Here is a 72,089-nt window from a genome sequence, read left to right as displayed (position 1 = left end):
CAGAACCAGTAGCCGAAGAAAGTATTCTGTGTGGCTCCAAATCATGGAGGAGGTCAATTGCTCCACCACACTGTAGCGCACTATGGAGGTATCCAAAAAGTACTTTATCAATATAAATCGTCATTTGAAGTGTAAGATGGACACAGAGTCCAGGCTGTATAGGAAGAGTGGCGTTGCTCCCCTGTCCAGCAGGAGTGGCTGGAGTACGAAGAACCACAGAGGGTCAGAATTTCCCCATAAACGTTTCAGGAGCTCCATGTGCAGGATACAAATACCCCCAAAACCGGGTGCGTAATATGCTAATACTAACCTTTCTCATGTTAATGTGCCTGGTGTGTTAGCAAATTTTGCTTGTTAGAAATATGTATTTTTCCAAAAATCTGCAGAGTACTTTACAAATAGTAACGTGTGCGTTGTGTTGGCCTGAAAATGTAAATTAGTCACAATACCAAACATATGCGTCCGTCCACACAACCATGTTTGTTTTTGAGGGCCATCTTGTCTTTGGTTGGTTTAGAAAAGAGAAGATGAGCTTTATTAGTGTGAAAGAAAAAGGCAGGTTTTTTTGTTCCATTGATAAATACATTACAACTCGGATGCTATCTGCAAAAGGTTTGACATTTATTCCTATCCAAAGTAAAGTTTCTCGTGTGATCTGGCAATGCTTAGGCCATGTACATTGAATGCATTTCATAATTTTTGCAAAATGTCCATGGACATTTTTTCGGGGGGTTATAAAATACAAAAAGATAACATTTCATATTGTTACAATTTTTTAAAATATTTTTTAAACTCCAAATATATCATCACATGGAAATCTGATAAAGGGGAGAGAAAAGTGTCCCGACCAGGGGTTGAAGTGGGGGGGAACTAGGTGGAACTGAGTTCCACCACCTGTAATGGTAGGGGCAACTGGTTCCACATCCTCCTTCCTTTGCCCTGCATGAATAGTATTTCCAGCAGAAAAACCTGCCCCATCCCCTGTGTCAATAGATGATGCAGACAGCGCTAGTGTTACTGATGAGCTGCAGCCACCTTACCCTTCCTCAAGACCTGGTGGCTCCATGGTCCTCCTCCATCTACAGCCCACCCCTCATGGTACTCATACACACTCTGTCTGTTGGACAACATTCATCCCCTCCTCAGGTCCCAGTGGCTTCATTTTCCGGCATGGCTTATGTGATGTCATGCTGTAACCGCTGCTGAAGTGAAGAAGAGCCATGAAGAGGAGCAGGCTCTGTGCATGTTGAAGACAAGCTGAGAGGGGGATGAATAAACAAGAGAAGTAAGGAAGCTGCTGGAGTGACAGAGGCAGAGATGTGTATAAGGGGCACTACTGTGGGTATTATGTGTATAAGCAACACTACTGTGGTCTTTATCTGTAAAGGGCACTACTATTGTGGGAATTATGTGTAAGGGGCACTACTACTGTGGACATTCTGTATATTTATTTATTTATTAACAGTTTCTTATAGAGCGCAGCAAATTCCATTGTGCTTTACAACTGGAATAAGCATCACTACTACTGTGGGCATTTTATGTTTAAGTGGCACTTGTGTAGGCATTATGTGTATAATCGACAATACTGTGGTCATTGTGTGTAAGGGGCACTACAACTGTGGGCATTATGTGTAAAGAACACTACTACTGTGGGAATTGTGTATAAGGGGCACTGCTGTGTGGCATAACATGTATATAGGGTACCATTGTGTAGCGCAACATGAATAAAGGGCACTAATGAGTGACATAACCTGAATAAGGGGCATTATTATGTGGTGTAATATGAATCAGGGGCACTACATGCTGTCCAATGTGAGGTGTAATTTGAATTGGGGGTACTATTGTGTGACCGCGCTTCTTCTTTGTGAGATCAATGCCCTTTATAATGTATGGGAAGTAGGGTATTAATTTATAGTTTGCAGGTGGGTGTCGGTAGGTGGTGGGGTAAATGAGTTTCACTACCGCTCCAGGCCCACTTTAATCCCAGGTCTCGGCCACCCCAAAACTAGGTTCAGCATCAGTCATGTAAGTACATATGCAGGATTGTGTTGTGGTTCATCACAAAAAAAACAATATTATCTTTAAATTTAAACAAGCAACAATTCTATAAGGTCCATCTAACAGATGTCCACCACCACTGCTGGCTTCTTCAGTGAGGAATGGGGAAGAGCCCCGAGTGGAAGGGCCACACACACCTCCATGTACGCAACCACTTGGTTGAGTAGTTTAGCTTAGGCAAAAATCTGCAAATAAATGGGAAAAAAAACAGTCTTCTTGAGAAATGGTTGTACTAAGCTACATGTTTGGGATGCTGACCTCCATAAGTGTTTGTCTATTGGATGATAAATCAACCATCATACTTCATCCTGTTTACATTTGTACCACAAAACAAACTGGTTGCATATTACAATACCAAGCTGTTTTGGGGTGTTTGGGGAGGCTCCTTGCTGTTTTGACAGCTTAGTTTTTTTGGTCCAGACACCACAATTGGTCATATTGCTGTAAGTACCCTTATTTTTCCTACATTCACTCATTTTTCCTACATTCACTAACCTCGTGTTTTTATTTAGGCCCATAGAGTAATGAGCCTCACCCAAGAATTTACCATGTGGAAACAGTAGAGGATGGGACATTCACTTTAGATTTGTTTGCCATCACACCACCAGGGTTACAAACTCCAAGGTCACCCAACCCAGACTTACAGTAGCCAACAAGACGAGCACGTGCTGATGCTGCCTGTGCCTTCCCCTTCTCCATGGCTTCAGTACATGACCGACATATGACACTATTAGACACACAAATGAAGCACTTGTCACAAATACAGTATGTCATCATTTATGTGACAGTAGTCTTACAGAAATTAAGGCAAATTTCATGCTTTTAAATGAAAATGTTTGTACTCTGAACCAAAATGTCGACCATGTTAACACATGGCAATTGGCAATTTATCAAGATTTTTGGTATTATGACCACAATCTTAGAAGCAAACCTCCACGTTTTAGAGGCACAAATTCATATATGGCATTCCAACAAACTTTCATATGTCTTTTTGAAAGCCAAAACAATCTTGTTAGGAACATGAAAAAAAATGTCAGTTCTCTAGGACAACAAATTGTTAGTCACCTCCCTGAGGCATCAAGTATGTCAGTAGTAGTGGCAACCCCTCACCTGCACCAATGCCATCCAGGCACGGGGCCTGTACTAGAGGTGATGCTGCTTGGCCTTGCCACTTCTCATCCTCCCCTAGCCATCCAACTAAAAGGAGACAATGTTAAAAATCTGTGTTAATTTCATACACAATTACATTATTATGTTTACAAATATACTTCTTTAGCATTAATTTACAGTATATGCGTGAACCAAAGCTGTTACTATTATCTAGTTTCTCTGACGTCCTAGTGGATGCTGGGAACTCCGTAAGGACCATGGGGAATAGCGGGCTCCGAAGGAGACTGGGCACTCTAAGAAAGAATTAGGACTACCTGGTGTGCACTGGCTCCTCCCTCTATGCCCCTCCTCCAGACCTCAGTTAGAATCTGTGCCCAGCTCGAGCTGGATGCACCCTAGGGGCTCTCCTGAGCTTCTAGTAAAGAAAGTATTTATTAGGTTTTTTATTTTCAGTGAGATCTGCTGGCAACAGACTCACTGCAACGAGGGACTTAGGGGAGAGCAGCGAACCTACCTGCTTGCAGCTAGCTTGGGCTTCTAGGCTACTGGACACCATTAGCTCCATAGGGATCGAACACAGGCCCAGCCTCGGTCGTCCGGTCCCGGAGCCGCGCCGCCGTCCCCCTTGCAGAGCCAGAAGCATGAAGACCTTCACGGAAATCGGCGGCTGAAGACTCCGGTCTTCATTAAGGTAGCGCACAGCACTGCAGCTGTGCGCCATTGCTCCCTGTGCACACTACATACTCCGGTCACTGATGGGTGCAGGGCACTGGGGGGGGGGGGGGGGGGGGGCGCCCTGGGCAGCAATTAGAGTACCTTAAAGTGGCTAATCACACATAATATAGCCTAAGAAGCTATATATGTGTAAAATACCCCTGCCACATTATTATTATAAGAGCGGGAGAAGTCCGCCGAAAAAGGGGCGGGGCTATCTCCCTCAGCACACTGGCGCCATTTCCTCTCACAGCTCCGCTGGAAGGACGCTTCCCAGGCTCTCCCCTGCAGTTTCCAGGCTCAATAGGGTAAAAAAGAGAGGGGGGGCACTAAATTTAGGCGCAAATACTATATATATATAGCGGCTATAGGGTAAATCACTTGTGTAGTGTAACTCCCTGCATTATATAGCGCTGTGGTGTGTGCTGGCATACTCTCTCTCTGTCTCCCCAAAGGACTTTGTGGGGTCCTGTCCTCAGTCAGAGCATTCCCTGTGTGTGTGCGGTGTGTCGGTACGGCTGTGTCGACATGTTTGATGAGGAGGCTTATGTGGAGGTGGAGCAGGTGCCGATAAATGTGATGTCACCCCCTGCGGGGTCGACACCTGAGTGGATGGATATGTGGAAGGAATTACGCGACAGTGTCAACTCCTTACATAAAAGGTTTGACGACATAGCAGATGTGGGACAACCGGCTTCTCAGCCCGTGCCTGCCCAGGCCTCTCAAAAGCCATCAGGGGCTCAAAAACGCCCGCTACCTCAGATGGCTGACACAGATGTCGACACGGATACTGACTCCAGTGTCGACGACGATGAGACTAGTGTACATTCCAACAGAGCCACCCGTTACATGATTACGGCAATGAAAAATGTGTTGCACATTTCTGACATTAACCCAGGTACCACAAAAAAGGGTATTATGTTTGGGGAGAAAAAGCAACCAATAGTTTTTCCCCCATCTGATGAGTTGAATGAAGTGTGTGAAGAAGCGTGGGCTTCCCCCGATAAGAAATTAGTGATTTCTAAAAAGTTGCTAATGGCGTACCCTTTCCCGCCAGAGGACAGGATACGTTGGGAGACATCCCCTAGGGTGGATAAAGCGCTCACACGCTTGTCAAAGAAGGTGGCACTACCGTCTCAGGATACGGCCGCCTTAAAGGAGCCTGCGGATAGAAAGCAGGAGGCTATCCTGAAGTCTGTATATACACACTCAGGTATTATACTGAGACCGGCTATTGCTTCAGCATGGATGTGCAGTGCTGCTGCTGCGTGGTCAGATTCCCTGTCTGATAACATTGATACCCTCGACAGGGACACTATATTGCTAACCATAGAGCATATTAAAGACGCAGTCTTATACATGAGAGATGCACAGAGGGATATTTGCCGGCTGGCATCTAGAATTAATGCAATGTCCATTTCTGCCAGGAGAGGATTGTGGACTCGGCAGTGGACAGGTGATGCAGATTCTAAAAGGCACATGGAGGTTTTGCCTTACAAAGGTGAGGAATTGTTTGGGGACGGTCTCTCGGACCTCGTTTCCACAGCAACAGCTGGGAAGTCGACATTTTTACCCCATGTTCCCTCACAGCCAAAGAAAGCACCGTATTATCAGGTACAGTCCTTTCGGCCCCAGAAAGGCAAGCGGGTTAAAGGCGCGTCCTTTCTGCCCAGAGGCAGAGGTAGAGGGAAAAAGCTGCACCATACAGCCACTTCCCAAGAACAAAAGTCCTCTCCCGCTTCCTCTAACTCCACAGGCGGAGCCAGGTGCGGTGGGGGCCCGTCTCCGGAACTTCAGCGACCAGTGGGCTCGCTCACGGGTGGATCCCTGGATTCTGCAAGTGGTATCTCAGGGGTACAAGCTGGAATTCGAGACGTCTCCCCCTCGCCGTTTCCTCAAATCAGCCTTGCCAACAGCTCCCCCAGACAGGGAGGCAGTGCTGAGGCGATTCACAAGCTGTATTCTCAGCAGGTGATAATCAAGGTACCCCTCCTTCAACAAGGACGGGGTTACTATTCCACAATGGTTGTGGTACCGAAACCGGATGGTTCGGTGAGACCCATTTATATAAGTAGGTTCAAGTTCAAAATGGAATCGCTCAGGGCGGTTATTGCAAGCCTGGACGAAGGGGATTACATGGTATCACTGGACATTAAGGATGCTTACCTGCATGTCCCCATTTACCCTCCTCACCAGGAGTACCTCAGATTTGTGGTACAGGACTGTCATTACCAATTCCAGACGTTGCCGTTTGGTCTGTCCACGGCACCGAGGGTATTTACCAAGGTAATGGCCGAAATGATGATACTCCTTCGGAAAAAGGGAGTTTTAATTATCCCGTACTTGGACGATCTCCTTATAAAGGCGAGGTCCAAGGAGCAGTTGTTGGTCGGCGTAGCACTATCTCGGGAAGTGCTACAACAGCACGGCTGGATTCTGAATATTCCAAAGTCGCAGCTGGTTCCTACAACGTGTCTACTGTTCCTGGGGATGGTTCTGGACACAGACCAGAAAAAAGTGTTTCTCCCGGAGGAGAAAGCCAAGGAGTTGTCATCTCTAGTCAGAGACCTCCTGAAACCAAAACAGGTGTCGGTGCATCACTGCACGCGACTCCTGGGAAAGATGGTAGCTTCCTACGAAGCAATTCCATTTGGCAGGTTCCATGCAAGGATCTTTCAGTGGGATCTGTTGGACAAGTGGTCCGGATCGCATCTTCAGATGCATCGGCTGATAACCCTGTCTCCAAGGACCAGGGTGTCTCTGCTGTGGTGGCTGCAGAGTGCTCATCTTCTAGAGGGCCGCAGATTTGGCATACAGGACTGGGTCCTGGTGACCACGGATGCCAGCCTTCGAGGCTGGGGGGCAGTCACAAAGGGAAGAAACTTCCAAGGACTATGGTCAAGCCAGGAGACTTCCCTACACATAAATATTCTGGAACTAAGGGCCATTTACAATGCCCTAAGTCAGGCAAGACCCCTGCTTCAACACCAGCCGGTGCTGATCCAGTCAGACAACATCACGGCGGTAGCCCATGTAAACCGACAGGGCGGCACAAGAAGCAGGTTGGCGATGGCAGAAGCCACAAGGATTCTCCGATGGGCGGAAAATCACGTGATAGCACTGTCAGCAGTGTTCATTCCGGGAGTGGACAACTGGGAAGCAGACTTCCTCAGCAGACACGACCTCCACCCGGGAGAGTGGGGACTTCATCCAGAAGTCTTCAAAATGATTGTAAACCGTTGGGAAAGGCCACAGGTGGACATGATGGCGTCCCGCCTCAACAAAAAACTTAAAAGATATTGCGCCAGGTCAAGGGACCCTCAGGCGATAGCTGTGGACGCTCTAGTGACACCGTGGGTGTACCAGTCGGTTTATGTGTTCCCTCCTCTGCCTCTCATACCCAAGGTACTGAGAATAATAAGAAGGAGAGGAGTAAGAACGATACTTGTGGTTCCGGATTGGCCAAGAATAGCTTGGTACCCAGAACTTCAAGAAATGATCTCAGAGGACCCATGGCCTCTGCCGCTCAGACAGGACCTGCTGCAGCAGGGGCCCTGTCTGTTCCAAGACTTACCGCGGCTGCGTTTGACGGCATGGCGGTTGAACACCGGATCCTAAAAGAAAAGGGCATTCCGGAGGAAGTCATTCCTACACTGATTAAAGCTAGGAAAGATGTGACCGCAAAACATTATCACCGCATATGGCGGAAATATGTTGCTTGGTGTGAGGCCAGGAAGGCCCCAACGGAGGAATTTCAGCTAGGTCGATTTCTGCACTTCCTACAGTCAGGGGTGACTATGGGCCTAAAATTGTGTTCCATTAAGGTCCAGATTTCGGCTCTGTCGATTTTCTTCCAAAAAGAACTGGCTTCACTGCCTGAAGTTCAGACATTTGTCAAGGGAGTGCTGCATATTCAGCCCCCTTTTGTGCCCCCAGTGGCACCTTGGGATCTCAACGTGGTGTTGGATTTCCTAAAGTCGCATTGGTTTGAGCCACTTAAAACCGTGGAGATAAAGTACCTCACGTGGAAGGTGGTCATGCTGTTGGCGTCGGCCAGGCGTGTATCAGAATTGGCGGCTTTGTCATGTAAAAGCCCTTATCTGATTTTTCATATGGATAGGGCGGAATTGAGGACTCGTTCCCAATTCCTTCCTAAGGTGGTATCAGCTTTTCATGTGAACCAACCTATTGTGGTGCCTGCGGCTACTCAGGACTTGGAGGATTCCAAGTTGCTGGACGTAGTCAGGGCCCTGAAAATATATGTTTCCAGGACGGCTAGAGTCAGAAAAACTGACTCGCTATTTATCCTGTATGCACCCAACAAGCTGGGTGCTCCTGCTTCAAAGCAGACTATTGCTCGCTGGATCTGTAGCACGATTCAACTTGCACATTCGGCGGCTGGACTGCCGCATCCTAAATCTGTAAAATATGGATATCTGGTTTTCACCTGACTGCGCTCATCCCCTACAGTTTGAGTACTCGTGAAATGATGCAAATGGGTACTTATATAAAGGTGTGTTTTACTTTCACATGTATCAAATATGACACTCAATATGATGAAACAGTGCAGATAAATATTGTGGAACATGAAAAAGGTGGTAATCACAATGTGTGCTCCACGGGGAGCACCTGTTTAACTCAGTCCTTTAATCACTCAAATTGGTGATTAAATCCTTTAGGTTCTTGGCGTGTGTGTTCTGACACAAAGGCCAATGGGCTGGAAAAAATATATATATGTAATGATTAAATCTGGCTGTGTTGCTTTAAAAGTCAAATATAGATTTTCCAGTGGAAATGTCTCTAGTCCTGACCGGACTGTGTGGGCTTTAAAAATCTGTCTTTAGTAATTAGATTCATATAGTTGCAGAGGACGGCGTCCCGTACCTCTGCGTGTGGAAGTCAGGTATTCGTGCACTGTCGTTGCGGCCGTACTTGTAAGATGTACAGGTGCGGGGGGCAGCGGGAACCTCCTGGCAGCTCCGGACAGACTCGTCCCTCAGCTCGCGCACCCGCTCTCCGGTTCGTCCTGTTAGGGATCTCCCCGTGTGCCTGCGCCGCTCGCTGGGTTGGTCGTGTTCGCGTGGGGGGGAGCTCAGCCGCAGGATCTAAACAGAGCCTGTGGCAGTGTTGCACCTCCCCACAACGGAGTACTCACCTGTGTGGTCCTCCTGCTGCCCGTCCGTCTGTACTGCTTACCGATGTCTGCGCCGTAGGTCCGAGGGTCTCACAGCACTCTCCTGTCCTCCAATGGTTTGATGTCTCTTAGTCGTCTCCTCCAACGCGTTTCAACCGGATCGGTCTTCCTCTGGGAGTCTTTGCAGTGTTCTGATAGTGATGGGTGTTAAAATGGCTTGCGGGCGGGACCAGCATCAGTTCCTCCTTTGTTCCACTGATTTGATTGGTGGTTGAGGTTGTCAGTATTGGATGTTAAATTGGCTTGCGGGCGGGACCAGCATCAGTTCCTCCTTTGTTCCACTGATTTGATTGGTGGTTGAGGTTGTCAGTATTGCAGGGGACAGATCACATGTTCCTGCAGTCTGACCCATTTGTGAGTTTCAGAAACAGGGAAAGTATGAAAACATGGCAATGCAAATGAAATTCTTTTTTTTTTTCTTCTTTTTTTTTTGATTGGTGGTTGAGGTTGTCAGTATTGCAGGGGGCAGATCACATGTTCCTGCAATCTGTCCCATTTGTGAGTTTCAGAAACAGGGAAAGTATGAAAACATGGCAATGCAAATGAAATTCCTTTTTTTTTTTTTTTTTGATTGGTGGTTGAGGTTGTCAGTATTGCAGGGGGCAGATCATATGTTCCTGCAATCTGTCCCATTTGTGAGTTTCAGAAACAGGGAAAGTATGAAAACATGGCAATGCAAATGAAATTCCCTTTTTTTTTTTTTTTAAAGGTCCATAGTGGTGTTTCTTAATTATTTTTTGTTAGGCATTTGTATTCTCAGACAAATAATACGATTCTGGTTGTGTGTCTGGGTTTCTGAATTTCAGTCATCGGTACCAATGTGCATTAACCAATGAACATAATATACTTTGGTCATGTAAAATTAAATGAAAATTGCGGTTATTGTATACCAGTGATGGTATGAATCTTATTGTTAGAGCAAATGGTATAGGGCCTGTTGGTAAGCTTGCTATTGTGGAAGATGTTACGTTACGTCGGGATATTTCTTATGTGTTTTATGTGGCAATGGTATGTGGCTTGTTAGTATGGTATCTGATCACGGAGCTTTTCAAAAATTCAAGATGTTTCTTGTCTGTCAACAATAATGGTAAAGTGGATTCTTTGGTATTGTTATGAAATATCTGGGATATATATAACTTTCCTACTTTGGAGTGGTTTATAATCCTATGTTCCCTGTGGGCTTTTTCTGGGTATTGGATATCTGTATACTAAATGATTGGTTCTACTTGCAGATGATAGACCTTATTTAATTATCAATGTTTAACCCTTTTGGTGCTAGTGTGCCAAAGGAGATTATTAAACGTAACTCTTCTTTATTTATTTTTTGTATATAATCCCCTCCCCTCCAGTTCTTCTTGATTTCTTTCAGCCCCGTAAACTTTAGTAATGCGGAGTTTGATTCATGATGGTCTCTAAAGTGTAATGAGAGCGGATGATCTTCTGTTTTTCGTTTAATATTGCGAATGTGTTCACTGATTCTGATTTTCAGTGGTCGGACGGTTCTCCCTATATACTGTAACTTACATGGACATTCTAGTAAGTATATGATGCCTTTGCTGTGGCATGTGATTCTGTCTTTGATTTTGTAACTGTATGAGTTAGTTGCAGATTGTTTCATGATAGTGGGTAATGTGCTTCTTGCTTTTACCATATGGCAACCTGAGCAGGTCCCACAATGGTAAAAACCTCCTTTGTTCTGTGACCCATCTATTGTGGTTTGTATCTGATTTGGTGGCGGTATGTGGCTGTGTGTTAGTTTTTTCTTTATGTCAGGAGCCTTTCGATAGATGACTTTGGGGTTAGGGGGTAGAACTTTAGCTAAATTGTCATCTTGCAATAATATCTGCCAGTGTTTTGTGATGATCTTTTTGATCTGATGGGCTTGGTCTGAATATTGTGTTATGAACAGTGGTTCTTCGATTTGTGTCATCTGTTTTGGCTTCTCTTTGTAGTTAAGGAGTGCGGGCCTCTCTATCTTTTTTGCTGTTTCGAAGGCTACTTGTACTGTCTCGGTGTGGTAGTTTTTTTCCTTAAATCTGTCACTCAAAACCTTCCCCTGTGTTTCATAATCACTCATTTTGGAACAGTTTCTACGAAGTCTTTTAAATTGTCCCATTGGTATGCCATTGAGCCATGTCGGATGATGCCCACTGGTGGCTAGTATATAACTGTTCACGTCGACAGTTTTATTGTAAGTGTTTGTGTGTATTCGATCTTCATCTATGAAAATGTTGAGATCTAAAAATTGTACTTTTTCCTTGCTATATGTGGTGGTGAGTTTGAGATTCCGATCGTTCTGATTGAGGTGTGTATTGAAACTTTTGAGTGATTCTTCATCTCCCTTCCAGATGAAGAATATATCATCTATGAATCTGGTCCAGAGGACGAGGTTCGCACCAAGCTCCACATCAGACCAGATTGTATCGTCTTCCCACTTGCTCATGAACAGATTTGCGTAACTTGGCGCGAACCTCGTCCCCATAGCGGTCCCGGTGGTCTGTAGGTAATAGTTGTTGTTAAACCATAGGTAATTGTGGGTGAGAATATACTCTATGCCCCCCAAAATGAATTCTCGTTGATCTGATAACATGTTGGGGTCTTGTTCGAGGTAATGACATGTGCTGTCTATTCCCTGTGCATGATCTATGATGGAATATAAAGAAGTGACATCGCTTGTGACTAACCAGTAGTCCTCTTTCCATGTGATTGATTCTAACTTTCTAAGGATGTCAGTAGTGTCTCTAAGATAGGATTTCTGAGTTTTAACATATGGCTGTAGAAAGACATCAATATACTGTGAGAGATTTGAGCTGATTGAATCTATTCCGGATATGATCGGTCTGCCTGGTGGTTTTGTTGGGTTTTTGTGCACTTTTGGTAGGTAGTAGAATACTGGTATGATTGGATGTTGTATGTTGAGATATGTGTGTTCCTGTGCCGAGAGGATCCCTTTGTCCAACCCTTCTCTAAGTAGGGTCTGTAGTTGCTGTTTGAATGTATGGGTGGGGTCTCCTTGTAGTTTTCTGTAGGTGCTCGTGTCGCTCAGTATGTTGTTGGGCTCTTCTTGGGCGGCTGCCCGAGGGGTTTCGGCTTTACAACTTTGCCGAGCTGCTACTTGGTCGGGTTCAAACACGTTTGCAAAATTCTACAAGTTTGATACCCTGGCTGAGGAGGACCTTGAGTTTGCTCATTCGGTGCTGCAGAGTCATCCGCACTCTCCCGCCCGTTTGGGAGCTTTGGTATAATCCCCATGGTCCTTACGGAGTTCCCAGCATCCACTAGGACGTCAGAGAAAATAAGAATTTACTCACCGGTAATTCTATTTCTCGTAGTCCGTAGTGGATGCTGGGCGCCCATCCCAAGTGCGGATTGTCTGCAATACTTGTATATAGTTATTGCCTAACTAAAGGGTTATTGTTTGGAGCCATCTATTCGAGAGGCTCAGTTGTTGTTCATACTGTTAACTGGGTATAGTATCACGAGTTGTACGGTGTGATTGGTGTGGCTGGTATGAGTCTTACCCGGGATTCCAAATCCTTTCCTTATTGTGTCAGCTCTTCTGGGCACAGTTTCCCTAACTGAGGTCTGGAGGAGGAGCATAGAGGGAGGAGCCAGTGCACACCAGGTAGTCCTAATTCTTTCTTAGAGTGCCCAGTCTCCTTCGGAGCCCGCTATTCCCCATGGTCCTTACGGAGTTCCCAGCATCCACTACGGACTACGAGAAATAGAATTACCGGTGAGTAAGTTCTTATTTTTGTTACTCTGTAAAATATATATTTTTTAAATGTTATGCTGACCAAAAACATTGTTAAAATGATGCTGATTACAAATAATTGCTTTTTATAATATTCTGATTATTAAGCATTTAAGGCTACTTTGGCCTGATTTTTATAAATTTAATACATATTTTTGTTTTGAATTGTATTTGTCATTCTTAGTTGGTTTGGCAGCATTCTGATTGGTTTAGTCTTAATTAGAATGGTTTTCATATGTTGCCTTTTGGAAGTGGAGCATTGAATTGTATTTTTTATGTGATTTTGGTGGGGCTTTGGATGGGACTAAGGCAAAAAAAATGGTTTTCACATGTGAACGCACTCAAAAAAAAAACACAGTGCATTGATTGTGTGCAAATTCGAGCGATATTGCAAAGATGATTCTTAATAAAAGCACATGCTTCTTCCATGCAAATTGATCCTTAGTAAATTTGCGAGTAACAAAGTCACACCTTTTTATCAAAAAGAGGCAAATCAGCCAAAATGGCCCTTTTTAAAATTTCACCCATCGGTGTGCAACTTACCAACATACATATCCATTATCCAGGATTGATATACTTACTACTAATTCTCACGTTATTTTGACCAAGATGTAAAAGAGTAAGAAAAAATGTCAATAATCTCAATAAAATCACAAAAATCACAAATTGTTACAATTTAGTGCACTGTAACTAGTATAGAGATCAGTGATGAAAGCGGAATATCGAGCTACAGTACACTGATCAGTAACTATCTCTTGTCCTTGTCCTTAGAATAGTAGAGTATAACAGGCCCCAGCCTACTAGAGATTCATCCCAAAATCTTAACATCTCTAGTATTGCATAGAAAATGTAAAAGTGGGGAAAAGTTCACCAAAACATATACCTTTCGGTAATTACCTCATTATTAGATAATGTTTGGAAAGATCAATAAATGGTGCGTCATAATTATATATTTAAAAAGCTCTCTGGTCTCAGATGATTCGAATACATATGCATCAGGATCTGGTATGATATATTATAGAGTAGTCATGAAATGTAATATAATTAAATAGAACAAGAAAAGAGTTATAGAAGAAGATTGCCATTGCATTGGAGTAATTAATGGATATGTTCTGCTGGTAACTGGCCTGATAATGCAAGTAAGGTGTGCTTGGTCTTACCATACTACTTTCCCTAGATGGGTCCAAAATAGTGTCAAAAGCAAAGCAAAAAAGGTGATACAATCTCAGGGCCGGATTAAGCCTTGAGGATGTCTGGGGCACTTAAGACCCCCTGTCTCCCCCCGGTGGAGGAGGTGGGGGTATAAATTAGATTGTGCCTAACTCCCAACATGGGCCCTCATTCCGAGTTGTTCGCTCGCTATCTGCTTTTACCAGCCGTGCAAACGCTAAGCCGCCGCCCACTGGGAGTGTATCTTAGCTTAGTAGAAGTGCAAACGAAAGGATCGCAGCGCAGCGCAGCTAGAAAAAAAAATTTGCAGCTTCAGAGTAGCTTCAGACCTACTCACCGCTTGCGATCACTTCAGACTGTTCAGTTCCTGTTTTGACGTCACTAACACGCCCTGCGTTCGGCCAGCCATGCCTGCGTTTCCCACGGCACGCCTGCGTTTGTATCTGAGATGCCTGCGTTTTTCCACACACTCCCCGAAAACGGTTAGTTACCTCCCAGAAACGCCCACTACATGTCAATCACTCTGCGGCCAGTAGTGCGACTGAAAAGCGTCACTAGACCTTGTGTGAAACTACTTTGGCTGTTGTGAAAGTATGTCGCGCGTGCGCATTGCGCCGCATACGCATGCGCAGAAGTGCCATTTTTTTTTGCCTCTTCGCTGCGCAGCGACCGAAAACAGCTAGCGAACAACTCGGAATGAAAACCATGACCCATTCCAGGAGGGACTAAATGCTCTCTTACTGGACTTTCCTCTAAATATATTTGTGTCACCTGTGTTGAACTATGTCATTAATAAGAAATTTATTTCAACAGAGGTAATGGTATTTAGAACTTAAGAAGGAAGACCAGGTACTGTAGATAGCATTTTGTCCCTCCTGGAGTGGGTCTTGTTGGGATGTATGAATTGTGTATATTAGATTTAAACTAATAGTTTAATAACGCTTGAGTACTGTTTATAGCTCCACCTAATTGAAAGGCAACTGCATGGGAACCAGACATCCAGACGGGGAGGAGGAGAAGCTGGAATCCCTGGGTCACTTCCAGCTCTCTCCACTCACTAATCTCTCCTCTGGTTGGAAAGTTCCAACAGCATTTCATGAAACCTGATACTCCTGTGTCTCTGCCTGCACAGCATACTGACCTGCTCACATTCCGGGTGCCTGGTTTTTCTGCTGTATAAGAGGGAAAGCTAGTGATATCAGTGTTTTCCATCCGGGGGGCCCCCAGACAAAGGGGGGTCTGGGGTACAGTACGCTCTGCGCACACACACACACACCCTTAATCTGGCTATGTACAATCTTTCCATTGAGAGAGAGGTGCGAGACACCGATTGCTGACAGTGTGGTATCGCTAGTGGACTCTTTCAAGTTCTTGGGGACCACAATCTCCTAGGACCTTAAATGGGGGTCCAATGCTGATGCCACTGTCGGGAAAGCACAGCAGAGGCTGTTCTTCCTCAGGCAACTAAGGAAGTTCAACATCCCACAGAAGCTTCTGCTCTTCTTCTACTCCGCGATCGTGGAGTCGGTACTGTGCTCATCGATACTGGTATGGTATGGCTCCACCAGCGCAAGGGACAGATACAGGTTCCAAAAGGTGGTCAGAACCGCAGAGAAGATCATCGGGCCGACTTTCCCTCAGTCCAGGACCTGTACCTGTCCAGAGCTAAAAAGCGGGCAATGAAGGTAGTAAAGGACCAGCTACACCCCAGCCACAGCATGTTTAACTTGCTTCCTTCAGGGAGGTGTTACAGGGACGTCCCCACCGGGTCCACCAGAAGCCTCAAAAGTTTCTTTCCCCAAGTGGTCAGCCTGCTGAACTCCTGAACATTGACTGACTAGACGTAAACTTGTGTCCCTATGGCATACCTATCTGTATGACTTTACTTGCCCCCACACCTGCTTATCTGTTACCTACTTGGCTGTTGTATAGCAAACCGAAGACAAATTCCTAGCATATGCAAGTATACCTGGCCAATGAAGCTGATTCTGATTCTGGTACTGTGGGGCATGGCTAACTCCAGGAGTCAGGATGCCGACGGTCAGAATACTGACAGCCAGAGGCAGAACTACCAAAGACAATAGAGTTGGCTGCTGCTGTGCTCCTGCCAGGGGGCACCTTTCCACCACTGTGTCCAGCTCTGTGTGCTATATGTGAGCCTAAACAACCCTAACCTGCTGATGGGGGGTGGGGGTAAAACAAACTCCAGGGAGCTGAAGCTCAACTGCAGTACGTATGCAGCAGTCACGTGATGGAGGACACGTGAGTCACTTGATGCGAGTAGTGCGAGGGCGCTAGGAGTATCATATTCCTCTGGCTGCCCTCACAACCATGTAGAGCTTCCACCTGGCTTTGACCATCTGCTGTTACTGAAGGAGCAATGCGGTGAGAGAGAAAGAGAGAGGAAAGAGAGAGAGAGTGTTTTGACTAGAGGGATAGGGTGAAAAAGATGAGGAAGTGTGTTAAAAACCGAAGTAAGGAGATACACATGGGCAAAGTCAGGAAAAGTAAAGGGAATCGGAGAGAGGAAGGATAAAGAGTGCGCCTTTGTCAAGGATCCTTGACAAAGGTGCAATGGATGCGCCGAAACAGCTGTCGGATTCATGGCAACTATGAGCATGAGGTCAATCTCTAGACCACCCTGGCATTAATGATGAGTAAAAGCAGAAATGTGTTTGCATTAACCTGGAGTTGCTGGCTCTTTTTTGTACATTTGGATCACCACGTATGTGTCTGGCACTTCTCTGAGATGGACTCTTAAAGTGTGCAGCTGGTCTTATTTTTAGATAGATAGATAGATAGATAGATAGATAGATAGATAGATAGATAGATAGATAGATAGATAGATAGATAGATAGATAGATAGTGAGGGGAGTGCTCAGTGTCCACAAATAAAGTCACACAAAAGTTCTCAATCTGTCCTTTTATAGTTCTGCAGATTTCTTTATGGATGGAGATCAGAGGGAACTTTGTTTTCAAACACTTTAGTTGGTTATTATGGAATAGACCCTCATATGAAAGTTCACTTGTTAGTTCCAATAATCTTAAGAGAATTAATAAAAAAAAGTTTGATGTTATATATAGGACTTGCTGTCTACCCCAGCTGGGGAAGAGCTCTTTAGACAGCCCGTCCTCCCACTTGTGTCAAGATTGATCACCCAATGCATTTCATCTAGAAAGACTTCCTCAGGGGTGTCCTTTAACATAAAAGAAGATAAATCTTTTAACATAAAACTTTTAACATAAAATCATAAAAGAAGGGTATTTGGGTTAATGGCCAGTAGCAACATTTCCAGTCTATATGAACTATGTTACTATGCGACTGAGTGTTCAATAGCAGTAGAATTAGTAGTGAAAAACTACTGAAATTACTACATCGGAAAAACCGTAATTAAGCCATACATTTGAAGATAGACCACTCTAAATGCGCTCTCTTACAAACTTCTTTTTATATATATATATATATATATATATATTAAGAATGCCAAATTGATTTCTCACAAATATTTAAAGTGCCCGCTCTAATATATATTGTAAATGCCTGCACCTCTTATTACCATATCCCATGAATGTGCGCTATACATCGCAAAACACTGCATCCCATAAGAGAAAACAATACACCCACACATTATCTGAGTTCCAAAGCTCATTGATGTATATATTTGTTATTAAAAGGATATGGATTCAATATATATTACAAAGTACAGTATACCTATAGTTACATGGTTGCACTCACACAGTAAGCAGTAAAAGCATACAGTTACATACAATTACATACAGTTACAGGCCAGCGATACAATTACCATTCCCTCCAATGCATCTTATTTCTCTCTCTCTCTGTAAATAAATACAGGAACTGAACTGGCAGCAAGTCCATCGTCCTCTGAGACCAAAAAGCCACTGAGCTCCTGTGTGATCAATGTGTTATCTAGTTTGGGGGAGGGGACTCTCTCTCATTCATGATGAGTCACTAGTTTCTTTGTATGTGCTAATCAGGTTCAGCCTTGAAGACATCCAAAGGGGCTGGCCTGAGCTTCCTGTCCACTGTCCTAATAAGAGTGATTTTTAGCTTTCATACATGTAATCATAACTATTTCTTGCAATATCCTATAACTTAATAACAAGTATCAAATGAATCTACACATCAATCTGGTTGCTTCAATAGTAAACATGACCGGTCTATCTGGTTTCGTTCAAATAATACACATACATGACATTACTTCATTATATATAATTTTAAACCATCATGATGTCTGGCGCTTGATATTACCACAATTATGTACTGCATGAAATAAGTGTCGAATCCATCTCTGTGGCATATCCGTGTAAATGCGTGTGTTACCATATATTGCTGTGCTCGCTGCGCGTATTTGCAAGTATAGCGACTTATATGTGTGTAGTTTGTATGTTCTCTTTATGTAATATTTTTGACTTATATATATACTAGTAGTTATGGACCCAGCATTTGCTGGGTCAACCTCAATCGGTGCTCCACTGCACAAAATATGAAAAATGTCTAGGTTCCTCCTCTGTACTGACCTGTGACATAGTGCCAAAATCAGCGACACTCCCGCTCCATGATCTGGACTAGTGACTGGTTGCGGGCATGAGGTATCAATTGTCTGCGACCCTGACTGAGGAGCCGAATCACAGTGCAGGCAGGGCGGCAATATCAGTTGCCTGTCTGCTGGGATAGTTCAATCCAGAGCGAGCACTGGAGCAGATAGCTATCTATCTATCTATCTATCTATCTATCTATCTATCTATCTATCTATCTATCTATCTATGTATCTATCTTTATTATCTATAGCTCTATGTATCTATCTATGTATCTATCTATCTGTCATTAGGGTGGACACCAACATTTCTCTGACGTCCTAGTGGATGCTGGGAACTCCTGAAAGGACCATGGGGAATAGCGGCTCCGCAGGAGACTGGGCACAACTAAAGAAAGCTTTTAGGTCACCTGGTGTGCACTGGCTCCTCCCACTATGACCCTCCTCCAAGCCTCAGTTAGATTTTGTGCCCGGCCGAGGTTGGATGCACACTAGGGGCTCTCCTGAGCTTCTAAAAAGAAAGTATATAATTAGGTTTTTTATTTTACAGTGAGACCTGCTGGCAACAGGCTCACTGCAGCGAGGGACTAAGGGGAGAAGAAGCGAACATACCTGCTTGCAGCTAGCTTGGGCTTCTTAGGCTACTGGACACCATTAGCTCCAGAGGGATCGACCGCATGGAACTGGCCTTGGTGTTCGGTCCCGGAGCCGCGCCGCCGTCCCCCTTACAGAGCCAGAAGCAAGAAGAGGTCCGGAAAATCGTCGGCAGAAGACATCAGTCTTCACCAATGTAGCGCACAGCACTGCAGCTGTGCGCATTGCTCCTCATACACACTTCACACTCCGGTCACTGAAGGTGCAGGGCGCTAGGGGGGGGCGCCCTGAGCAGCAATAAAAACACCTTGGCTGGCAAAAATACCACAATATATAGCCCCAGAGGCTATATATGTGATAATTACCCCTGCCAGAATCCATAAAAAAGCGGGAGAATAGTCCGCGAAAAAGGGGCGGAGCTATCTCCTTCAGCACACTGGCGCCATTTCTCCCTCACAGCTCCGCTGGAAGGAAGCTCCCTGGCTCTCCCCTGCAGTCTACACTACAGAAAAGGGTAAAAAAGAGAGGGGGGGCACTAAATTTAGGCGCAGTATATATAACAGCAGCTATAGGGGACATAATTCAGTTAGTCCCTGCATTATATAGCGCTCTGGTGTGTGCTGGTATACTCTCACTCTGTCTCCCCAAAGGGCTTTTGTGGGTCCTGTCCTCTGTTAGAGCATTCCCTGTGTGTGTGCGGTGTGTCGGTACGGCTGTGTCGACATGTTTGATGAGGATAATGATGTGGAGGCGGAGCAGATGCCTATAGAAGGGGATGTCACCCCCTGCGGGGCAGACACCTGAGTGGATGGACTTATGGAAGGAATTGCGTGCACGTGTCGACTCCTTACACAAAAAATATGACGACATGCCAAATGCGGGACAGCCGGCTTCTCAGCTCGTGCCTGTCCAGGCGTCTCAAAGGCCATCGGGGGCTCTAAAACGCCCGCTACGTCAGATGGCAGACGCGGATGTCGACACGGATACTGACACCAGTGTCGACGACGATGAGTCTAGTCTAATGTCCACTAAGGCCATTCGTTGCATGATTGAAGCAATGAAAGAGGTGTTACAAATTTCTGATATAAACCCAGGTACCACTAAAAAGGGTATTATGTTTGGGGAGAAAAAACTACCCGTAGTTTTTCCCCCATCAGAAGAATTAAATGAAGTGTGTGAAGAAGCGTGGGCTTTCCCTGATAAAAGATTGGTAATCTCTAAGAAGTTACTAATGGCGTTCCCTTTCCCGCCAGAGGATAGGTCACGTTGGGAGACACCCCCTAGGGTGGATAAAGCGCTCACACGTTTGTCTAAAAAGGTGGCACTACCGTCTCCGGATACGGCCGCCCTCAAGGAACCTGCTGATAGAAAGCAGGAGGCGATCCTGAAGTCTGTATATACACACTCAGGCATTATACTTAGACCAGCTATTGCGTCAGCATGGATGTGCAGTGCTGCCGCTGCGTGGTCAGATTCCCTGTCAGAAAAGATTGACACCCTAGACAGGGACACTATTCTGCTAACCATAGAGCATATAAAAGACTCAGTCTTATACATGAGAGATGCACAGAGGGAGATCTGCCGTCTGGCATCTAAAATAAGTGCATTGTCCATTTTTGCTAGGAGAGGCTTATGGACTCGCCAGTGGACAGGGGATGCAGATTCAAAAAGGCACATGGAAGTTTTGCCTTATAAGGGTGAGGAGTTATTTGGGGATGGTCTCTCGGACCTAGTTTCCACAGCAACTGCTGGGAAGTCAGCATTTTTACCCCATGTTCCCTCACAGCCTAAAAAGGCGCCGTTTTATCAGGTACAGTCCTTTCGGACTCAGAAAAACAGGCGTGGAAAAGGCGGGTCCTTTCTGTCCAGAGGCAGAGGTAGGGGAAAAAGGCTGCAACAAACAGCAGGTTCCCAGGAGCAAAAGTCCTCCCCCGCTTCTTCCAAGTCCGCCGCATGACGGTGGGGCTCCACAGGCGGAGCCAGGTACGGTGGGGGGCCGCCTCAAAAATTTCAGCGATCAGTGGGCTCGCTCACAGGTGGATCCCTGGATCCTGCAAATAGTATCTCAAGGGTACAAACTGGAATTCGAGGCGTCTCCACCCCACCGGTTCCTAAAATCTGCCTTGCCGATTACTCCTTCAGACAGGGAGGCTGTGCTAGCGGCAATTCACAAGCTGTATTCCCAGCAGGTGATAATCAAGGTGCCCCTACTTCAACAAGGACGGGGTTACTATTCCACACTGTTTGTGGTACCGAAACCGGACGGTTCGGTGAGACCCATTTTAAATTTGAAATCCTTGAACACATACATAAAAAAATTCAAGTTCAAGATGGAATCGCTCAGGGCGGTTATTGCAAGCCTGGACGAGGGGGATTACATGGTATCCCTGGACATCAAGGATGCTTACCTGCATGTCCCCATTTACTATCCTCACCAGGAGTACCTCAGATTTGTGGTACAGGATTGCCATTACCAATTCCAGACGCTGCCGTTTGGACTCTCCACGGCACCGAGGGTGTTTACCAAGGTAATGGCGGAAATGATGATACTCCTTCGAAGAAAGGGAGTTTTAATTATCCCGTACTTGGACGATCTCCTAATAAAGGCGAGGTCCAAGGAGCAGTTATTAGTGGGAGTAGCACTATCTCAGGAGGTGCTACACCAGCACGGTTGCATTCTGAATATTCCAAAATCACAGCTAGTTCCGACGACACGTCTACTGTTCCTGGGTATGATTCTGGATACAGTCCAGAAAAAAGTGTTTCTCCCGGAGGAGAAAGCCAAGGAGCTGTCATCTCTAGTCAGAGACCTCCTGAAACCGAAACAGGTATCGGTGCATCACTGCACGCGGGTCCTGGGAAAGATGGTGGCTTCTTACGGAGCAATTCCTTTCGGCAGGTTCCATGCCAGAATCTTTCAGTGGGACCTGTTGGACCAATGGTCCGGATCGCATCTTCAGATGCATCGCCTAATAACCCTGTCTCCAAGAACCAGGGTGTCTCTGCTGTGGTGGCTGCAGAGTGCTCATCTTCTAGAGGGCCGCAGATTCGGCATACAGGACTGGGTCCTGGTGACCACGGATGCCAGCCTTCGAGGCTGGGGGGCAGTCACACAGGGAAGAAACTTCCAAGGACTATAATCGAGTCAGGAGACTTCCCTACACATAAATATTCTGGAACTAAGGGCCATTTACAATGCCCTAAGTCAGGCAAAATCCCTGCTTCTACACCAGCCGGTACTGATCCAGTCAGACAACATCACGGCAGTCGCCCATGTAAATCGACAGGGCGGCACAAGAAGCAGGATGGCAATGGCAGAAGCCACAAGGATTCTCCGATGGGCGGAAAATCACGTACTAGCACTGTCAGCAGTGTTCATTCCGGGAGTGGACAACTGGGAAGCAGACTTTCTCAGCAGGCACGACCTCCACCCGGGAGAGTGGGGACTTCATCCAGAAGTCTTCACGCTGATTGTAAATCGATGGGAACGGCCACAGGTGGACATGATGGCGTCCCGCCTAAACAAAAAACTAGAGAGATATTGCGCCAGGTCAAGGGACCCTCAGGCGATAGCTGTGGACGCTCTAGTGACACCGTGGGTGTACCAGTCAGTTTATGTGTTCCCTCCTCTGCCTCTCATACCAAGGGTACTGAGAATAATAAGAAAACGAGGAGTAAGAACAATACTCGTGGTTCCGGATTGGCCAAGACGAGCGTGGTACCCGGAACTTCAAGAGATGATCTCAGAGGACCCATGGCCTCTGCCGCTCAGACAGGACCTGCTGCAGCAGGGGCCCTGTCTGTTCCAAGACTTACCGCGGCTGCGTTTGACGGCATGGCGGTTGAACGCCGGATCCTGAAGGAAAAGGGCATTCCGGAGGAAGTCATTCCTACGCTGATTAAAGCCAGGAAAGATGTAACTGCAAAGCATTATCACCGCATATGGCGGAAGTATGTTGCTTGGTGTGAGGCCAAAAAGGCCCCAACAGAGGAATTTCAACTAGGTCGATTTCTGCATTTCCTACAAGCAGGAGTGACTATGGGCCTGAAATTAGGCTCCATTACGGTACAGATCTCGGCTCTGTCGATTTTCTTCCAGAAAGAACTAGCTTCACTACCCGAAGTTCAGACGTTTGTGAAAGGAGTGCTGCATATTCAGCCCCCGTTTGTGCCTCCAGTGGCACCTTGGGATCTCAACGTGTGTTGAGTTTCTTAAAATCACATTGGTTTGAGCCACTTAAAACCGTGGATCTAAAATATCTCACGTGGAAAGTGGTCATGTTATTGGCCTTGGCTTCAGCCAGGCGTGTGTCAGAATTGGCAGCTTTGTCATGTAAAAGCCCTTATCTGATTTTCCATATGGATAGGGCGGAATTGAGGACTCGTCCTCAGTTTCTCCCTAAGGTGGTATCAGCTTTTCACTTGAACCAACCTATTGTGGTGCCTGCGGCTACTAGGGACTTGGAGGATTCCAAGTTACTGGACGTAGTCAGGGCCTTGAAAATGTATGTTTCCAGGACGGCTAGAGTCAGGAAAACTGACTCGCTATTTATCCTGTATGCACCCAACAAACTGGGTGCTCCTGCTTCTAAGCAGACTATTGCTCGCTGGATTTGTAGCACAATTCAGCTGGCGCATTCTGCGGCTGGACTGCCGCATCCTAAATCAGTAAAAGCCCATTCCACAAGGAAGGTGGGCTCATCTTGGGCGCCTGCCCGAGGGGTCTCGGCTTTACAACTTTGCCGAGCTGCTACTTGGTCAGGGGCAAACACGTTTGCAAAATTCTACAAATTTGATACCCTGGCTGAGGAGGACCTTGAGTTCTCTCATTCGGTGCTGCAGAGTCATCTGCACTCTCCCGCCCGTTTGGGAGCTTTGGTGTAATCCCCATGGTCCTTTCGGAGTTCCCAGCATCCACTAGGACGTCAGAGAAAATAAGATTTTACTCACCGGTAAATCTATTTCTCGTAGTCCGTAGTGGATGCTGGGCGCCCATCCCAAGTGCGTTTTGTCTGCAATACTTGTACATAGTTATTGTTAACTAAAGGGTTATTGTTGAGCCATCTGTTGAGAGGCTCAGTTGTTTTCATACTGTTAAACTGGGTATAGTATCACGAGTTATACGGTGTGATTGGTGTGGCTGGTAGGAGTCTTACCCGGGATTCAAAATCCTTCCTTATTATGTCAGCTCGTCCGGGCACAGTGTCCTAACTGAGGCTTGGAGGAGGGTCATAGTGGGAGGAGCCAGTGCACACCAGGTGACCTAAAAGCTTTCTTTAGTTGTTCCCAGTCTCCTGCGGAGCCGCTATTCCCCATGGTCCTTTCGGAGTTCCCAGCATCCACTACGGACTACGAGAAATAGATTTACCGGTGAGTAAAATCTTATTTTATCTTGCCTCCAGGCGACTGTGACGAACTCACACCACTGCCGACAGCCTCATCCAAATGGTCATAATCCCAACACTTTTTAGAAGGTAAGCTACATCTACCCCTTACCCTCCCCCTAACCATCCCTACCCGCTGTCTAACCCTAACCCTTCCCTCCCGCAGTCTAACCCAACGTATCCCCCTCCCATCCCGCAGCATAACACTAGCCCACCCCAGCATACTCAAATTCAGAATTCTGGCGTCGGGATTCCAGTGCTGGTGCTCTGACTGTCAGCATCGCGAACATCAGGATGCCAACTACATCCCCACAAAATGGCTGCCTCTACAGGTGTACAGTAGGTGAAAGGTACAGTTTGATGTCATGCTACAGATGGATGTTGTCTCTTTAGTACTACATCCCCACAAAATGGCTGCCTCTACAGGTGTATAGTAAGTAGGTGACAGGTACAGTTTGATGTCATGCTACAGATGGATGTTGTCTCTTTAGTACACTAATAGACAAATTGCTCTGACAGAACACGTTAGAATATGTTGTGGATGTATAAATAAGATAGAGGCTACTCTGTGGTGGCAAGCTCTCAAAGTACTGCTCGAAACCAGTTTCAGCCAACTAGTTGTCAATCAATATGTTTTTGTCTCGGATGACCTCTGCCCCCATTCATATATATATATATATATATATATTTTATTATTATTATTTATTTATTTTTTTCTTAGTTTCCTACTTAAGAAACATGTGATTCCATATAAGTACATAATGATAATGGCTACCACCCACATCCTGCATTTCTAGGAAATACACTGACCACTTTTAATAGGCAAAATGTTATATGCAGGATGACCATTACATCAGTTAACTCCATTGAATGGAAGTTAAATGAACATTCCTCATGTATGCATTTGGTTATTAGGTTAAATAATAAATATAAAACCAATAATTACACAAATACCACAGCAACTGAAAACCAAGAAAAATAATGACATACAGTAAGTGATTCCAGTACATGCAGATTGCAACTCTTTAATTTATCATGGCTTGTATTTAAATACATATTGTGCCTTTATTACATTTTATTATATATTTTAATGTAATTTCAGACATACATTTGCTGATAGAACCTACGTAGAAAAATATTTATTGAAATTTTATGTTCTTTTATTTTAATGCTTATTATAGATCACCCACGTCAGTCTTTATTGTCCAGTGTGATGCTATTCTGTGTGTACGCATTTATGCTACTTTTGAGCTTCATTGAAAAAACCTAAGCACTGCATCTGTAATATTCATGACAAGCTCTTTACATCATTCATAAATTGTATTCTTTATCATTTTTCTTATACTCACTGGGCATAAACATATTTAACTTTCCATAACCAGCAGTGATCTAAAAATATTATAATTTTCACATTCATTACGTTCTGAATAAAGTGTCCAAAGAAGAGGAGCCAAGTAGGATGGAGCTTCTTGGGCTGGTACAAACTGTCCACCCATGCCATAATCACAGATAATTACCAGGGCTGTTATCTGTCTTTTGCCTTCATATTGCTTCAAAGTACCTTTAATTGAATTGCTGTAATTTTTGCCCTGCCTTAATGTAGTGACTTGTGGAGTGGAAATGATCCAGTGACGTCTGAGACCGTCATATGCAGCTTTGGGAGGGAGACAAGTCCATATGAACCTGATGCTGACCATAAATACAGACTCCCTCTGGCTGCTTCACATAACGCACTGGGGAGACCTGCATATCCTGCCATGCAGTGAGACTCCTGCTGTGCTTTGGACCAGTCTGCAGAATACTACTATATGCCAGCTGGAAGCACCTGTAGCACTGTTCTGCAAGTGACAAGAGCGATAGACTGCAAGCACAGCTCCCCAAGTCAGCTCAAGGTTTGTGTCTCCCTTCCCTTCTTCCCTCTCACTTACTTTCCTTCGCTGTCCATTGTTTTCCATCATTTTCTATAGATTGAGTATTTTCTTTATTGAATTGTATAATCGGATGCTTATCTTTTTCTCAACTTTATTATTCCTGTTTCACTGTAGTTCATTCAGTTGTGTTTCTCCAGTTACCCTGTATCAGTCAGCGAGATTTTATCAATTTCCTTTTGCCTTTTCACTTAATATTATACATGAGATAATATATTTCAATATATTTTTATTTGCAAATGTTTTTCGCTGATTATATCTATTGCAGAATTTACAAAGCATAGTTAATTACAGAACGCAGACCTGTTCCTTATAGCACAAGCAATGCTTTTACAGTACTGTATTGTGTGACATGCTGTGCCTGGTTATACACTGAAGAAATGTACACACTATAAATATATAGCTGTGTACATATATATATATATATATATATATATATACATAGAGGTATATAATACATTTGATTTTACCTATATACCAAATACAAAAATACTTGTACAAATATTGCACAAGCTGATCCACCAGAGAATAGGCACGTCTCCATATGGCTAGTCCTATACTATGTATAGCATTTTGCATCATAAGAATGTGATATTTCACTGCATTATACACTAAAATATATATTGTATACTAAACTTGTGTGACGCTTGTGTGATCTTGTATAGAAGCTGAATAGAAAAGTAATCAGAAAGAGACTAACACTTGCAGAACTTGTTTAATTAAAAAATGCAATTAATTTGAAAAAAAATATAGTTTTTACAGTCCTCTGGGCTCCTTTATACAGTAGTAGCTTATTATGTCTGGATCTAGTACAACAACAAAATATCAACTTGCATTGCGTGAGGATTTATGAAATGTTGTGAGGATTTATGAAATGTTTTACTTCAGATTTAGAGACACATCAGTTTACACATAAGGAAAGGAGAAAAATGATAGGAAAGCTATTACCTTTATTATCACTGAAGTAAAAAACTTCACAATACAGTATATTGCGGCACATTGCCTGCCCTGTATTAGATATAGGGCAGGCAATGTTAGTAGTTACCTATATATTATTTATGGAAAAGAGTACTTTGCACTGTACACATAAGGATATTAAAAGTCACCAGGAATGAGACAGTAGGTAGAGGGATTTTAGTAGGCCATGATACTTTCAGGTGATTGGTAATGTATTTATAAATGACTGTAGAATATAAGTATTTCTTACACAGGTTGAGTATCCCATATCCAAATATTCCGAAATACGGAATATTCCGAAATACTGACTTTTTTGAGTGAGAGTGAGATAGTGAAACCTTTGTTTTTTGATGGCTTAATGTACACAAACTTTGTTTAATACACATAGTTCTTAATAATATTGTATTAAATGACCTTCAGGCTGTGTGTATAAGGTGTATATGAAACATAAATGAATTGTGTGAATGTAGACACACTTTGTTTAATGCACAATGTTATAAAATGTTATAAAAAATATTGGCTAAAATTACCTTCCGGCTGTGTGTATAAAGTGTATATGTAACATAAATGCATTCTGTGCTTAGATTTAGGTCCCATCACCATGATATCTCATTATGGTATCTAATTATTCCAAAATACGGAAAAATCCCATATCCAAAATACCTCTGGTCCCAAGCATTTTGGATAAGGGATCCTCAACCTGTACTATAAACTAAGGTAATAATGATTGTTGAAGTTATTAACAAGTCCCCTGTAACACAGATATTGTTAGATGAGAATATACATTTTTATTGAGATCATTTGTGAACTATAAATATATGGTATACAGAACTTTGCAAGGTTGGCATTTAAGGCCACAGTAATACCTCTTTTCCACCTAAGTCCCAGGTCTTACCCAAGATTTGGAACACAGGGGCTAATTCAGACCTGATCGCTGCTGTGCGTTTTCGCACAGTAGGCGATCAGGTCTGAACTGCGCATGCGCCGCAATGTGCATGTGCATGCCAGAGATGCGATCGGCATCTCAGCCCAGCGATTGTCTCTGCCTGATTGACAGGCAGAGGCGTTCGCTGGGCGGGAGGAGGCGGGCTGGCGGCGTTTGCCTGCCCTTTTTAAGGGCGCGGTCTGGGCAATGCAGAAGTGCCAGGACCGCGCGGGGGCGGGCCACGGTGGCTGCGTGACGTCACACGCAGCCACTGCGACCCCCGACGCAGTGAAGAGTTGCCTACCAGCACAGCAATGCTGCGCAGGTAGGGACTTACTCGCCAGGGTGCGCTAGCATCACCACCGTGCCATGCTATCGCACCTGTGCGGCGTGGGAGGGCAAGACATGCAGGGCGGACTAGCCCTGTGCTGGGTGTCCCCCCGCATGTCAGGGTGGCTGATCGTAGCCGTGCAAAGCTACGATCAGGTCTGAATTAGCCCCACAGTTCCAAACCAGGTCAGACCCAGGACAGCCCCACTTCCACCACAGTACTGATCTGGGTTATTCCCGGATCGGCGCCACTCACACTGCACACGGTTGCAGTGCAGGCACTTGGAAATTACATCAACTCCTTGCACCACAAAAGCGTCTCTCTCCATCCTGTAAATGGGTCCTGGGTCAGATTCCCGGGTGACGGACCCGGATAGACCCTTTTGCATTGACCTAAATCCTGGGTTGCTGCGCAGTAATCCAGGATTTTCAGGTAAGTCGAAGAGGGGTATTAGAGTTAGGAAATTCAGCTAAAAGAGTGCATATTTACACCTGGCAAACCATGCTGCACTGTAAGATGTGCTTGTACAATACATTGTGTATGCAGGGGGAATGCTCTCTGCTTCTACATGTAGCACACACATCAGACAGTTTGATGTTTTACACTGCAATTTAGTTCAAATAAGATGCAAACCCTCCTGGCTCTAAACCAGTCTATGCATATTGAATGTTCCCTGCCACAATGCAGCAGGAGTTTGCCAGAATGTTAAATTGCAGTTTGTAGCTGGTTACACTCTTAACTCTATGGGGTCGATCCAGTTAACTTGCCCTCGCATTCCAGGGGGCGAGTGCCCGTTACAGTTGTGTACAAATGCCAGCAACAGCAGCAAAATTTGCCCCCTTCATGGCCCCATATCGCCCCAGATTCATTTATTTTTATACGTAGCCCTATATAGCTGCAAACAATCTGGCAGTATAGTAAGTGTGACATATAGCCACACTCACGGTGGTGAGGAATCGCGGCCAGTAGGACCGACCCCCAAGTGAGGACCATAGTGAATACAGAGGACGACCAATGAAATTTGCAACATTGTGTCACCATGATGATGAAATTCACTGGAAATTGCGTCATCAAGCTCAGGGACTGCCCACTTCTATATGGAAATTTCTGGGATTCAGGAAACTGCTCTACTCTCCCAGAAATCCAGGACAGTATCCCAAAATGTGGGAGTCTCAGATATTCAGGGAAAGTCGGCAAGATCTGGATAATTTCCTTTATTTTGTGCATTTTCATTGTTTAGTGGCTGATAAGAACTCTGCTTAACTCTTTATCTGCTTGTCTCCAACTCATTCCACATACAAGCTGTTTGCTTATGTAGTTGTTACATGGTGCAGAAGAAAGTGCTGCACAGCCTCTTTGTCAGGAACAATAAGAACGTTCTGTGTCAGGATAAATTACCAGGCAGCATTCTCTGGACTTGCCATTGAACTGTTTTGTCATATGTGTTATTTACACTTTACCATGACAGACGAGGTTGTCATTTCCATTACTGTAATCTACAGTACATGCTCATTAAAGGGATCTATTTACTAAGTGTTAGATGGAGATAAAGTGCACGGAGATAAAGTACCAGCCAACCAGCTCCTAACTGTCATTTTTCAAACCCAGCCTGTGACATGGTAGTTAGGAGCTGATTGGCTGTTACTTTCTCTCCTTCCACTTTATCTCCGTTCAAGCGTTAGTAAATAGACCCCTTAAGCTCAATTTTACTTCATATTTAATAAATCGATAATAAAACAACATTTTCATTGCTATCATATTGGTATTTATTGATTACATTTACTGGGGAGATGTACTAAGCCATGGAGAATGATAAACTGGAGAGAGATAAAGTACCAGCCAATCAGCTCATATCTGCCATGTCAAAGGCTGTGTTTGAAATATGACAGGCAGGATCTGATTGGTTGGTAGTTTATCTCTTTCCACTGGATCACTCTCCAAGGCCAGAGCCGGTCCAAGCCAAGATGATGCCCTAGGCAAAATTTTGGCTGGTGCCCCCTAGCACTGCCACTAGTCCCGCCTGTGACCCTGCACCCCTTTACCAGCACCATCACCTCTTACCCATAGCAGTCCTCATTTTGGTCCTCCTACCCCCTATTTTTTCAATAGAAACAGTGCGCACATTCGGCACACAGCCCAAAAAGGGGTGTGTTCTTGCTGGGAAGGGGCATGGCCACACAACAGTACCCCCAATTCAAATTACGCCACACAGTAATGAAACTTTATTCACATTATATCATGCGATAGTGTCCCTTATTCACGTTACATCACACAGTAGTACCACTTTACCTTATATACTTTACTCCTCACAGTAGTGCCCCTTATTAATATTACACCACACCATATTGCTCTAAATTCACATTACACCACACAGCAGTGCCCTTTCTATACGTTACGCATTCCTATGTGTCTAGGATGTACAAGCAGCTTCTGCTGATTAAAGTGATATGCGGCATGCCAATATTCTGTGTGCGACTGTGGCTATATCTGCACATGAAATGCTACAGTACAGTGATTTCCAGGATTACACTGTAACGTAGCATTTCATATGCAGATATAGCCACAGTCACACACAGAATATTGGCATGCCGCATATCATTTTATCCAGCAGAAGCTGCTTGTGCCCCTAGGCATTCCAAATGCCCTGGGCATTTGCCTAGTTTGCCTATGCCTTGGGCCAACTCTGTCCAAGGCTTATTACATCTCACATGTCCTGACTGAATATGTAGCTTATCTTATAAGATGCATGTATTTTGAAACAGTATTTAAATGTACAAGTGACATTTTCTTCACTATCATTTACTATCATTTACTTTGCAGATGCAAAAGTGCACAAGTCTCCTGCTGGTATCAGTAATACTCTGTGCCACTATCTCACAGACATTTGGACTAGTTTTAACAGTAAGTATACATTCTAATAATTAGTTTACCACAATATAATATAAGAAAGGACTGATATATGTGTTACATGTTCAGTAAATATTTAAAAGCTAATTTGATCCAAATGCCAAAATGTTTTGAATGACATTCATTTATTGAAAAACTATATTTAATCTAATACTTGGAGCTAGATAGAAGAACTGAAGCCATAGGCTGTGTGCTGTATGTTAAAGTGATATTCTTCCAGAGAGTCATTCAGTAATGTTACAGATATACAATATATTGGTGTATTTGGTTTGTTGAAACATGATTACTACAAAGCACAGGGAGTATATTTATGAAGCAGCTGACACTTCTCAGTGGGTTTGACCTCAAAATTTAAAGTGGCACAAATATCAGGTGTTACGTCCTCTATGTACTAATGCAATTGTGTGGACACGATCCTGGATCACTCATATAGTAGATCGGGAAATGTTGATGTGGGATACCCTGTCTCATGCTCCACTTGTTTCCTCCATATGCCTCTTAACAAGTTGCGTTAATAATTATCCTATTTTTTTGTCCTTGATTAACTCTAAAGCTGTGTACGCACGGTGAGATATATCCTTTCGATTTTGACTATATAGTCAAAATCGCAAGGAAAGTTAGTAGAAATCGCATGGTGTTGGGCAGCTTGCGATAGCTATTCGATCCTGATGCGCGGTCCTGCGGGGTCGGTATCGCAATGCTAGATAGACTGTGCAGGCAAGTCAATCTTGACTATCTAGTGCACTATCTAGTACAAAGTATAGTCAAAATTGGCACTTAGTCAAAATTGTACGTAGTCAAAATTTAAATCGTATAGTCAAAATCGGGCATTAAAAGGATCTCACCATGTGTATGTACCTTAATAATAGTCAGGTATGGGAAAGGGAACAGGTATGGGAAAGAGCCTAATTGTTGCACTGATTCGGCACACACTTGCAATTGCGTATAGGCGTCTCTCAGATGCGGCATACTCCATGTCAGCCTTATTCATTTGTTATAATCTTCTCACATTACAACAGTTCTAGAGAGTGGGTCAGTAGCGGTTTCGCCTGTTATCATTGGTGTAACAGGGCCAGGACAGTAGGCATAGAAGTGACTACACCTATGTTTTGTAACGTACCCTCAGCGTCATACAAGAGACACCAGAGACTAAGGGGCCCACACCGCAAACCCTGCACCCATATATTTACCTATCTGGAGTCCTGTGTCGGCCAGCGATGTAAATAGATTTGCACATGTGCACATCTCCTGGAACATGGTGCCAGCACAATGCCAGAATCTACTGTGCTGCCGGAAGCCCACACAGAGGCTGCAAATGGCCACATCTTCTCTTAAACCGTCCCTGCTCCGCATATCTACTGTGGTCCCTCCATTTCCAACAGCAGCCCCCCATAGGTTTCTTGGGGGCTGCAAAGCTGGCAGATTTACCAAGCTTTGGAATGTGCAGCAGTTTGGCCCCAGCAGCTAACTCCATCTGAAGATGTTTGTAGCCACTATGGCTTATCGGCTATATTCCGCAAAACTTACCGGTACCCTCCCTGGCAATGGCAGATGCGCATGCGTGGGCAGCCGCCACTGCAGTAGCGCTGTGGAGAGACAAAACAGTAGTGAAGTGACTGCTAATGCGATCACTTCACTTCTAACACATCGCAGGAATGGGCCCCTGTCACTGCGTGTGAATCAATCCTGCCAATGTTAATTTCTTATTTCTGTGAATAAAGGCAATAAATAATTGCAATTATCAAGTCTAAAACCCGATAATTTGTGTATATCAGGGACGTGCGGTGAGGTAAATGGCTCAGGAGGCACTGGCTAGTACCAGAGCCAGATTTACACACAATGGCCCTCATTCCGAGTTGTTCGCTCGCAAGCTGCTTTTAGCAGCTTTGCACACGCTAAGCCGCCGCCTACTGGGAGTGAATCTTAGCACAGTAGATTTGCGAACGAAAGATTAGCAGATTTGCGAATAGACAGTTCTTAGCAGTTTCTGAGTAGCTCGAGACTTACTCTGCCACTGCGATCAGTTCAGTCAGTTTCGTTCCTGGTTTGACGTCACAAACACACCCAGCGTTCACCCAGACACTCCCCCGTTTCTTCAGACACTCCCGCGTTTTTCCCAGAAACGGCAGCGTTTTTTCGCACACACCCATAAAACGGCCAGTTTCCGCCCAGAAACACCCACTTCCTGTCAATCACACTACGATCACCAGAACGAAGAAAAAACCTCGTAAGGCAGGCAGAGATCCGCATAGGCTCAAAGCCACATAAGCACCCGGAATTTTTATGACATTTGGCTACGGTAGGCAGGGCTAGCCTTAGTGATGGACAGTTGGGGTCAGGTGACCCAGGGTGCCTATCAGGTGTAGGTAGGAGGAGTATATACAGGGGTATATAGGCCTGGGTTAGGCAGCCATCTTCCTCTTAGCAGTTTCTTCGGATGCCCTCCCACCCGCCCTTTAATTTGGTGCTTCCGGTCCGCTTTTCGGACCGCCTTTCAATTTCAAGCAGGCTTTGATAGCCAGATGGGCGGAAAGTCGCTACCAGCCAGCGGTCAAAAGTTACATAAGTGGTCACTGTGGGACACCCCCTTTTGATAGAACAGCGAGTGTGTCCTCCCCTTGCGGGTGGACTACGGATGTTCCCGTGCGGGTTCGTCCAAGGCTCTGCTAGAGTAAGGGGGGTGAGTCCTGCGCAGTGCGGGTTATGTTTAAGGAGGCGGTTGTGAGTCCCCTCCTAGTTTTATTGGTTTATTATAGTTGACTGGTGCTGGTGAGTTGGTAGCCCCTTTTCTCGCCATCCTCCAATATTTAGCTTAAATGACAGGTCATCGAACAATAAATGCCAGTTTGACCTTTTAAATCTAGCAGTTGGTGTCCGTGTGGTTATTTCATAGTGATAAGCTAGCTAAGTGTTAATGTTAAGTGCGTCAGAATAAAGGCATGGGTGACTTATGCCGTGAGTAAAATACCTAACTTAATAGCAAATTTACTTGGCGCAGTCGCACTGCGGACATTGCGTATGCGCATTAGCGACTAATCGCTCCTTTGCGGAAAAAAATAACGAGCGATCAACTCGGAATGACCACCAATATATGAGCCAAAGGGGTCATGTGGGCATTATGCACATGTGCAGAGGAATAAACTCCAGAAAATTTGGTACATTTTTATCAGAGATGTGCGGAACAGATAGAGAGTTTTGACTATAAAAATGATTACAATAATGCAAAGAAGATATTTCTAACATAGTCTTAGTATTTTTCATATACTTTATACAGTCAAGACTCTGGCACAAACGTTAGTATGACAGGAAAGGCTCTGCCTCACCTGCCTCACCCCATCGCACATCACACACACACACACACACACACACACACACACACACACACACACACACACACACACGGCACTAAATACTTAAAGTGAGAAAAAAAGATAAGACCTTTTAAAAAATATTTGTAGGTTGCAGAATAAAGTGAACAGTAAATTTTGTAGCTTGAGTTACTTTCCTAAATCTAGTGATACTGATCAATGTTCCTGCGCATACTGGAGACGTTTTGTGCAGATGCAACCTAGCTCCTTTAATAATGACACTTAATTCATTTATATCATGAGATCCATTTATTACAGACTCTCTGCCGTCCATCCAATGCAGCACAATAAAAATGCAGCCAGTTTAGAAATATTTGGATGATAAGATTATACTATTTTGAAACTACACAGTCATTCATTATTGGTATTATATTATGATTTAGTAGTATACTCTCCAAAATACAATTTCTAATCATACATAAGGAATATGGCATAATAGGAATAAGTACAGCGCACACGGAGAAAAGCTCAATATTTCATAAATAAGTAAGAACAATTGCTGTAATCTACTCTTTTCATTAACAAAAATGATTACTGAACAACAAACCAAATAAAGATAATAGAGACGTCTAGTACTGTACCTACATATATTCTATGAGGAATTTATCAAAGACGGTACTTTCCTAGGGTTCTCACCCTGCCTCTAGGCCACTTGTTAGCTTCTCATCCCCAGCCACCATGCTTACAAACAAACATCACCTAAACATTCGCTGCTGAGGGAAAGCACAGGAGCTGGAAATGAATTTCTATAAAATCTATTGAAATGGACCTTACCTACTGTAACCATGTGTTCTTACAACAAATAATAGAGAATCTCAAAAGCAATACACTGTACAGTACACATTCAGAGTACTGTACGGTACCTCAAGAAAACATTATAGTATCAAATCCCACTGATATACCATAAAATGTATGCTGTCCTGGACCTTTTATTTTTGACACTGTCCCTAATGCCATCTCATTTGTATAGAAGGATGTCCAAAAATAAAGTAGTTCAATTACAGTGGCCCAATACACTGTATCTGTGCAACTCAGGGATGTACAGCATGCCTCTGAATTACTAGAAGAAAGCAAGTATTGGAATGCAAGTCAAAATCACCATCAAACTGAATGGCAACATCAAACCTTTTGGATTGGTTTGGTCACACTGGGCCACAAGAATAAGTTTTTAGCTTTTTGAAAAAAAAAATTCAGATTACGTCAGCATATTTTTTTCTATGTGTATATGTATATATATATATATATATATATATACTGTATAAGATGTTTTTGCTGACTTCTGGGAAATGTTAGATTGACATCTGGGTGCCGTCTCCAGCAATTGCCTCCGAGACAAGTGCCTCATAAGTTCACCGCTGCTTGCGCACCACAACTAACATTTGTTTTACAGATTTTCTCTAACTGTCTCTACTTCAAAGAGCTTATTAGCCTCTCAATGAATGGGCTGTAAACCGTGTGTACATGTTTGTATAGCAAAATTAGATTTCATGCTTCATCGGGGCATGGACTGCCGCCATGTACAGACATTTTCTAATTGTAATGGCCACAATCTAGTACATCGCTCATTTCACCCGCTGGGTGAAATGAGCGCCCCCCCCCCCCTTCCTCGCTCAACGCACATCGCGTTGTGCTGAGCGGGGGGGGAGATGTGTGCTGAGTGGTCTATGACAGATCACTCAGCACACATCTCTCCTTGTGTGTACTGCCCTTAAGGCGCTGTGTATTAAGTTGGTGCAAAATAATAATTTAATGTGGATGCTTCTGCCACTTTGCTAACTGATTTGTGATTTGTATGACATTGCCTTGTTTTACTAGGGGAAAGATAAGCGAGGCTGGACATTGAACAGTGCAGGCTACCTCTTAGGACCACGTAAGTGACAAAAGCTATTTTATGGCAATAAAATCTGTTTCACTTTGTACAGACATATGGTTATTTACACATGTACTAAGCCTTAGCGAGAGATAAAGTACCAGCCAATCGGCTCCTAACTGCCACGGTAAAGGCTGTGCTTGACAGGAGCTGATTGATTGGTATTTTATCTCTCTCCACTTTATCCCTCTGCGAGGCTTAGTACATCTGCCCCATAGTCAGGCGTATATTAAAGAGGTTTCCCCTTAATGTCGTTTGTGAATTAAGACAACAGTTGGTGATCAGGCATCTATGACTTTGTCCACTACAGGTGGGAAGTGGCCATCTAACATAGGCTCACTGTCACACACTGTTACCTACACAGAAGTGCTTCACTGTTCAGATAGGAATTTATATCAGAAAACTGGGTCAAATAGATGTTATGCTAATTTCCTGACACCAACTGGACGAAAGTGGGATCCCTCCCTTGTTCCCCAGCACTTGCCCTTGCTACTGAGTGTGTTCTTTCTGCCTGAACAATGCGGGTCATTCCGAGTTGATCGCTCGCTGCTGATTTCCGCAGTGCAGCGATCAGGTAAAAAAACGGCAAAACTGTGCATTCGTATGCACCGCAATGCGCAGGCGCGTCGTACGGGTACAAAGAGGATCGGTGCTGGGCGATGGATTTAGCAAAGATTCCATTCGCACAGCCGAATGCAAGGTGATTGACAGAAAGAGGGCGTTTATGGGTGTCAACTGACCGTTTTCTGGGATTGTTTGGGAAAACGCAGGCGTGTCCAGGCGTTTGCAGGGCGGGTGTCTGACGTCAATTCCGGCACCAAAAAGACTGAAGTGATCGCAAGGGCTGAGTAAGTCTAGAGCAGTGGCGTCAGAAGGCGGGTGCGGGGGGTGCGACCCGCACCCGGGTGTCCCCCTCGGAACGGGTGACACCAAAGTGCAAGCTCTTCTGTAGTGACAGGAGCCAAGTGCTGCAGTGAGATAATCTGCAGCACTCGGCTCCTGTCACAGATAAGAGCCGGCACTGCAAGCTGACCAGTCTCCGGGGGCAGCCAGCATCTTCGGGGAAGCTGGACATGCCCCCGGAAAGAAGGAGAAAAGGTCCGCGAGGCCACACCCCCTTCTAAATTAGGTCACGCCCCCTTTTTGGTCGCCCGCGGCTCCAGCGGGCTGAAGGGGGGGGTGATAATACAGAGTGCGCTCCGGGTGTCACCCGGTGACGCCTCTGGTCTAGAGCTACTCTGACACTGCACAAAATGTTTTTGCTGCGCTCGGCTGCAAAGGCATTCACACACTTGCAAAGCAAAAATACACTATGCCGTGGGCGGTGACTATGCGTTTGCATGGCTGCTAAAAGTAGCTAGTGAGCGATCAACTCGGAATGACCCCCAATATTCAAAGTGGTTTGTTGAGAGAAGCTGACACTTTGGGGTCTATTCATGAAGCAGGGAAAAGAGTGGAGGAAAGGACCAGTGGGGAAGTTGCCCATGCCAACCAACCTGCTTTAAGGGAAGCCTTTATCAAGTACATTTTACAAAATGTCAGGGAGATGCTGATTGGTTGCCATGGCCGACTTCTCCACTGGTCTGTTTCTCCACTCTCTTCACTGCTTCATGAGTAGAGCCCTTTTTTATGTTGTATCTGAGCTAATTGCTGTTTGCCCAATCAACTGAGACAAACTGATGCAACAACAAAGGTGATTTGCAGAAGCATAACACATGACTGTACGGCAGAGCCAATGCCATTTGTGAATTCTTTTGTGTTATGTTAAGCAAGGCGCATAGATTTAAAATGTAAACATGTTAGTGTATGCCGGGGTGCCACATTGTGTATCTTCCTGTCAAAGAAGCTGGACCAATCACTGTATTCCTCGCTGCAAGTAGAACAAGTGCATAAATGTAAGTTGCTCAATCAATTTCTTAGTAAATGTAATTACAACAGTGGTGGATTTTACCTAAGGAAGTAGGGCTGCAGGCTCCTTCCCAAGGAGCACCTTGCCCCCCCCCCCCCCCCCCCAATAAAATCCCCCTCACTTAGTGACTTATAACAAACTGGACTGGCAGACCCAGGGGGTGGTGTTTCCTCCTCTGGGACTGCCTGTTTGGACTATGGGGGTAATTCAGACCTGATCGCTGCTAGGCTGCGTTTTCTCACAGGCTGCGATCAGGTCTGAACTGCGCATGCACCGCAATGTACAGGTGCGACGGACCGCAGCAACGGGGATCGCCAGTCAGCGAGGGGATGGTGCAAAAATTAGAATGCACTGGCAATCGCAAGGTGATTGGCAGGAAGAGACCGTTTGTGTGTTGCAACTGACCGTTTCTAGGGAGTGTCCGGAAAATGCAGGAGGGACCAGGCATTTTGAGGGAGGGTTTCTGACGTCAGCTTCAGCCCCGATCATCGCAGTGGCTGAATAAGTACTGGGCTGAGCAGAGACTGCACAAACTGTTGTTTGTGCAGCTCTCCAGCAAAAGCGATTGCACAAATGCACACACACACACACACACACACACACACACACACACACACACACACACACACACAATACCCTCCCCCTGTAGACGGCGACTACCTGATTGCAGGGATGCAAAAAATGCACCCTAGCGATCAGGTCTGAATTACCCCCTATAGCAGAGAGTGCTTCCCATATGTAGCCATTTCCTTGTCATGGCAACCCTATCTAGCTGCTAGGGACTGCGGCACTAGAAGCCAGCTGGCTTTTTACTGAGGGGTCTATTCATGAAGCAGTGAAAAGAGCGGAGAAGTAAGCCTGTGGAGAAGTTGGCAACTAATCAGTTGCTACGTACAAATGTATAGTATGCAAATTATAAAGTAATACAGGCACTCAAATAAACCAAAGCTACACCAATTATAAAGACTGATACCCCCTGAAAGACATAAAGTAATCTAAACCATACAGTAGTTATGAGAACAACATTGGAACTCATAAAGTAGAATGGACATTGATGTGACTTTACACCATGTGAATTCTATGTCAGACTTTCATTGCTGCAAAGGTTGGGGAAGATTGATTTAATGGTAGATGCCCAAATTCCAAAACTGTAATGAGGGATATAACTAGGAGGTGAAGACACAGGAGCTTTCGTACAGCCTGAAGCTCTGCGCCACGCGTTTGAAATTGACCTTTATTATATAAAGTCTTGGCTGTCTGGAAATGTTGTGGTCATCTACATCCCAACACAGATTTATTATCATTTCACTGTTCTCAAATTTATTGTCTTTTGTGGTATTTTTCCATTTCAAGGGCAAGCACTGTAGGCCAGACTAGCCAGACACAGCAAAGTGATGGTACTCTACTACTTCTTGTACCATGTCTTATGTCTCCTCCCATTCCTTTTTTCCTTGCCTTCTTGGTAATATGTAAGCTTGAGGCCTATCATAAGGATGTACGTATAGCAATGACATCACTATTTCAACAGAGTAACTACTGATGCTGCTGGCACATTTCCTGCCTCGGCCTACAACTCAGGCAATGGGCAAGCAAGGAGAGTCAAGGGCAGGCAGACATAAATACAACCATTAACATCTAAAGACACATGGGGCAAAGGCTGTGTCTTCCTTCACCTCCCACCCCCTAGACAGACATATGTAGTGACAATGATGACTTCCTCCACCTCTATGCAAAAAATAAACATGCCTTCAGTCCCAACTTGGCAGCCACGGCTACACAAAATGAATTAGACTAGCCCATATGGCTGAAATAAGGAGAGAAAACGGTGGGTGATAACTCCACACATGTATCCAGGTGTTCTTAGCACGTGCCACAGTCATTCAAGAACAGATTAAAACTTTCCAAACTTTTATAAATGTAAAAACAAGGTACTACAGCGGTTTTGAAGTGCACGTACCGTTGCAAAACATCATCTGTTTTCTCTGTAATGTATAGGTACATTACCCCATGTGTTTTATAAGCGCTGAATTCCTCCGTATTTCTAGTTTTAGGGTTAATTGCGTGACCTGTCCTCCTCGTTTGCCCTTTTCTCTTAGAGAATTTAATCTCCTGCGGTCATTCTGTAAATTCATTTTCATTAACTAGATCATAGTGGCATAATGTGGGTCTGTTACTGCCAGATGCCAGCTTGGTTAGACTGGCTAATAGCCGCCATCCTTTATTTCAGGTCGTATTGATCCGCTTTCACTGATTAAGGAAATGCCCATTGCAATGGGAAGAGAAGAGTCACCTGGGGAATGTAAGTAGGTTAGGAGAAGGCCAATTCAACTTTTAATGCAGAACTAAGGTTAAATGAGATTAGAATGAACATCAACAGAAAAGATTCAATTATAAAAGAAACATACATAAAATCTCCCTAAAATGTTCAGTAAATCCAATGGAAATGGAGAGAACATAGTAAAAATTTGGCCTATTTGGCCTATTCTCTAAAGGTGCATTACTATATTGGGAATCTGACCATACTGTACATCTGCACTTCCAATCAATAAAAAATGTAAATGTTTAAATTAATATCAATGACTTAAAATTAAGAAGATGAGTAATTCATTCTCATTACGTCCTAATAAAAGAGAAACCTAACGGCGATCGCAGTGGGAATTTATTCGCAAAATGACTGACAGTCAGGGAGTGTTTGTGGGAGGTACTAGGGGTGTCACAGGATGCAATTCTGTATGCAATACATATGGCTCCGGCATATAACTTTAAACAGGCACGATGCGCGACCATAGGGCGATGTGCATCCGATGGTTGCGTCTTTGTACGTATGCTGTGATTCAGAGACAACGCCAGTGGGCAGCTTCATACAACGTTGGCGGCTGCAACATTTGCATATTTTCGCACAGTCACTATATACTAACTAGCAGCTGTGAAGACATTTGCCTACATCTCAGAATCAGGCCTGTATCACATCTCTCTTGTGAAGATGTCTAGGAGAACGTGATACACTTTTCTGGTATTATTGCACTCTCTATAACTTGTTTCTAGCAAGCAGATTTTTGGTTATTGTAATATGGAAGCCCAAAATATTAACCTGTAGCTTGCTAGCACAAATGGGATTTCAGTGAGATAGCTGCTAGATTTAAAGTGTCAATTAGTTTTAACGTAAAGCCAACCTGATTTTACCTTAAAAGTAATTGAAACTTTAAATCTAGCAGCATAACTATCTTAGCAGAGAGAAAAGTTATTGCAGGATGTCTTTACTTCCGTGTGCTTCGTTATTCATCAAAGTGAAGTCTAAAAACACATTAGATGCGCAAAGTACAAAAAGAGGAAAAAAACATCAAATTAAATATATTATCTCAAGGGAATAATTGCACCATTCCTAATATTATGGATTCCAGGCAACCATTCATTAATCATGAACTCCAGATTAACCCATTGTGTTTCTCATGAATCACCTTCCTTCTACCTAATGACCACTTGATGTATTCTAGAGAGGTTTAAATTAAAGTAGAAACGGCTGCGCAAAGTAACAGGGAAAATTATGATAATAGAGAGCCGACGTGTATAAAAAGGGGTTTATTAAACAAAGAAAATAAAACATGTTAGATACCGTGAGATAATGATATTGCTTTTATCATTATCTCACGGTATCTAACTAAGTTTTACTAATCATTTTGTGTATACATGTTTTTATTTTCTTTGTTTAATAAACCCCTTTTTATACACGTCGGCTCTCTGTTATCATAATTTTCCCTGTTACTGTGCGCAGCCGTTTCTACTTTAATTTCTATCTCAATTGTTTAAACACACACAGTGTTTAGTACGGCAGCGCATAGTACCAGGGTAACTTTATTCATTTATATGTGGTTAATCTAGAGGCGCTGTTAAAGCAGTTATTTGTTTTTCCTTATTGTAGAGAGGTTTGGCTGCCCTGCCATATTCGCCTTATACTGCGTATTGGCCTGTCTGAAGTTAATCTGTAATTACATATTATCATGGATTTCTGCAGCGGCGGAGACGTCTAGTATACAGATTGATGTTTCAGCACATACTGTTATATGCTGTATTTACATTTTCAAAAACTTGTACCAATATTTTGTTCTTTCCCAAATAAGCAAAGCACCTTTATGCTGTTGTTTTCTTCTTTTAATTCCATCACTCAGAACATTTTTAACTAGTCATATCATACTATGCATGTTGCATTATTGAAATTATTTTAAATGATTATTTTACCATAATTTTATTATGACACTTTGTACAGCACAAGTTACATAAAATAACCTTTCTTATTAATTTGTTTACTAGATGCAATAGATAATCATAGATCTTTCAATGACAAACATGGATTCGGTGGAAAACGTGAGCTACAGCCAGAAGAGGATGTAAAGTCAGGTAATAGTTACTGTACTTAGAAAAACATGTAGCAGACTGCATGAACAAATTCAAACACACAGAATCAGCTAAACAGCACCATCTAGTGCCCAATTTGGTGTAGTGCTTGACAGTGAAACATTTTAAAATCTAATTTAGTATCTATTACACAAAAAATCGTTGAAATCAAAGACACTTGATTCTGTTTTTTATGGGGTTTTGTTTTTTTAAATAATTAAAGCATCTATAAAAAGATTGATGTATTTTATTATGTTTATTGATCAGAGTTCAGATAACTTTGAGATTAAAGTACAAAGCACAATTTCAGTCCCAGACACTGTACCAATCTGGTCAGAATTGACCAATAATTTCAGGATCACGCATGTTCCGTAATGTCACTGTGACCCTGCTTGCAGTGCACTGTACGCCGCAGCTTGATTGGGGGAGGAGAAGGGAACCGTTGCTGAAAATGTCGCCTTAGTTTCTGGGGGTGCAAAACCAGAGACAGCATCCTCTGCTACAGGTTCACTGGCCTCAGCACCTTTGTTGAGGTGGAAATTCTGAGTAACTGTTGGATTACTCTGATGTTTGATACGCTGCCTGATGCTGCCAATGCTTATCTCTTGCCACATCTTGGCATGTATGCAGCAGGTCTGAGAAGGCACAGGTGGGCATCTAATTTCAAAAGATGACCCCTGCATCATTTACATACATTCTCAGCTCCGCTGCTAGTGAAGATGCAGCACCGATCACTCCTGCGTCCAAAGGCCAAATACCAGGGTGCAGCTTTAAGTAGGCTGCCTTCCAAACAAGCTCAGAAGAGGGTCATGCTCTGTCCTATGTAGTCCGGTAGGCTAGAGTGGTATCACTAGGCCTTACCCTAATTTTATTGTGTGTCCCAGCAATGCATTGTTCCACCTTTTAGTCCCACCCACCAGATTACATGATCTCAGATGATTACAGGAAGAGCAGCAAGCCACAAGTAGAAATGGAGCTTCATAGCTGTGCATTGCACATAGGGTAATTAGTGAGGTACCAATTATATTGGTCTTGCTTTTATCTAATGTGGTCCCACATCACTCATGCACCTACCCCCAGATGTGAATTGCCCACTCAGATATGGCTGACACAAGGACAGCAAGCGCTTTACTTCTTCTAGCAATGTGATAGGCTCCCCATGAAAGCATATTAGAGGTGACCATCACTGACTGTACAGTCCAAAAATGTATCATTAGAATTACATTGTTAATACCATAAACGGTAATATTGTACAGAGTGAAACCCATTCAAGATTAGTTCGTACTACAGTAGGTTGTGTTTGTGCCTTTATAATAGATTATTTTCTGTTTTGTTTAATGAAAACATGAGGTAGAGATGGTTATTCCCCAGAATCTGTTAGTGGTTCCTCACTGCCGAATGACACAGGCCACATACTGTTAGTAGTATACTTACACCCAGTGGCCTTAATGCATTCTTGGCATGCTGCAAAATGCAGATTGTAGTGGAAAACATTCTGCTGCCGGGATCCCCAGCGCCGGTCTCCCAGCCCCAACCTGAAGTGACCCTTCACTACCAATGCAGGTCCCTTTATTGATGATGTCATCAGCAGAATGTAATGGAGTCTGAGATCGCTGGGGGTGCAGGACTTTTTTTTAATGGGGCAATCACATACAAGGCATGGTTGTGCCTTGTAAGTAATTGCCCCTCTAAAAAAAAAAAGAGAGAGATTGTCCGCAGCTCTAGAGATCTTGGACTCCATTACATCCCGTCGCATGTTTAATCTTTCTCCATGACGTCTGCAGAATTTATAGCTTTCTGGTTTCCATGAGATAAAAGTACACACATGTTGTCTGTATTATGTGGGGAACCTGGACCTAGAAGCATTACCTAGGCATGTGGATGCTCACATATATTTTAGCTAGCTGAGGTAACGGCCAGCTCAATGCCCACTTGTGTCATGATATTTGCTATGAGGTGGCTGAGGAATGCAAGGAATACAGTAAAAGTTACTGTGATTCAACTACAGTATAATGTGTTGTGTTCATGGGCTCTTAGGGCCAGAAGTGCCCAGCATTCAATATAGATTCTCCAGTACCCGCACAGCACTCCCCTATATGGTGGTGCCATTATTCCAGTGATACTGTATATTATTTAAGATGGCGCTTGAACGGCAGACAGAAAAGACCCTGGTAAATGGTCAGTGTTTGTTCTTTTCAGCCCATGCACCATCTCTCTGAATATGTCGACTGAAAGATGGCCATTCTGCCAGGAGTAAGTTTCGGGGGAGCGCCACAAGGACAATTACAGGGACATCCCCTGGCACAGGCCTTGGGAAAGGGGGCAGTCGTGCTCTCAGTGAATAGGCCTGGTACATACAAGCCCACTCTTCTCTTAAAACCCCATTGCAAGTTGCAGTGTACAGTATTTCCTGAATCCTTCCCATAGTATTAGGAGACGTTACACAGCAGAAGAGGGCTTAATCCAGGCATGTCCAAACTACGGACCTCCAGCTGTTGTGAAACTACATATCCCAGGCATGCCCTGACACAGTTTTGCTGTCAGAGAATGCTAAAGCTGTGTCAGGGCATGCTGAGATGTGTAGTTTCTCAACAGCTGGAGGGCCGCAGTTTGGACATGCCTGGCTTAATCCATAGGTCTGCAAACTCGGTCCTCATTACCCCACACAGTGCATGTTTTGCAGGTAACCCAGCAGGTGCACAGGTATATTAATTACTCACAGACACATTTGAAAAAGTCCACAGGTGTAGTTAATTATTTCACTTGTGATTCTGTGAGGAGACCTGCAAAACATGCACTGTGTGGGGTAATGAGGGGCGAGTTTGCAGACCTATAGCTTAATCTGTCAGACACTGTGATCAGTTACTTCAGGTTTCCCACTGTGCTCAGTGCTCTCTTTTATCACTTGGTAATACAGTATACTCATATTTGTGGAGCCAAGCTAATGGACTCTGAGCTAATAGACACTGATAGTTACAGTTCTAGCATGATGGGATAATTAAAAGACTTTAACAGTACTGGAGATACGTACAATATGTAACCTCACTATGACCCTTATTACAGGGGATAAAAATGTAATTATTTGTTCTCACAACCACAATATAATGAGCAGATGTGATTTTATAATTCATTTTATGTTTTTATTCTCTGTGTGTAACCATGTAGCTTCTAAGTGTGGACAATAATGTATTTGGTTGAGTTTTATCAAACACTACCTTCACTATCTTCCCTGACAACCACTATAGGTTCTATTACGTAACATGGTTGCTTTAATAGGTTTCGGCATGAGATACTGTATTATAAATAATGCTGGCAGCCCTCCTCATATACACAAGCCAGCACTGCTATGAGTAATGGAAATAGTGTGACTGGGCCAGACTGAAATGAAATAAGAGCAATGCTTTATACCGCACAGGGCTATTCATCACATTAGACTAGACTGTAGGTCGTCAGACAGATAGGGTCAAGGTACTACTGCTGATTGCTCTAGAGCAGGACATGTGACGAAACGTTTATTGCAGTGAATGGCGTGCCATGACACAGAATGGATTACTGCTTGCCAATTGCCACTTACCGTAGTATCCTGAATTAATCAGCCATATGTATTACAATAACAGAGATCCACATCTTTAATAGCCAAGGTGTGCAACTCACGCAGTAGATTCTGTTCAGGCTCTGTATTATTGTAAAAAATGTATATTGATACTTACTCTGCGGTGGGTGGAACTTCTATGTACTGTCATTATTTTGCACATACATGTGTTTAAAAAAAAAATATTTTGTATTCCTAGGAAACTTTTTTAGAACTTTGTCCGATGACAACGTACTGCGCACACTGATTGAATTTTTAACTTACTTACATCTGAAAGGTAAGAGTACTAAATTCTGTATGATCTTGACAAAGATGACTAAGTGACATATGGATCATTATGTCAGAGCTTTAAAATTCTGCCTTTAGAATGGGCAAATGTCGTGACTATAATCTCATTGGATGACTCAAATAAAGGAAAAAGAAAATTCTTCAGGGCATATTCACTTAGCTGCTGAGCTTACTGCGGGAGGATAGCCTTGAGCTTTAATGCTATTCATATTTTCAGCACTTTTCCTCCCAAGGTGTCTAATGCACATCCAACCATAGATTCTGGGTTAAGTGTCTGGAGCTGTGGGTTAATGCACTCATGGCTACCGTGATAAGGGCAAAAAGCCCAACTTACTATTCACACTTCAGGAGGGTGAGAACAGAAATGTGCGGTAAACAGAGCCTGCGGAGCTTACCGTGGGCTGCAACTTAATAGCACTGGGCACTGCTACAAGCCCACAGTAAGCCTTATGGCTAATTGAATATGCACATATTTGCTTATGATCTCTTGATTCAATAGATATAGATATAGCACTGTGTTCTATTCCAAAGCCTAGCTTGATGCTCAGGTTTTATCATATCATAGAGCCTAAACTTCTATTATCTTCAGGTACATATCCAGTTGTAAGTACATGGACAGTCAGTAGTAGTAATGGTTGAGATCAGTCCATTTCGATGGTATGAGTTGCCTTGTGCTAACTCTTCTCAATGGCAGTCGCACAGTGAATTGCATTTGCAATTCAATTCCAAACTTGCATTGCTCTATCAGAGGAAATTCTCATTTGTTTGTACGCACCCCCCTGAGGGTGTGATATGGTAGGGAAAATATTTATTTGAAGGGAAAATGTCGGGACTTGGTTGAGAACCCTTCCAACTTCCCCACCACCACGCCAATAACTAATTAGGCTAATTAGCAAAATAATTACATGTTTTTATTGGGGTTAAAATATATATATTGACTACAATTACTACGCAATCAACTTTTCCTTATATTATGCAATCCAAATTTAATGAAAGTATTTATTTCAACAAAAATAATTGCTTTTGATAATTATTTTAAATTTTTTTATTTAAAGTCATCCAAAATGATTTCAGAGCACTGTGCACCCCTATGGCTAACCATTATTTTGCTTACTAAAGGAAATTGTAGAAGAGGCCGCAGCAGAGATCAATTATTACTGCTGATTAGCACTGACATGCCGACATTATCAAAAATATAATTTTTATGCAGCATATTAAAATAAAAGTATTCTCTGGATTCATTGTGTCCCTAAGGATTTGCCTTTGGTCATTATATGTAACATTCTACCATGAGTCCATCTCTGTTTTCTCTTCTTTCCAGAGTCTGGAGCACTTGATAACTTAAGCTCACCAATGTCCTCAGAAGAAACAAACCAGTCCTGAAAAGAAATAAAGCCTTTGTATTTGATTGCATAATGATGACTTATCCAATAAATGTGTTAATTTAATGCTCAGAAAGTTCCACTTATAAATATATCCCAATGATACTACAGTGTATTTTCGCTTAAGTAAAATTAAGCCATACAATAAAAAATAGCAGCTGCTGTTTGACGTATTTCATATAAAAATTTGTGATGAAATTAATCTGAACTGTCAAAATGTACTTGTATATTATAACCATACAGTTATGACACTAACAATATGGCTTCAGGCCCGCTACCCGCTCAGCAAAGGGATGCAAAGCAGGTAGGCGCCTGGCTGATGAGGCGCTCTTCCTGCTTTGCATCCCTGCTGCTGCACCGTCCTGTCCCCTCTGAGTGCCTCAGCAGCGCCGACAACTTGTTGCCCTCCCCCAGTGACAGTGAACAGACAAAAGGGGGCGGAGCTACACGCGTAGGAAGGGGGCAGAGTCACAGGGACAGAAGGGGTGGAGTCACATGGGTGAAGAGGGGCGGAGCTACATGAGACCCAGGCTGAGGCAGATCCCATCTGGCCAAACAGACTGTGGTAATTGATTAGATAGAAAGTGAGAGTAAGTGTATGTATGTGTATGTAATGTGCGTGTGTGCATGTATATGTGTGTGTGTGTATGTGTGTTTGTATGTATGAGTGTGTAAGTATGAGAAAAAGCCGTGAATGCTGCATCATAGGATATATATATATATATATATATATATACATATATATATATACATATATATATATGTGTAGCAAGATGATACAGCGCCACTTGTGGGGTATGATCTCAGTAATAAAAAGTTTACTAAAATGCTAAAAACACACAAAACCTTATTAGAGGTGTCTGCCACCCCTTAAGATTGCAATACTGGTACAGTACTGCTGAAAGGAGTATATAGTGGGGGGATAAGGGTACCGGCGACTAGTGTTGTTTAAAAGTACAAATGCTAGAACTTATAATTTATGAGCCAAAAAATATAAAATTGAACAGTTTTTAATAATAACACATAAAAAATGGGATAAAACATAAAAGTTTTCCAAATAATGATAAAAACATAAAGGTCTTATATAAAAGGTAAGGAGTTCTGACTTAACTTAAAATAGGCAAGGGGGTCAATGCAGGGAACCCAACGCGTTTCATCACACCAGACTTCTTCAAGGGGTAGGGACAGAATGGGATAGCATGCCTATTTATACCCCTGTCAATACTAGCTCAGGGTTTGTGATGTCATAATTGGTCATGTGATCCAATAAAAACGTTTAACCTAAAAACAATCAAGGACAATCAATCAAAGCATAGCCTAAAGCACTAGGGGTCACAGTATGTATGTTCTCAATAAAAACGAGTGGTTTACATGGTGCAAACATTGCTTAAAGTGTTCAATACTGCTGAAATGTAATAAAGTGCGGCACTTCCGCCACACTTCTGGTGACGGAGGTAGCGCGTCACGTGACTCCGGGTATTTCCGCCCCACTTCCGGTTCGCTAGTGCGCATGCACCGGCAGCGCTCCTCGTTCACTGCGCATGTGCCTGCAGTCTCTCCTGGATAGCAGCAGACTCAGTTCAGGTCTCAAAGAAATGTGTGTCCATCCCATCAGGTGCTGTGGCAGCCATATTGTTGGGGAGAAACTCCATAGGAAATACAGGAAATGCGGTGGACATCTTTAAGGAGTCTTTGGAGACCCAGATATCGTGGCTTTGCGGTATCCATGGCAACAGTCCCATGTAAATAGAACAGACAGAGATATATGGTGAAATCTATGTACTGGTTTTTCACAGGTACTGGTGACTGCTATGTAAGGGGATGGGATATCCTAATGGCCCACATAATAAACATTATTATAACATGCGCAAACGCTGCAACACTTGTGCCTAAAAAAGTGACAGTTCATTTTTGAATACAGTATAGCGGTGATTTACTGGTGACCATGCTGTAGGATTAAACAAAGAAGGGGGGGAGGTTATGAAATTATAATTAGATTAGTGAGGAAGAACCAGGTGCAGAGTAGTATAGTAATAAAGGATAAATTCCTACACAGGATATATGAAGAAGGTGATGCTGGGAAGGGTATTCATACACAGAGTGAGTATTCCTCCATAATTAATAAATAATGAATAAATTAGAAGTAATAAATACGAATTAATAAATACTAGATAATAGGGTGAACCGTGAATAATGTGAACCTAGTATGTATCAAGTGATAACAGATCGGTCACTAGTTGGCTTGACGTCATTTGTCAGTCCTTACAGTACCCGATCTTCCCAGGCAGTCCCCCTCACTGGTACTAGTCAGGCCCAAACACTGCTTAGCTTCCAAGATCGGACGAGATTGGGCATGCCAGTGTGGTTCGACTGTACGCGAAAGTAGACATCTTAACACCAGAACCCGATCGCACAATAACACTTGAGCTCTTACCATATCATCAACACTGTGGCTTACGTATACAACTATTTGCTTTCCATTAGATAATAATAGTGGTTGCTTTGTCCCTACCAGTGTGAGATAAAACTACGGGCCTAATTCAGATCTGTTCGCAGCAGCAAATTTGTTAGCTAATGGGTGAAACCATGGTGGTAATGCCATTTAGCAAATCTACGGTCATTTACCCTGACATGCAGGGGGACGCCCAGCACTGGAGTAGTCCGCCCCCCATGTCAGGCCCTAACCCTTTCACCCCCGCAAAAGTACAAAAGCATCACACAGCGGCAATGCTTTTGTACTTGACAAGTAGCTCCCTACTTGCGCAGCTCTTGCGCACTGGCAGTGAGCTACTTGTCGCATCCCGAGTCGCAGCGACTGCGTGTGTTGTCACGCAGCTGACGAGGCCCGCCCCCTACATGGTCCGGGCACTCCTGTGTTGCCTGGACCGCGCCCCCAAAACGACGTCCAAACGCCGCCGGCCCACCCCCTCCCACCCAGCAAACGCCTCTGCCTGTCAGTCAGGCATAGGCGATCGCTGGGTTGAGATGCCGATAGCATCTCTGGCATGCGCCACACGCTGCGGCGCCGATGTATGTGCAGTTCAGACCTGATTGCCCGCTGTGCGAAAACACACAGCAGCGATCAGGTCTGAATTAGGCCCAATGTGCACTGCAGGGGGGTCAGATGTAACATGTGCGGAGAGAGTTAGATTTGGGTGTGGTCAAACTGAAATCTAAATTTCAATGTAAAAATAAAGCAGCCAGTATTTACCCTGCACAGAAACAATATAACCCACCCAAATCTAACTCTCTCTGCACATGTTATATCTGCCCCACCTGCAGTGCACATGGTTTTGCCCATTCGCTAACAAATTTGTTGCTGCGATCAGACCTGAATTAGGCCCTATGTGTGTATGTCTCATGTATATAACAATCATAGGTGTGCGCAGATGCTGACAAGGGGGTGCCGCGCCGGTGTCCCTCTTTATCTACCACCAAAGTTGGGACATATGTAATGGGCTACCTCCGACCTCCACCCCTTGCTGTTCAATGTAGACTGCTCACCTGGGCCACCCAGGTAAGCAGTCTATATGTCCTGGATGGGTGGGGTGTGGTGGGGGAAGTAGACCATGCGGCGGAGGGGGGGAAGTCCTGGAGTATTTACTACATAATTGTATTCCCCATGGCTGGCCTGCCCTGGCCCCCCCTATTTCACCTGAGCAGGAGCAGCTGCAGGGCAGGCTGCAGCAGGCAACTAGCTGTCTAGTGACACTGAGAGAAAGTCTGTCTCACCCTCTCTACTCAGCTGTGTGCTCCGCTGCGGCGGCGTCTCCGCGTCCTCCTGAGAAGAACACTGCGTGGGCTAGGCCTGTGGCATTGGGGTGGTGTGAGGCAGCAGTGGCAGGGCACACGTGGATGGAAAGCAGAAGCAGGAGGAATGGGCTGGGAGGGAGGGCGCGTGGTGTGACATCAACGCGACTGTGTGGCAGCGTGGGGGGAGACACAGAGACAGACAGCAATACAGCAGGCTGGGCTCGGCGGCATCTCTCGGGTCGCGGCGATCATCGCTGTCTGTACTGCTGTAGCAGGCATCGCGTGTGGGGGGTGCCGGACATTAGGGGGTGCCTGTGCGCACCAGGCACCCTCCGTACGCATGCCTATGAATGACAGCTACGTGGGGACTTAGTAGGGCTGGCCATCGACCATTGCTGGTTCAAAACCATCAATCGTCTGTGGTCGATGTTGAAAACTTTTATCATCAATGGTGTGTAACCAGATCATTTCCTGCCATCGATGGTAGCTATCTGCCCGATGTCGCGCTGCCCCCCAGCTCTTACACTGCATTTAAGAGCCAGGAATGGGATGTCCCACCTCCTTGACAGGCTGAGTTGCCAGTCACCGCTCAGGCGCGCTCTGGGCTCTCATACAGAAGAAGCAACAGCCGCAGCATATGTGCAGAAACACAGATGGCATCACACAGAATAGGCTCCTGCTATTGATGGTTTGTGCCTTGTGGCAACATCGCCATTGATGGTAACCATCGACAGCAACCACACCAATGGTCATCCCTACTTTCTAGTGAAGCGGGCAGGATGAGGAGATTAGGGGAATCACAGTATTGAATGCCCCCAAAGTGGCCAGCCCCGAGCTTCTCCCGGATAGGAGATCTGAAGAGTAGGCAAGTGTGATGCAGACTGGAGCCACTGGTGGATATTTTGGTGACTGAACAAAAGGCCTGAGCCAGAGGTGTATGCATGCCAATGTCGGGTGTAGTTAGGCTACTGCGCATGCGTCCCCATTGTGTCTGTGCAAAGGTCTAATCTCAGGCGCATGCAGGGAAGGCGTTCCTGGGCGGCAATAAGGAGGTGTCTTAGCGCATGCACAGAGCTGGTTTGTCTTATGAATGTGTTATGACAGTGTCGCCGGCATGTCCGTGATAGAGATGGCGTACACAGACGCACAGCTGCTCGCATAGGAGGCCGTACACGGATGGAGAAACTGCCCCTGCCATAGGGCTTGTGCAAGTCTTAATGGTGCGACTGATTGTGACATCTAAAGATGCACCAATCGCTATTACAGCGCTTACGGACACTGACAGTGGGCATCTCAGATGCACAGATGTACACAGGAGAAGGGCTTTTTTGTAGTAGCATTTGCAGAAATTCACAGGCTGGAGACCTCTAATAGACACAACTGCGGGCACCTCTGCATCCACTTCTGAATCAGATTCTAATGGGGGAATTCAAATCTTATCACACCCCCTATCTCCCATCTAAAGTAATGGGAGATAGAGGGGCGATATTCAAATGCCCCCCATTATCACGCTAATCGCGCCATTAGAGTCAGGTTTAGGAGTGCAAAGCACCTAAACTCGACTAAAGTAATAGGCACGATTGCGAAAGACCCATTTGGGTGCCCAAACGGTCTCTTTATGCGCATTTCAGCTCGCTACCCCTGGGGGTAGCGAGCTGAAATAAACTTGTCGCGCCCATCAGCAGTAACATTAGAATACTACAGGCAGGCGCGATCGTGGCCGGGAGGGGGGTGGTAGATTTAAATCTAGCCCTAAGGGTCACGGAAGAGAGATTTATTTTTTCCAAAGCAACCAACACTAGCAAAATACTCAGACACATACTGTAGGTGTATTTCTTAAGGTAGGCTACCTTGATGCATTACAATCACACTACAAATAGCCTGGAATTTTAGGATACCTATGATTTTTCTATTATACGGATACTTTCAATGGTCAATTCCTCAGGATACAGCAGTAGTGTTTGTGTCCAACAGCAATGATACTACATCGTTATACTACTCAGCAAGATCCTCCTCGATTCATTAGGTAAAATGTCAGTCACATTTATTTGCATTAATTAATGCAGTGCTCATTCTAACACCCTCCATCGGTCACAACCCATGCAGTTCTTTTTTCCTGCCTGGGGTGTCGGCACTGAGATACAGACCAGAGTGTGCTAGAAGCACCAAAGCAGAGAGTGCCACCACAGGCAAGGAAGAGGAACTGCACAGGTTGTGACATGTGCAGGGTGCTAGAATAAGCACTATTAATGAACAGTAGTAGTGAAGTATATGACATGCTAACTCTTCTGTGATCTACTTTAAGCTGTAGATTTGGTTTCTAGCTGCCTAGTCCTTTTTCTAATGACTTACATAGTAACATAGTAACATAGTATCTAAGGTTGAAAAAAGACAATTTGTCCATCGAGTTCAACCTATTTGTGGTCTCCTATGCAGGATTATTTGGTATAAAATTTTGACTGATGCTGATGTCTACCGTTACATTTTATCCCTCTTTTTTATAATAACTTTAGTGCGTGACTATGCACCATAACCCTGGATATCCTTATCCATTAGGAATTTATCTAATCCATTCTTAAAGGTGTTAACTGAGTCCACCATTACAACTCCCTCAGGCAGGGAATTCCAAACACGTATCGTCCTTATCGTGAAAAAGCCTTTACGCCGTATTGTGCGGAATTTTCTCTCCTCTAACCTTAGCGAGTGTCTACGAGTTCAGTTCTCTGTGTTGATCTAACCAAAAACAGGTCCTGCGCAAGATCTGTGTATTGTCCCCTTATATATTTGTAGATGTTGATCATGTCCCCTCTTAGTCTCCTCTTTTCCAATGTAAACATGCCTAGCCTTGCAAGCCTTTCCTCGTATTCCTGCGTCTCCATGCCCTTAATTGATTTGGTCGCCCGCCTCTGAACCTTTTCTAGCTCCAGGATATCCTTTTTGTAGTATGGTGCCCAGAATTGTACACAGTATTCAAGGTGTGGCCTCACTAGTGATTTATACAATGGGAGTATAACACTCTCGTCCCTAGCATCAATTCCCCATTTTATGCATGCTAATATCTTTTTAGCCTTCTTTGCTGTAGACTTGTAACTTTACTGTAAGATTTTCAGACAACAAACCTCTCTGTATATTTTTGCTTTACACATTATATTCACTTTTTAGATCAGTTTAAGTAAATGCTGAAAGTTCTGCAGATGCTGGCATTTCATTCTAATATAGGGCATTGACGTTTCTATAATGGGTGCAGTGTGTGCGAGGCACACGGGGGGGCCCACCCTGCACCCATTTGCTTAATACTTACCTCTCTGGAGTCCCCCGTCGAAGCCATCCCTTTTTGGCAGCGCAATAGAGTTTGAACACTAGGGGGAACAAACTCTATTGCGCCTGCTGAAAACCCCAGAAAGATGGTACGGCGGCCATTTTTCCGGAGTTTCGCGCATGCGCATTAGTAAAATCTTCGGGAAAATGGCTGAAGCGCCGTGTTCCCGGAGGTTTGCACATGCGCAATAGAGTCTGGTCTCAGACTCTATTGCCGCTGCCGCGGAGAAGGATGGCACCGCCGGGGGACTCCGGAGAGGTAAGTATTAAATGCTGTGCATCAGTCAGAGAGGAGAGGGCCCCAGAAGCAGAAGGCTGCACACGGGCCTCCTCCTCTCTTAAAACGCCCCTGATATAGGGCCTGATTCAGATGGGATTGGAGTTGCTATCACTGCTGCTTAGTGCTGTATGGTAATGTGACACCACCGAACCACGGTATAACAGGTGCCTGCAACCAGAGGCGTAACTAGCATTTTCAGAGCCCAGGGCAAGATGAAGAGCTGCGCCCCCCCCCCCCCCAAAAAAAAAAAAAAAAACATACCAAAAGAAGTATGTGCGGTGTGGCCACACACCAGAAGGGGTGTGGCCACTGAAAATGGGGCGTGCCAACTAGAGATGTGCACTTGAAATTTTTCGGGTTTTGTGTTTTGGTTTTGGGTTCGGTTCCGCGGCCGTGTTTTGGGTTCGACCGCGTTTTGGCAAAACCTCACCGCATTTTTTTTGTCGGATTCGGGTGTGTTTTGGATTTGGGTGTTTTTTTCAAAAAACACTAAAAAACAGCTTAAGTCATAGAATTTGGGGGTCATTTTGATCCCAAAGTATTATTAACCTCAAAAACCATAATTTCCACTCATTTTCAGTCTATTCTGAACACCTCACACCTCACAATATTATTTTTAGTCCTAAAATTTGCACCGAGGTCGCTGGATGACTAAGCTAAGCGACCCTAGTGGCCGACACAAACACCTGGCCCATCTAGGAGTGGCACTGCAGTGTCACGCAGGATGGCCCTTCCAAAAAACACTCCCCAAACAGCACATGACGCAAAGAAAAAAAGAGGCGCAATGAGGTAGCTGTGTGAGTAAGCTAAGCGACCCTAGTGGCCGACACAAACACCTGGCCCATCTAGGAGTGGCACTGCAGTGTCACGCAGGATGGCCCTTCCAAAAAACACTCCCCAAACAGCACATGACGCAAAGAAAAAAAGAGGCGCAATGAGGTAGCTGTGTGAGTAAGATAAGCGACCCTAGTGGCCGACACAAACACCTGGCCCATCTAGGAGTGGCACTGCAGTGTCACGCAGGATGGCCCTTCCAAAAAACACTCCCCAAACAGCACATGACGCAAAGAAAAAAAGAGGCGCAATGAGGTAGCTGTGTGAGTAAGATAAGCGACCCTAGTGGCCGACACAAACACCTGGCCCATCTAGGAGTGGCACTGCAGTGTCACGCAGGATGGCCCTTCAAAAAAATACTCCCCAAACAGCACATGACGCAAAGAAAAATGAAAGAAAAAAGAGGTGCAAGATGGAATTGTCCTTGGGCCCTCCCACCCACCCTTATGTTGTATAAACAGGACATGCACACTTTAACCAACCCATCATTTCAGTGACAGGGTCTGCCACACGACTGTGACTGAAATGACGGGTTGGTTTGGACCCCCACCAAAAAAGAAGCAATTAATCTCTCCTTGCACAAACTGGCTCTACAGAGGCAAGATGTCCACCTCATCATCATCCTCCGATATATCACCGTGTACATCCCCCTCCTCACAGATTATCAATTCGTCCCCACTGGAATCCACCATCTCAGCTCCCTGTGTACTTTGTGGAGGCAATTGCTGCTGGTCAATGTCTCCACAGAGGAATTGATTATAATTCATTTTAATGAACATCATCTTCTCCACATTTTCTGGAAGTAACCTCGTACGCCGATTGCTGACAAGGTGAGCGGCGGCACTAAACACTCTTTCGGAGTACACACTTGTGGGAGGGCAACTTAGGTAGAATAAAGCCAGTTTGTGCAAGGGCCTCCAAATTGCCTCTTTTTCCTGCCAGTATAAGTACGGAATGTCTGACGTGCCTACTTGGATGCGGTCACTCATATAATCCTCCACCATTCTTTCAATGGGGAGAGAATCATATGCAGTGCCAGTAGACGACATGTCCGTAATCGTTGGCAGGTCCTTCAGTCCGGACCAGATGTCAGCATCAGCAGTCGCTCCAGACTGCCCTGCATCACCACCAGCGGGTGGGCTCGGAATTCTGAGCCTTTTCCTCGCACCCCCAGTTGCGGGAGAATGTGAAGGAGGAGATGTTGACAGGTCGCGTTCCGCTTGACTTGACAATTTTCTCACCAGCAGGTCTTTGAACCCCAGCAGACTTGTGTGTGCCGGAAAGAGAGATCCAAGGTAGGTTTTAAATCTAGGATCGAGCACGGTGGCCAAAATGTAGTGCTCTGATTTCAACAGATTGACCACCCGTGAATCCTTGTTAAGCGAATTAAGGGCTCCATCCACAAGTCCCACATGCCTAGTGGAATCGCTCTGTGTTAGCTCCTCCTTCAATGTCTCCAGCTTCTTCTGCAAAAGCCTGATGAGGGGAATGACCTGACTCAGGCTGGCAGTGTCTGAACTGACTTCACGTGTGGCAAGTTCAAAGGGCAGCAGAACCTTGCACAACGTTGAAATCATTCTCCACTGCGCTTGAGACAGGTGCATTCCACCTCCTATATCGTGCTCAATTGTATAGGCTTGAATGGCCTTTTGCTGCTCCTCCAACCTCTGAAGCATATATAGGGTTGAATTCCACCTCGTTACCACTTCTTGCTTCAGATGATGGCAGGGCAGGTTCAGGCGTTTTTGGTGGTGCTCCAGTCTTCTGTACGTGGTGCCTGTACGCCGAAAGTGTCCCGCAATTCTTCTGGCCACCGACAGCATCTCTTGCACGCCCCTCTCGTTTTTAAATAATTCTGCACCACCAAATTCAAGGTATGTGCAAAACATGGGACGTGCTGGAATTTGCCCATATTTAATGCACACACAATATTGCTGGCGTTGTCCGATGCCACAAATCCACAGGAGAGTCCAATTGGGGTAAGCCATTCCGCGATGATCTTCCTCAGTTGCCGTAAGAGGTTTTCAGCTGTGTGCGTATTCTGGAAACCGGTGATACAAAGCGTAGCCTGCCTAGGAAAGAGTTGGCGTTTGCGAGATGCTGCTACTGGTGCCGCCGCTGCTGTTCTTGCGGCGGGAGTCCATACATCTACCCAGTGGGCTGTCACAGTCATATAGTCCTGACCCTGCCCTGCTCCACTTGTCCACATGTCCGTGGTTAAGTGGACATTGGGTAAAACTGCATTTTTTAGGACACTGGTGAGTCTTTTTCTGACGTCCGTGTACATTCTCGGTATCGCCTGCCTAGAGAAGTGGAACCTAGATGGTATTTGGTAACGGGGGCACACTACCTCAAGAAATTGTCTAGTTCCCTGAGAACTAACGGCGGATACCGGACGCACGTCTAACACCAACATAGTTGTCAAGGCCTCAGTTATCCGCTTTGCAGTAGGATGACTGCTGTGATATTTCATCTTCCTCGCAAAGGACTGTTGGACAGTCAATTGCTTGGTGGAAGTAGTAAAAGTGGGCTTACGACTTCCCCTCTGGGATGACCATCGACTCCCAGCAGCAACAACAGCAGCGCCAGCAGCAGTAGGCGTTACACGCAAGGATGCATCGGAGGAATCCCAGGCAGGAGAGGACTCGTCAGAATTGCCAGTGACATGGCCTGCAGGACTATTGGCATTCCTGGGGAAGGAGGAAATTGACACTGAGGGAGTTGGTGGGGTGGTTTGCGTGAGCTTGGTTACAAGAGGAAGGGATTTACTGGTCAGTGGACTGCTTCCGCTGTCGCCCAAAGTTTTTGAACTTGTCACTGACTTATTATGAATGCGCTGCAGGTGACGTATAAGGGAGGATGTTCCGAGGTGGTTAACATCCTTACCCCTACTTATTACAGCTTGACAAAGGCAACACACGGCTTGACAAATGTTGTCCGCATTTCTGTTGAAATACTTCCACACCGAAGAGCTGATTTTTTTGGTATTTTCACCAGGCATGTCAATGGCCATATTCCTCCCACGGACAACAGGTGTCTCCCCGGGTGCCTGACTTAAACAAACCACCTCACCATCAGAATCCTCCTTGTCAATTTCCTCCCCAGCGCCAGCAACACCCATATCCTCCTCATCCTGGTGTACTTCAACACTGACATCTTCAATCTGACTATCAGGAACTGAACTGCGGGTGCTCCTTCCAGCACTTGCAGGGGGCGTGCAAATGGTGGAAGGCGCATGCTCTTCACGTCCAGTGTTGGGAAGGTCAGGCATCGCAACCGACACAATTGGACTCTCCTTGTGGATTTGGGATTTCGAAGAACGCACAGTTCTTTGCTGTGCTTTTGCCAGCTTGAGTCTTTTCATTTTTCTAGCGAGAGGCTGAGTGCTTCCATCCTCATGTGAAGCTGAACCACTAGCCATGAACATAGGCCAGGGCCTCAGCCGTTCCTTGCCACTCCGTGTGGTAAATGGCATATTGGCAAGTTTACGCTTCTCCTCCGACAATTTTATTTTAGATTTTTGAGTCCTTTTTTTACTGATATTTGGTGTTTTGGATTTTACATGCTCTGTACTATGACATTGGGCATCGGCCTTGGCAGACGACGTTGCTGGCATTTCATCGTCTCGGCCATGACTAGTGGCAGCAGCTTCAGCACGAGGTGGAAGTCGATCTTGATCTTTCCCTATTTTTGGAACCTCAACATTTTTGTTCTCCATATTTTAATAGGCACAACTAAAAGGCACCTCAGGTAAACAATGGAGATGGATGGATACTAGTATACTTATGGATGACGAGCGACTGCCGACACAGAGGTAGCTACAGCCGTGGACTACCGTACTGTGTCTGCTGCTAATATAGACTGGATGATAATGAGATAAAATTAAAATATATATATCACACTAGTACTGCAGCCGGACAGGTATATATTATGTAATGACGGACCTGCTGGACACTGTCTGTCAGACTCAGCACTGCAGACTCCTAAAGTAAGCTACTAGTATCAAGAAGATAGAAAAAAAAAAACCACGGGTAGGTGGTATACAATTATGGATGGACGAGCGACTGCCAACACAGAGGTAGCTACAGCCGTGGACTACCGTACTGTGTCTGCTGCTAATATAGACTGGATGATAATGAGATAAAATTAAAATATATATATATATCACACTAGTACTGCAGCCGGACAGGTATATATTATGTAATGACGGACCTGCTGGACACTGTCTGTCAGCACTGCAGACTCCTAAAGTAAGCTACTAGTATCAAGAAGATAGAAAAAAAAAAACCACGGGTAGGTGGTATACAATTATGGATGGACGAGCGACTGCCGACACAGAGGTAGCTACAGCCGTGGACTACCGTACTGTGTCTGCTGCTAATATAGACTGGATGATAATGAGATAAAATTAAAATATATATATATATATCACACTAGTACTGCAGCCGGACAGGTATATATTATGTAATGACGGACCTGCTGGACACTGTCTGTCAGACTCAGCACTGCAGACTCCTAAAATAAGCTACTAGTATCAAGAAGATAGAAAAAAAAACCACGGGTAGGTGGTATACAATTATGGATGGACGAGCGACTGCCGACACAGAGGTAGCTACAGCCGTGGACTACCGTACTGTGTCTGCTGCTAATATAGACTGGATGATAATGAGATAAAATTAAAATATATATATATCACACTAGTACTGCAGCCGGACAGGTATATATTATGTAATGACGGACCTGCTGGACACTGTCTGCAGAATGCGTTTATAAAAACACCACACGACGAGTGTTTAACTTTTTCAGGCAGACAATCACAATATACTGGTGGTCAGCAGACAATCACAATACTGGTGGTCAGTGGTCACTGGTCAGTCACACTGGCAGTGGCACTCTTGCAGCAAAAGTGTGCACTGTACTTAAAATATGTACTCCTGCTATAACTGCTCCCCAGTCTCCCCCACAATTAAGCTGTGTGAGCAGTGAGCACTCAGCACAGTCAGATAATGATATACAGTATTACATATAATGCAGTACACTGGGCTGAGCACAGATATGGTATGTGACTGTGTCACACTGTGTATCGTTTTTTTCAGGCAGAGAACGGATTAATTAAACTGGTGGTCAGTGTCACTGGTCACACTATCAGCAGCAAGTAGTACTCCTCCTAATAATATGCTCCCCAAAATTTGTGTCTCTCTCTAGTACTCTAGTCTAAACGGAGAGGACGCCAGCCACGTCCTCTCCCTATCAATCTCAATGCACGTGTGAAAATGGCGGCGACGCGCGGCTCCTTATATAGAATCCGAGTCTCGCGATAGAATACGAGCCTCGCGAGAATCCGACAGCGGGATGATGACGTTCGGGCGCGCTCGGGTTAACCGAGCAAGGCGGGAAGATCCGAGTCGCTCGGCCCCGTGTAAAAAAACCTGAAATTCGGGCGGGTTCGGATTCCGAGGAACCGAACCCGCTCATCTCTAGTGCCAACATGACTATCACCTAACCCCTGTGTCACCTCTCAGCACACTATCACCTACCCCTTGTGTCGTCTCTCAGCACACCTTCATTCAATGTTTGCACAGTACGCATGCAGAGTCCCCTTTTTACACAGTGCCAGATACACAATTGCCCCACAGTGCCAGATACACAGTGCCCCACAGTGCCAGATACACAGTGACAGATACAGCGCCCCACAGTGCCAGATACATATTGCCCCACAGCGCCAGATACAATGCCCCAGAGCACCAGATACAATGACCCACAGTGTCAGATCCACAGTGCCAGATACAGCGCCCCACAGTGCCAGATACAATGCCCCCCAGTGCCAGATACAATGCCCCCCAGTGCCAGATACAATGCCCCACAGTGCCAGATACAATGCCCCACAGTGCCAGTTACATGCCCCACAGTGCCAGATACATGCCCCACAGTGCAAGATACATGCCCCATAGTGCCAGTTACATTGCCCCACAGTGCCAGTTACATGCCCCACAGTGCCAGTTACATTGTCCCACAGTGCCAGATACAGTGCCCCACAGTGCCAGATACAATGCCCCACAGTGCCAGTTACATGCCCCACAGTGCCAGTTACATTGCCCCACAGTGCCAGTTACATGCCCCACAGTGCCAAATACATGCCCCACAGTGCCAGTTACATTGCACCACAGTGCCAGTTACATTGCCCCACAGTTCCAGATACAATGCCCCACAGTGCCAGATACATGCCCCACAGTGCCAGATATAAGACCCCCCCAGCCCCCCTCCCCCCCCCCTCCCGGTCACTCACCGCTCTGTCCCTCTGTGCTATGTGAGGGGAGGAGAGTGCAGCGCCTCTCCTGCCCCTCAACGCTCCACATCTTCAACGGCGGCTATGTGGCGCCAGTTCGTTAGCCAATCAGAGCTCGCGGACCGGCAGCCAATCAGGAGCCAGTCCACAAGCTCTGATTGGCTAACGCCGCCGGAGACCGGACACACACAGAGCTGCTGGCAGCACTGTGTGGCAGCGGCGGTAAGGACATTGAGGGGAGGGAGAGACGCTGCGCTCTCCTCCCCTCACATTGCGGCGTGACGGGGGCGAGTGGGCATGATGCCCTGGCTGCCGGCGGCGCCCCCCTCTGCTGGGCCTGCCAAGGCGCCCAGGGCACTTGCCCCACTCGCCCTACCCTAGTTACGCCTCTGCCTGCAACACTAAGTCTTCACTGTTCCTTACAATACAATGCAAATGAAATTAAAATACATACAGACATTAAGGACACAATTCAGCGGAAGATGTTTTATTTCCCTGGGATGCTTTAGTGATTATTTCTCCCCTGTAAAGGATTTTAAACGATTATCTCACTAGCTTGCATAACATAAACAATCACTTTCAAAATATGTATACAATTACAATATTAAAACAATTGGGGCGCCAATTAACCTTTTGTCCTTCTTAGCTAGCTGAGTGATTTTTAAGTGCACTAAACCTGAAATACTTTCTCCTGGAAGCAGCTATTGTGTCTGTGGTGGATGCCACAGCTGAAGGTTTAAAACATGGAGCTCAATAGGTCCTATCTGGAGTTTATAAGTTCTCTCCTTTGCAAGCAACAATACTGTCTCGTAATAGTCTGTCAATGTGGGTCTATTTCCTTCTAGGTAATCACTGTTTAATGCCAAAGCTCAGTGTGCTCAGTCTGCCTTCTAATGTCAGTTTTAAGGCTCTGGTCGTCATTCCGAGTTGTTCGCTCGCTAGCTGCTTTTAGCAGCATTGCACACACTAGGCCGCCGCCCTCTGGGAGTGTATCTTAGCTTAGCAGAATAGCGAACGAAAGATTAGCAGAACTGCTAATAAATAATTATTTGCAGTTTCTGAGTAGCTCCAGACCTACTCACAGATTGCAATCAGCTCAGTCCGTTTAGTTCCTGGTTTGACGTTACAAACACGCCCTGCGTTCGGCCAGCCACTCCCCCGTTTCTCCAGACACTCCCGCGTTTTTACCTGGAATGCCTGCATTTTTTAGACACTCCCTGAAAACGGCCAGTTTCCGCCCAGAAACACCTACTTCCTGTCAATCACACTACGATCACTCGAGCGAGGAAAAAAGCTTGTGTAAATCTACTAAGTTTTTAGGTAAATAACTAAGCGCATGCGTGCTGCGTACCATGCGCATGCGCATTTAGCAACAAATCGCAGCATAGCGAAAATAGGCAACGAGCGAACAACTCGGAATGACCACCTCTATTCTTTCAGAGGAACACTGGTGTTAATGTTCATGTAACACTCCTAACAGATTGCTTTTGTTGAACTAGCCTACTTTTACACCAGTAGTTCAGTAGTAGCCATCCATTAACAATGTACGTGTACTTTATGCCTCTGAATGATGTAACTAGAAGACAGTACTTTTAGGGAGCTGCAGTGTCTCTAGTACTGACCAGGGGCGGAACTACTGGCGGGGCAGGCAGTGCATTGCACTGGGGCCCCGCCGCACTCAAGGGCCCACAGCCGCCGGCCGGCATTACATGAATGAGTCACAATGACTCATTGTATGTCATGCCGCAGCCGCACACCAGCGCTCCCGTGACCCGCCCGTCATAAGGAACGATTCTGGCGGCTGGCCACCCGCACACGAAGGAGGGAGGAGGGTCCGTCCCTCCCTCCCTCATATACAAACAGGTCACAGTCTCAGTGAAGGAGAGAGCCGCAGCAGCGCTTTGTTACTGGTGGAGGCGCTGCTGCTGCTGCTCCTCTGCTTCACTATAGGCTGTCTCTGAGAACAGCCTATAGGGAAGCAGAGGGGCAGCAGCAGCAGCGCCTCCACCAGTAACAAAGCGCTGCTGCGGTTCCCTCCTTCACCTCCCTCCTCCTCATTCTCTACTGCCCGGGAAGCTGCACCGAGGAGCCTGAGCCAACAGAGAGGGTAAGTATAATTCTTCTTTCTTTCTTTCTTTCTTTCTTTCTTTCTTTCTTTCTTTCTTTCTTTCTTTCTTTCTTTCTTTCTTTCTTTCTTTCTTTCTTTCTCTGTTGGGACTGCCTGCCGCAATGTGTAAAAAGGGGGGACTGCCTGCCGCTATGTATAAAAATGGGGAATCTGCCTGCCGCAATGTAAAAATGGGGAATCTGCCTGCCGCAATGTAAAAATGGGGAATCTGCCTGCCGCAATGTGTAAAAATGGGGAATCTGCCTGCCGCTATGTATAAAAATGGGGAATCTGCCTGCCGCTATGTATAAAAATGGGGAATCTACCTGCCGCTATGTGTAAAAAGGTAGAATCTGCCTGCCGTAATGTGTAAAAAGGGCACGCTATCTGCCGTTATGTGTAAAAGTGTATGGTGTCTGCCGTAATGTGTAAAATGGGGACGCTGTCTGCCGTAATGTGTAAAATGGGGACGCTGTCTGCCGTAATGTGTAAAAAGTGCACGCTGTCTGCCGCTATGTGTAACGAGGGCACGCTGGCTGCCGCTATGTGTAACGAGGGCACGCTGTCTGCCATTGTGTAAAAAGTGTACGCTGTCTGCCGCTATGTGTAACGAGGGCACGCTGTCTGCCGTTATGTGTAAAAAGTGCACGCTGTCTGCCGTTATGTGTAAAAAGGGGAATCTGTTCGCTGTAAGGAGTAAAAGGGTCTCTACCTGGTGTAGTGGTGCTACTGTGCGGCGTAATTTGAAGAATGGAGACTACTGTGCACCGTTTTATGAATTGGTATTATTTTGTGGACACACCCCTTCCCCACGAAGCCACGCCACTATGTATTTTTGCGCGCGCCTACGGCGCGCACTGCCCATGGGGTGGACTTGGATGGAATGGGGGGGGGGGCCCAAAGCATTTTGTTGCACCTGGGCCCACCGCTTGCTTGTTCCGCCACTGGTACTGACGGAAGAGTTGTTCCATGCCTGCTTCCCTTTAGTGATGCGGTCACTGACTTCCACTTGTTTCCTAGATAGTAGCCTTGTAAAACTGTATTACATAGTCCTGTTTCCTCTTGCACCAGTGCACTATATATTGGGACCAGGGCCGTCTAATCAGCAGTGTAGGCCCCTGGGCACAGGAATGCACTGGGCCCCCTACCCATCCTCCAGCTGTAGGGGTGGGGGGTGCTACCAGTGGCTGCTTTGATGTCCCGTGGGTGGTAGTGGGTGTCCTATCTTTCGCTCAGCATGTAGGACCTGGAGCAGTAATTTCTAATTACTCCTTTACTGCACAGATGGGGCTAAACTGTAGAAGGGGGCATTGGGCTGAATGAAGAAGCCCTGGTACATGACTTCCATGGTGGTAGGGGGTGTTTAATACGTAGGGGAGGGGTGGATAGTGGAGTGGGCTTAATATTTACCATTTTCTGGTGGAAGGGCAGCTTGCTTGACTGCAGATATCTCAAGTTTCTGAAAATAGGTTTCTTAGCTTTGAATGGGATAAAAACTTAGGCCCTCATTCCGAGTTGATCGGTCGCAAGGCGAATTTAGCAGAGTTACACACGCTTAGTCTACGCCTACTGGGAGTGTATCTTAGCATCTTAAAAGTGCGAACGAAGTTTACGCAATATTGCGAACAAAAAAAACTTAGCAGTTTTAGAGTAGCTCCAGACTTACTCTGCCTGTGCGATCAGTTCAGTGCTTGTCGTTCCTGGTTTGACGTCACAAACACTCCCAGCGTTCGCCCAGACACTCCCCCGTTTCTCCAGCCACTCCTGCGTTTTTTCAGGAAACGGTAGCGTTTTCAGCCACACGCCCATAAAACGCCGTGTTTCCGCCCAGTAACACCCATTTCCTGTCAATCACACTACGTTCGCCGGTGCGAACAAAAAGCCGTGAGTAAAAATCCTTTCTTCATAGCAGAATTACTTAGCGCAGTCGCAGTGCGAACATTGCGCATGCGCTCTAAGCTGATTTTCACTGCGATGCGAAAAAAAAGAACGAGCGAACGACTCGGAATGAGGGCCTTAGAGAGGCCCACCTTTTAGGAGGTTCTGGGGACTTAGGGATCAGAGTTCAGGAGCCAGAGCAATTCACCAACAAAAGTCTAAAACTGCATATTAGGCATGCGGAGCTGGAGCAGGGACCAGCTGCTGGAAAGCTGATATCTCTGGTTTTGGGCGTAGTAGAGACAAGCTGCCAGTGTCCACTGAAAGGGAAAGTCCCAGCTTTTGGATTATAGCCTCAGAAAAGCTCTAACTCAGACAGAACCCCAGATATCTGGCTGGGAAGAGCAATTAACAGGCTTGCATGGGGACCACTGCTTTCAAGTCGGATATCTCTGGTTCCCCATAGTCGATTTTCAAAAATCTGGCACCCCTGGAAAGAGGGGACCCTCAGCTATCAGCCTAGGGCCCTTATACTCCTGGGGCCCTTAGGCAAGAGCCCATTGAGCCCATACAAAAAGACAGCCCTGATTGTGCCTTTCCTTCAGTAAAAGAGGTTGCCTGTCTCTAGGTGTACAGGCTACTTTGCAGGGAGCTAACGTGACCCTATCTCCAATAATCGATATGCTCCCGTTACTATACGTGTAGTAATCAAGTGACTTAAAGGTATGATGAAGCTGCTGGGGTGTCATGAACTAGCTTTTGGGGAAGCTCTGCTCTAATTCTCCTGGAGATGTCAGTATTGCAGTAATAATAAGAATTTACTTACCGATAATTCTATTTCTCGGAGTCCGTAGTGGATGCTGGGGTTCCTGAAAGGACCATGGGGAATAGCGGCTCCGCAGGAGACAGGGCACAAAAAGTAAAGCTTTTCCAGATCAGGTGGTGTGCACTGGCTCCTCCCCCTATGACCCTCCTCCAGACTCCAGTTAGGTACTGTGCCCGGACGAGCGTACACAATAAGGGAGGATTTTGAATCCCGGGTAAGACTCATACCAGCCACACCAATCACACCGTACAACTTGTGATCTAAACCCAGTTAACAGTATGATAACAAAAGGAGCCTCTGAAAGACGGCTTCCTACAACAATAACCCGATTTTTGTAACAATAACTATGTACAAGTATTGCAGAATAATCCGCACTTGGGATGGGCGCCCAGCATCCACTACGGACTCCGAGAAATAGAATTATCGGTAAGTAAATTCTTATTTTCTCTATCGTCCTAGTGGATGCTGGGGTTCCTGAAAGGACCATGGGGATTATACCAAAGCTCCCAAACGGGCGGGAGAGTGCGGATGACTCTGCAGCACCGAATGAGAGAACTCCAGGTCCTCTTTTGCCAGGGTATCAAATTTGTAAAATTTTACAAACGTGTTCTCCCCCGACCACGTAGCTGCTCGGCAGAGTTGTAATGCCGAGACCCCTCGGGCAGCCGCCCAAGATGAGCCCACCTTCCTTGTGGAATGGGCATTTACATATTTTTTGCTGTGGCAAGCCTGCCACAGAATGTGCAAGCTGAATTGTACTACAAATCCAACGAGCAATAGTCTGCTTAGAAGCAGGAGTACCCAGCTTGTTGGGTGCATACAGGATAAACAGCAAGTCAGATTTCCTGACTCCAGCCGACCTGGAAACTATATTTTCAGGGTCCTGACAACATCCAGCAACTTGGAGTCCTCCAAGTCCCTAGTAGCCGCAGGCACCACAATAAGCTGGTTCAGGTGAAACGCTGACACCACCTTAGGGAGAAACTGGGGACGAGTCCACAGCTTTGCTCTGTCCGAATGGACAATCAGATATGGCTTTGTGAGATAAAGCCGCCAATTCTGACACTCGCCTGGCCGAGGCCAGGACCAACAGCATGGTCACTTTCCATGTGAGATATATCAAATCCACAGATTTGAGTTGTTTAAAACAATGTAATTTTAGGAATCCCAAACTACGTTGAGATCGCCCAGTGCCACTGGAGACATCAAAAAGGGGTTGTATATGCAGTACTCCCTTAACAACTTCTGGACTTCAGGAACTGAAGCCAATTTCTTTCTGGAAGAAAATCGACCGGTCGAAATTTGAACCTTAATGGACCCCAATTTGAGACCCATATACACTCCTGCTTGCAGGAAATGTAGGAATTAACCTAGTTGAAATTCTTCCGTGGAGCCTTCCTGGCCTCACACCATGGAACATATTTTCACCTAAGCAGTGATAATGTTGTGCGGTCACCTCCTTCCTGGCTCTGACCAGGGTAGGGATGACCTCTTCCGGAATGCCTTTTTCCCTTAGGATCCGGCGTTCACCCGCCCTGGCGTCAACGCAGCTGCGGTAAGTCATGGAACAGACATGATTCTTGCTGAATCAAGATCCTTTCTAGTATCTCTTGAAGTTCCGGGTACCAAGTTCTTCTTGTCCCAAACCGGAACCCCGAGTATAGTTCTTACTCCTCTCCTTCCTATCATTCTCCATACACTGGGTATGAAAGGCAGAGGAGGGAACACATACACCGACTGGTACACCCACGGTGTTACCAGAGCGTCCCAGCTATTGCCTGAGGGTCTCTAGACCTGGCGCTTCATGTGGGACGCCATCATAACCACCTTTGGTCTTTCCCAACGGTTTACAAACATGTGGAAACTTCCAGATGAAGTTCCCACTTTTCCGGGTGGAATTCATTTATGCTGAGGAAATCTTCCTAGTTGTCCACTCCCGGAATGAACACTGCTGACAGTGTTATCACATGATCTTTCGCCCAGCGAAGAATCCTTGCTGTCATTGCCCTCCTGCTTCTTGTGCCGCCCCGTCTGTTTACGTGGGCGACTGCCATGATGATGTCCTACTGGATCAGCACCGGTTGACTTTGAAGCAGAGGTCTTCCTAGGCTCAGAGCATCGTAAATTGCCCTTAGCTCCAGTATATTCATGTGGAGAGAAATCTCCAGACTTGACCACACTTCCTTGGAAATTTCTTCCTTGTGTGACTGTTCCCCAGCCTCTCAGGCTGGCATCCGTGGTCACCAGAACACAGTCCTGAATGCTGAATGTGCTGCCCTCTAGAAGATGAGCACTCTGCAGCCCCCACAGAAGAGACACCCTTGTCCTTGGAGACAGGGTTATCCGCTGATGCATCTGAAGATGCGATCCGGACCATTCGTCCAGCAAATCCCCCTGAAAAGTTTTTGCGTGAGATCTGCCGAATGGAATCGCTTCGTAAGAAGCCACCATTTTTCCCAGGACTCCTGTGCATTGATGCACTGATACTTGGCCTGGATTTAGGAGGTTTCTGACTAGGTCGGATAACTCCCTGGCTTTTTCCCCTCCAGGAGAAATACCTCTTTCTGGACTATGCCCAGAATCATTCCTAGGAACAGCAGACGTATCATCGGAAAACAGCTGCGATTTTTGGAATATTTAGAATCCACTCGTGCTGTCGTAGAACTACTTTAGATAGTTCTTTTCCGACCTCCAACTGTTCTCTGGAAACTTGTCCCTTTCAGGATATCGTCCAAGTAAGGGATAATTTAGATGCCTTTCTTCTTTTAAGAATCATCTTTTCGGCCATTACCTTGGTAAAGGCCCGGGGTGCCGTGGATAATTCAACGGCAGCGTCTGAAACTGATATTGACAGTTCTGTATCACGAACCAGAGGTACCCTTGTTGAGAAGGGCAAATTTGGACATGGAGGTAATCCTTGATGTCCAGGGACACCATATAGTCCCCTTTTTTCCGGTTCTCTATCACTGCTCTGAGTGACTCCATCTTGATTTGAACCTTTTTATGTAAGTGTTCAAAGATTTCAGATTTAGACTATGTCTCACCAAGCCGTCTGGCTTCAGTACCACAATATAGTGTGGAGGACTAATACCCTTTTCCTTGTTGTAGGAGGGGTACTTTGATTATCACCTGCTGGAAATACAGCTTGTGAATTTTTTTTTTCCCAATACTGCCTCCTTGTCGGAGGGAGCCGTTGGTACAGCAGGCTTCAGGAACCTGCGAGGAAAAAATGTCACGACTCTCCAATCTGTACCCCTGGGATAATACTTGTATGATCTAGGGGTCAACTTGCGAGTGATCCCACTGCGCGCTGAGACTCTTGAGACTACCCCCCCACTGGTGGAGGGCTTCTTTTCCTGGGAAGGGGCTGCCTGCTGCAGTCTACTTCCCTTTCCTCTATGTCTGGGCAGATATGACTGGCCTTTTGCCCGCTTGCCCACATGGGAACGGAAGGATTGAGGCTGAAAAGACAGTGTCTTTTTCTGCTGAGATGTAACTTGGGGTAAAAAGGTTGGATTTCCCAGCTGTGGCCGTGGCCCCCAGGTCCGACGGACCGACCCCAAATAACTCCTTCCCTTTATACGGCAATACTTCCATGTGCCGTATGGGATCTGTATCACCTGACCACTGTCGTGTCCATGACATCTTCTGGGAGATATGGACAACGCACTTATCTTGATGCCAGAGTGCAAATATCCCTCTGTGCATCTCGCATACATATATATATAGAATGCATCCTATTAAATGCTCTATATCAATAAAATATTTTTAGTCAGGGAATTCGACCAAGCCAACCCAGCACTGCATCTCCAGGCTGATGGCGATCGCTGGTCGCAGTATAACCACCGTCTGTGTGTATATACTTTTTAGGATATTTTTCCAGCTGCCTATCAGCTGGCTCCTTGAGGGCGGCCGTATTTGGAGACGGTAACGCCACTTGATAAGTGTGTGAGCGCCTTATCCACCCTAATGGGTGCTTCCCAACGCGCCCTAACTTCTGGCGGGAAAAGGTATAACGCCAATATTTGCTATCGGGGTAAACCCACGTATCATCACACACTTCATTTTATTTTATCTGATTCAGGAAAAACTACAGGTAGTTTTTTCACTTCCACATAATACCCTTTTCTGTGGTACTTGTAGTATCAGAAATATGTAACAGCTCCTTCATTGCCCTTAACGTGTGGCCCTAATGAGGAATACGTTTGTTTATTCACCGTCGACACTGGATTCAGTGTCCGTGTCTGTGTCTGTGTCGACCGACTGAGGTAAATGGGCGTTTTTTATAAAAAAAACCTGACGGTGTTTCTGAGACGCCTGGACCGTTACTAATTGTTTGTCGGTCGTCTCATGTCGTCAACCGACCTTGCAGCGTGTTGACATTCTCACGTAATTCCCTAAATAAGCCATCCATTCCGGTGTCG

The 72,089-nt window shown here is 45.2% G+C and overlaps 1 protein-coding gene across 2 annotated transcripts; it reads left to right on the top strand.

Moving 5' to 3' along the window:
* Positions 1–26,221: 26,221 nt before the first annotated feature.
* GAL (galanin and GMAP prepropeptide) lies at positions 26,222–48,545 on the top strand. Of its 2 annotated transcripts, XM_063946158.1 has the most exons (7): positions 26,222–26,426; positions 31,496–31,576; positions 36,766–36,820; positions 40,957–41,028; positions 43,038–43,124; positions 46,913–46,990; positions 48,323–48,545. In XM_063946158.1, exons 1-7 carry the CDS (start codon positions 26,343–26,345, stop codon positions 48,382–48,384), a joined length of 519 nt encoding a protein of 172 aa, XP_063802228.1. In that variant the 5' UTR covers positions 26,222–26,342; the 3' UTR covers positions 48,385–48,545. The 2 variants fall into 2 exon arrangements, with proteins under 2 accessions (XP_063802228.1, XP_063802229.1); XM_063946159.1 differs by lacking the exon at positions 40,957–41,028 and having other exon boundaries at positions 26,233–26,426.
* Positions 48,546–72,089: the final 23,544 nt, after the last annotated feature.

The sequence above is a fragment of the Pseudophryne corroboree genome, chromosome 11 (genome assembly GCF_028390025.1).
Source record: "Pseudophryne corroboree isolate aPseCor3 chromosome 11, aPseCor3.hap2, whole genome shotgun sequence".
Lineage (NCBI taxonomy): Eukaryota > Metazoa > Chordata > Amphibia > Anura > Myobatrachidae > Pseudophryne > Pseudophryne corroboree.
This window is presented reverse-complemented; position numbering and strand designations above follow the sequence as displayed.

Bases quoted from the DNA above. Each gene is read 5' to 3' on its own strand.
- GAL (XM_063946158.1), top strand. From the start codon at position 26,343: ATGCCAGCTGGAAGCACCTGTAGCACTGTTCTGCAAGTGACAAGAGCG. The intron at 31,577-36,765 runs GTAAGTATACAT...TTGTTTTACTAG, and splicing joins CATTTGGACTAGTTTTAACA to GGGAAAGATAAGCGAGGCTG. The intron at 43,125-46,912 runs GTAATAGTTACT...TTGTATTCCTAG, and splicing joins AGAAGAGGATGTAAAGTCAG to GAAACTTTTTTAGAACTTTG.